Source organism: Larus michahellis, chromosome 3 (assembly GCF_964199755.1).
Source record: "Larus michahellis chromosome 3, bLarMic1.1, whole genome shotgun sequence".
NCBI lineage: Eukaryota > Metazoa > Chordata > Aves > Charadriiformes > Laridae > Larus > Larus michahellis.
This window is the reverse complement of record NC_133898.1, coordinates 119,783,616-119,855,704: the sequence shown is the minus strand read 5'-3', so window position 1 is coordinate 119,855,704 and position 72,089 is coordinate 119,783,616. Positions and strand designations below refer to the sequence as shown.

The following is a 72,089-nucleotide window of genomic DNA, read 5'->3' as shown; positions in this document are numbered from 1 at the left end:
GGCTCCTGAATTCCTCTGTGTGTGTGGGAGGGCTGCACTTGTCTTTGTATGCCAGCAAATATCTGAGATGAAGCATGGGACAGTGAGGTTTTCTGTGATGCCAAATTCCATATGAAAATAAGAGATTAGGGTAAGGTACTATGTGAAAAGCTGCAGGCTTTACTTTCTGGTTTGGATTTAAAGTACTTGTGAGTCAATTTTTTCTGGAAAACACAGAAGGAAATTTTTATTCTGCTTGTTGATTGACCACCTCTGGCCCAGGACAATAAATGAAATACAGTTACTCTTGGATTATACCCAGTTTCACCATCACTGATTGATCTTCCACTGAGAAATCAGCACAAAAGGCTTGTCGTCTGCTACTGCTTGGCAGAGAGGAGATAGCGGTGTCAGGATGGGACCGTTATGTCGGGAAGGCAAAAATAGACTTCTGAGAGCAACTCAGATTTAATGTTAGTTTTGTAATTCACCCGTGGTGTTACGTCCTTTATAGTTGGGAACGCTTCATTAAATACCATGCATTGTTTAAAAAGCAGTTTGCCAGCTTTTTTTTTCCCTTTTCTTTTAAGTCTAGAGCCAGAAAAGTAACTGCTTTCTAGACAACACAGATAGTTTAACTTCAGCAAATGTACTAATGCTGATAGTGTCAAAGAAGAAACACGTCTCTGACAAGGACTGAGCAGAGGCTGCACAGCAGATAAGGAAATTATTTTTTTAAATGAAGCCAGAGGAAAATGGATTAAAGATAAAAGCGTAATCAAACATTTTCTAGTCAGGTGTGGGGTTTTTTTCCCAGTGACAGAAATCCATTGGATTAATACAAAATCAGCAGGACTGCCCCTCTAAGGAACAAAGTTATCTTGAGACTTTGTTATCAAACGAAACATTCTAAGAATCTGTTTTAATTAAAAGCATTACTTCTATCTTTTACCAGATGCAATCTTCTATTTGGCACAGCTTTAATAACAAATGGCAGGTATTTAAACAAATGGGATTTTAGCTGTGGAAGAGGGACGATATCTATCCATTTGGTTTGTTTAGAGTCCGTTCACACCTTGACTGATGCCTATAGGTCTTGCACAGACGTAGCAAGGGAGCTGCCTGTTTTGTTTTGTGTTGTTCTCTCCTACATAGGGGAGAGAACTTGCCATCATGTCTCTCCAGGAGAAACCTGCTTACACAATGCCACTTTCTCCCCCTTCTGGTAGGTAGAACAAGGCTGGACGCAGCCCCAGCAGTGATGAACAGCTGCAGAATTGTCCCTTATATGACGCAAATCACACATGCTGCGTTAACGAGGAGTTAGGTCCTTTTAATTCTTCCTTCATTTTCTCCCCCACCTTCCTTCCCCTCACTGGCAGGTTTGCCCCAGCCAGGAACACCTGGGCAGTCCCAGGTCTCTTACCACCTTTGTACTGTGGGAGCAAAACTGTCGTGGGGTCCTCTGCTGAGAAAGGTAGAGGTTCGGCTCTGCCGTTCAAAACATACCTCCTCATTTAAAGTAGCTACCTAGTTTCTTCAGTAGTTAAACTTCAAGTACTATTTTGGACAAAAGCGTGGGAACTGAGATTTGCTAGATGTGCCCCAAAGGAGAATTTGTCTGGTTTTAGATTGTGAAATACTCCAGCTTCTGGTATTGTTGTTCCTTTTTATTTCACAGAGTAAACACATACTGCTACTCTGATGTGCCTGGTCCTTCAAATGTTAACACACAAGAGTAAACTTTTATGGTTGCATGGATCAAAGGGTTGCACAAAATTAAGAACATGCATTAAGTGTTTGCAAAATCAGGAATGTAATCTACTGTGCCCAAAATAAAAATTCAGACAACTTAGAGAAAACTTTGTAGAGATTTTCTTCATCCTGGATTCAAATGAATACTTTAGAATGGCCTGAAGCTGAACATGAAACCTTTGAGATTCATTCTGCTTCACAAAATTTCTGCCTTATAGAAAATGAAATTTTGGTTCTGGCTCTGCAAAGGGAATGTCTGTGCTTAACTTTATGAACAAAACCTTTGACATCTGTGGGTTTGCTCTATAATGGTTTGTCACACAGTGGATCTGTGTGACTTGCTTATGGCTTGGCATACTTAAATGTAGTTGTTTGCAGAACACTAAAAGCAGTCATTGGTCTTATACGTGTAAGTTAGCTTTCATTCTAAGGGATTTTTTAAATACCAGGACTTCGTTAAGCAATTCATAATATAGCAGTTCGCCCTTGCAGTTGAAAATCATAGCTTCTCCAACGCTAGCTGCTGTACTTCACATGCATGTAATATTGCTATCAGCTGCCTATTGACTTAAAAATGTTTGATTTCTCTCTCTCTCTCCTACTTAGCAAGATTAAAGGCTTAAATGTTCTGTAATACCATACCATACCATATGTTAAGAGGAAAGACTAGTTTTGGCTGCCTACAACATTCCAAGCCCTATTTAAATAATATTAGCTAAAAGCTCAACTTGTGTAAATGCTTAAATCTGCAGATGTAAAGCTTTGACTAACAAAGTCCTTTAAGGACCAAAATCTGCAATTTACTGCTTTTGAAAGCTCTGCCATGCTCCAGGGAGATGTACTGTTTCTTGGTGGGGTCCTGGCAGGGCTTAGCAATGTATTCACAGGATCCGTTCACACCCCCTGAATTTTACTTAGGAAGAGCTCTACACAACTCCCCTAACCACATCATTCTGATGGCTAAAAAGCTCTTGATTAAAGCCAATTTCTGCTTTTCACTTACTTAGCTTACAGACAGCTACAAGCAAATGCTCCCATTCTTTCTGTGTTTTGCTTCTCTCGGTATTGAACAGGGCCTTCATGAAGGTTTTCTGTCTGTTGGGTGTGCTATCACGGTATGCAAGTGCATGGGTGAGAGATGAGCAGAACTGCCGACATAAGCCTTCTGTCAAACACTCATGAGCAGGAAGGTCAAATTAGACAAATCAAGCCTGTAATAAGACGAGATATTCTCTTTGTGAGATGTTAAGGGGAGGTGATCACATCCTCATCAATTGGAAGATTTTGGTACCTTTTTACAGTGTGCTTTAAAGCAGCTGGTGAGATTAAGGTCATAGGCATTAAATTAAGGGCTTATGGTTCTCTTCTGGGCACAGGTTCAGTAAGTCTCCATCCTTACAGAGTTTGGGGTGTGTGGGCTGCTGCAGCAGACGGAGAGTATCAACTGCTCTGGGCTCAGACAGTGGCTGTGCTTCAATCTCATGCTTCAGCTTGTTGGCTGAAGAAATCAGAAAAATATTTTTTCCATCCCTATGAACAACTTCAAGAGCTCTTCTGTTTATTTGCTCATTTTCTGTTTAGCTAGTGGGTTGTTATTTTGGGTTGTTTGGTTTGGTGCCTTTCTCCTGCCTCTGCGACATTACACATTGGCTGCTGCTGGAGACGGGGCAACCTTAGGACGGAGCAGCACTCCGTGAGGATACAGAGGATTCCCTCGTCTGGCTGGCTCTTCTGCATGAAAATACCCAGAGAGTTAGACTGAATGATACAATCATCCTATCTAGCATTAAGCCTTGGGAGGTAAACGCATAAATTCACATATATATTGGTATAGTAAATTATAAATATAATGCCATTAAAACATGATGTTTTAATAATTATTATTTTAAAACAAGAAAAATATACAACCTATGAACTCTATAGCATATCCTTTTTTTTTTTATCCAGTGAAGTTGCTATGCATACTTAAGTACTCCTCTTTCCATACACACTCGCCATTCCTTCCATATCTTACCTCGATGCTGTACCTGCCATGCTGGATGACTGATCCACATCCATCTCATGTGCATGTAAGTTACCATCATTAGTTACGGGTGAGGTCACATCAGCAATCACAGGAAACGCATTAATTACTCTGAAATTGCTTCAGTCTTTCATTAGAAGTCAATCTAAAGCTCTGTTTTGGAGCATAAACACATGCTTATGGATTTTTCTCTTAAAACTTACGTTGTGCTTATAATGAAGTTCTGAGGGTAAGCAGCAGCCAATTGAGTTTTAATGTGGCACTGCAAATATATGCTTTCCACTATGCCTTGTAAGCACGAAGCACTCCAGCTGATGATCTACATCAGACTGTACATATGGCAAGCATCAAGACGCTATTAAACCTGCTGCCTTGAAGAAAACAACACCAGCAAACTCCAATTGTATTAGGTGTTGCATACAAATACCTATTTCCATTTTGATATAGGATTTATACAGTGTATTGACTTTCCTCTCAAATCTGGACTTCTTGGCCATTAAACACCTTCCAGCCCAGCACTAGCCACACGTGGTGGGTCACCATTTAGATCTCACCTGTCTGGCCAGTCCATTTGTATACTTCTTTGTATAGCCAGAAAGCTACTATCAGGCATTTCATCAGGCTACCTGAGGTGGTTTCCAGGAAGACAGGACATGTGTTGATCAAAGAAAACACATGATTCTGGCCACTCTTGAGAATCTTCTTTACAATTAAGACACAATCACAGATGCTGGTTTCCTAGGGAAATAATGACTGGGAGCTACTGCAGACAGAGATACAATCACTCTTTACATTACACATTAGCATCATACTACACATTGAACAGTTCTATGCAGTCAGATTGTGTTTGAAATTTCTCTGTGTAGTACTTTACAACTTTTTCTTTAAGTACTGGAAGAGATCTAGGCACCCACTGTATTATTATTATTATTTTTTAATTAATTGTATGTGCTGGATTTTGAGTGATCTGCAAGATTACTGAATCTGCTTCCCATTCAAATTGATGATTTTAAAGCACCATATTTGTGCTCAAATCTGTGCCTTAACTATACATTATTGGACATGTTGTCAATTACTTACTCGCTTTTCTGTTTTTTCTACAAATTCTTTATACCTGGTCCTCTAAATCATATAGTACTTGTTTTTTTTAGGTTTTTTTTTTGCCTTCTTTGCTTAGAAAAACCAAGAGACATCTACAGCCATGTGATAGTAACCATGCTTGAATAACACTGACAAGTGAAAAAATACTACTGGAATCTCAAAAGATCTCTCATGTTTCAAATATCTAGATGTATTATATTCCCAAAAGGATTATGAGTTGAAGGGGATAAAAAACCCCATCTACTGATTCAGCTAGGCATGATGTGCACAACAGGGGCTGACCAGAACATGCTCAGCGTTACTGTAGCAGCAGATGCTGTTGCCAGAGGAGAAAAGCTGGAGAGGGAAAGGAAGCTCATCAGTACCATTTCTCATGGAAAATTTTTATGTGCTTCCTCCCGTAGCCCAAAAATGCATGCTCTATGCAGCTTTAGAAGGACATTTCTACACCGATGCTCTATTTGAAGGGTCCAAACAGGGCTTGCTTCCTTTCTGTCTAGGGAGAAGCTTCACCCCAAGGGAAGAAGCACCGAAGGCATAGGTTTGGTTTATGGTGAGTTCTTTCTTTACATATGGCAAAGATATAAATTTATCTAACAATGGTTTATTATGATATGTCAGAGTCATGGGATTATCTTAGGCTGGGCTGTTAGGATATACTGTGCTGATCTACGTCAGTACCATGTTAACTTGCCGCCAATTTTAGAGGTGCTTTGGACTCTGCTAGACACAGGATGGGGGATAGAAAAACAAATTGAGAACAAAGACGGGGGGTTGTCTTTTTTTAAGGGGGTAAAAGGCAATCAATAGCAAAACAGATATTTCTGGTGACAAAAAAGTCTTTGGAAACCAGCCATTCTTGCTCTAATATGCGTATAAGAAGGAGAACCTCAGAGTGGTTCCACTTCATCTATATACCTCCCACTGTTTTCATCACTGTAGCTCGTGATAAGCCCTCTCCTCCATTCCCCTCAGTCTTCCTCACAAACCCTTATGATCTTTCCTCCTTTTATGGTTTTGTGCTTTTAAATTGCTCTAAGTCTGCCGGTAAAAGAGAATGCCTAAATATATAACAGATACACCCATTTACCTTGGGATGAATGTTTTATCGGTTTGGATGTCATCATATTCCTCACAATCACATGTTCCCCCCTCCAACACATATGGCCAGCAGCTGTATCAAACGGGCACTACTCTTACTTTCGGTTTAAACCCGGGAGACTTAGAAGTTCAAAATTAAAACAACAAAATAACAACTCTGAAATCTTATTCGAAAGGACTACTTTGAATCAATGCAGAAGCAAAGAAGATCAATGAGAAAACAGAAGTTAAGAAAAGAATAGTATTTCCCCTGTCTTCAGAAGATGCTGTTCCAAAGGAACACTAGTAGCCCCAGATCTGCGTACAAAGGTGCTCAAGAAATGGCCCACGTTTCTGATCCAATCTTTTCGGACTTTTATTGAAGGAAGAGGAATGGATATTCGCATCTGGCATAGTCAGGCACTAGAGCGCTCTAAAAATAACACCCAGTGTCTAAGTAGCACTTTTCATTCAGATATCTTAAAGCCTTTACAGGGATGGATAAGGTATATTGTCCCCATTTTACAAGAAAAATCAAGATTCTATTGAGTTAATTCACTTGCCCAAGGATAACCCTTAATTTCACCTAAGGGCCAGGATCAGATTTATGGCAATCCGAGAAGCTAAATCCAGTTCTTCCTTTCACTCTTTCTCTTGCTTGTCCCCATGGCGGTATATTTCGTGTTAGATGATGAGGGAGAGACCACAGGACTGTCCAGGGCACCCTCCTGCCATCCACACTGCAGCTGCGCCTGGTCCTGCAGACTAATAATGCAGAAAAACTAAATGAAAAATGAAAAATGAAAAAATGCAGAGCTGCTCAACACTTAGCCTGCAGGAAAGCTTTAAATCACAAAGAAGTCAGATGTTCACCTGAAACTTTCTCTTTTAAAGGCCATGAGCAGAGACTGCCAAGACTGCAGAGATTTCAGAGAGTGAAACAAAGCCTTTACCTATTGCAAGTTCTTGGCACAAATTACTCAATACAGCAGGAAATCCTACCACACTGCAATGCCTGACAGCGTAGCGCCTGGTTGCAACGGGCTTGCCTCCCACGCACATGGCCATCAGGACAGAAACCTTTCAGCATGACTGCACAGCGCACAGCAATCAGCCAACGCTATATTTAGACTGAGAAGCCTTCTTTCACTCCTGCTGCATCAAGAGACTGGAAATTGCATTGCATATAAACCCCAGAATTAGGTCCTTGACTTCATTTGCTCCGTTCACATATTGCTTACTTTCTCCTTCCCTTGTAACATCCTGACGTTTGTCAGACACAACACAAAACTTTTTCTCCAGTTGAGACGGGAGTGTGGTGGGTGGGTATTTTATTGGCACATCTATCCATTCATGCTGGAGCATTAATGACACATTCACGTTTACTGACAGGTTTTTTTCCTTTCTTCTTTTTAAACATTTGCCAGTTCCAAGATACTGTACCTTCTGTTTACAGTAAAGCCCTGTCTGTGGAAATGCAACCTTCATTTATTTTTTCTCTCTGAAAAAAAAAGAATATTTTATGTCCTTTCCTTATTTTGTTTCAGTTGATAGGAAAAAAACTCCAAGAGATATTTAAGACTAGTGAGCGTCAGGCAGAACCAGTCATGATTATCACTTTTCAGCATAAGCACAGGAACAGATTTAATCTGAACATTTTCTGTCTTCCCAAAGCTTCCCTGCTACCGTTTCCAATGGGACTGTTCGTGGAAGTCTACAGCAATCATTATTAAGAAAAATAACACATGCTATTCCAGCTCACAGTACCACGGGATATGTTGTAGCTGAGCCGCTTGCTTTGCTGCTCACATCGGTGCTGTTTATCATTTAATATTATTTGTCTTGCTGTAGCACCAGTAATTGCCTGGTGTCAAAAGCTCTTTGGAGATAGCTTAAATAGACCTTCAGTTATGAGTTTGGTTTGGAAGGTTTCATCCCTGAAAATGGAAATGCTGTGAAGCTGCGCTGATGATTTCACACATGTAGCCCCCATAATATAACAGATCATCTTCCTGGTAGGGCTGACATGAAGACATGTCAGGTGGCGGAGGCCAGAATCCCTTCTTCTCTGTATCAGTAACCAGGAGATCGTCCCAGAACATGGCAGGAGGCTTTTTGGTGAATGCCAGCATAGGAAAGGGAATCAAAATCTGAAACAGTTGTGAACCAGTAGGATATCCAGCAGAAGCACTCAAATTGGGAAGTGGCCAGGACATGGAGACTAACAAGATAAATGTGCAGAATATGCTCACTTTATTGGTAACTCATCTCTGTATTTCCCTTTCTCCTCTGCACATTTATTGCTGTTTGATGGTGTTTTCCAATAGCACTGTAACTTTTCTATGTACAGGCCAATGGGCCATAGTGTACAAATAAGAGACCGGTGAAGCCTGGTTTTTGAATACTTCCAGATTTCTGGGTGTATCCTTCCATTGTTCATCTTAATAAGGTTGTAATGCTGGGATGACAGAATGGAGCGAGGGCTCGGAGATGCCGAAGGGAAGTGTAGCCACCCAGTGGCCATTCAGCGCGAAGTTACACAGCGAGTGCTCCAGGGAGCCCAGGGCGTTTGCTGTGGCTGTTCTTTGGAAGTTGTGAAAGAATCCATTCGCAGAAATAGTACGGGATGCAAAATCACTTTACACTTTTCTGATTATATTTTGGCTTCCATGAGATGAAAGACTTAAAAATGTTAACATAAGTCATCCTATTGGTCAATTTATCTGCGAGCAGGAATATTACTGTGCAAGAGAAATATATAATGTTCCTACAATGTTATTTCAAATTTGCATTCTAGCGGTATCAACAAGCCCCAGCTGAGATCAAAGCCTGATGATCAGAGATGATATTGTGTTTTCTAATGAATGGCAGCTTTGTCCTCAAAGATTTTAAAATCAGACTGATAAGAAATGAAAAATCAGAAGTGCCACTCGTTCCCCAAACCAACAAAGATACCTACCCACAAAGAGTTTATGTGACTTCCAAGGTCACCCCAGGAAGCTGTGGTTAATTGATGAGGTGAATCTCTGTGTCCTGTGTTTTAATCTAGTACCATTGCCACATAGCTTTATTTCCTACACTGCGCGTTCTGTATTGAGAAGCTCATTGATTTAAATGTGCACTGCCTTTCATTTTCCAAGTGGCTATTAGGGAAATCACAGGAGCTTGAAAAACTGCCAAAAAATCATATTAGCAACTCAGCTGTTGTGAAATAACTTTTTTCTGGTCACAGAAATAGGATGGCTAGATTTCAGGATTTTTTTTCTTAGGTGCAATAGGCAAGTTTTATGTTTTGGGTTCCAGATGCCTTTGGGCACTGAACTGTCCATAGAGAGTATGATATCAACTATGTATTTCACAGATATGTCATAAGTGATTTTTGTAAAGTGCTTTCAGATGATTACAAAAGACACGCCATAAAAGACCAGAGAATTAGCATTATGTTAAGACATTTGGCCTCAAAGGACCATGACTGACAAAACTATGCATTGCGATAAAGAACATCTATTTTTTATTAGGAATGGGCTGATAGTGTCCAGAGCTAGGTTAGGGTTGTAACTTAGGTTTGAGGGCAAATTGGACAAATGCTCAGACATATTAATAGCAATATCCTGAGGCTGATTTCATGAAATTCAGGAATGTCTGAAATAGAGAATAGGCCCCTTCCGGTATTGGATCCATCTGCTGTTTTGATGTTAAACATAGGTATACAAAATAAAGTACAGAGAGGTAGGATTCACAATTCTATTCAGGTCATCTTTACTTTTCATCTTTAATTAAAAAAGCAATTCCAGTTAACTGGAGGTTGCATACTCTGCGGTGGTTCCAACAAATCCTGGAACCATAATGGAATCTCAGTAGTGAGCAATGAGTAGGCATGTTGAGTGTTGGCCTGTCTGGGGTGAAGTCTTCAGAAAAACCTCATCATTCTTATTGTGATTCTACTATTGCTGAATGATAAAATAAAACCCATTGACTCTGTCTGGATAATCATCAGGTCAGCATTAAGCCCTTTAAAATATCCCTGCATTCTCTCTTCCTTTGCACAGAATTAGTTCACATAACGGACATGTTAAACCTCATTATTTTGTGCACAAACCCATCTGTAATTATTATATTAAAACAGATCTATGTTGGGAGATCTTGAGGAAGGAGGAGATGAACCATAATTTCCCTTGAAGCGTCTCCTTCTGGTCATCAATCACTGTTGGCTACCGGCTGCTGGACGATATAGACAATGGATCTGATCCATTGCGGCAGTTACTTGTAGTCTTCTTCCTAAAGTATGTTAAGTAGAGTTTTCAAATGGAAAAAATCTCATCTGAGAAGAAAGAGGTAAGCTACATTTATAATTAATTGAAACGTACTGCCTTTATTTTTTTTTTCCTATGGTCTTCCTAGTAGGTAAGGTAGTACTATTTGCTTCAGAAAGCTCAAAGAGGTCCTTCCACAAGTGGAATCCCCTTTCCCATTCACATTAATGAATTCTCCTTCCCCAAACAGATGAATGAATTAAAGCAGTTGTTCTTGAGAAACCTTATATTTTATATATACACATATCTATAAACAAATCAAGCGGCAGCATCATATTCAGGAATGAGTTCAGAGTCTTAGGAACCTATTCACAAATGTTTGTGTTTCTTATTCAATCAGCTCCTGATCTGTTGTGAGTCCACCTAAGAAGTGGACTTTACTTTATAGCTTTAGGTTTTTTGGAGTGAAAATGTCATGTGAAGCTTGTGAGAGATGCAAAGAATAAAGTTCAAAACAGAACAAAATAGTTACATAAACGTCCAACAACAACAACAAAAAGTAATAATCCTCAAAGCAACAAACCTAATTCAATCTGATTTCCTACGTCTGGGCACTTGCCGGGTGGATTCTACAGTGTCTCAGAAAGGGTTAACAATGACTGACACTCTCTTCCATTCATCATGTTTTTACTTCTAAGGCAGGTTCTTTGGCCATCACATTGCAGCCTTCTCCTCAGACAGGACTCTCAAACAGCCCCTACCTGAAACCTGTATGAACATGGTATCTTTAGTACATCTACCACTGTCACATTTGGCTGAAATTAGGTAAGAATTTCAGAAGCTTTCAGAGACACAAACGAGTCATTCAATAATGTTTGCTACTATTGGTAATAAATAGAAAACTAATGTAAAAAAAAACCCCAAATCATAACTTTTCAAAGAACTTCCTGAGTTTTGATTTGTTTGTCACAATGCTTGGTGGAAAATGGACTAATAGCAGCCTGTTTTGTCATAGTCAAAGTTCAAATGGACAAGTGATGTCCTTTCGGCTGCTTGTAGAAAGCATGATCTGCTAGCCTTAAAGATTCAATTTTGCATTCTGCAGAGCTGTAAGCGGTTTTCACTCATGGCCAAACCAGGTCTGGCTGCAAGCACTACATTTGCTTCCAACTGAGTAAAGTAAAACTTTTGTGCAAGTATACTTGTACGGAGTTCCTGAATGATGTGCATCAGCCATCAGTGCTTCCTCAGTTGGGACAATAATTAGAAGCGGGGACCGAACCAAGGTTCTTGGAAGCAAATAACCCCATTTTTGCACTAATTTCCAATCCAAACCCAGATGCAGCTCTGAATTTCATAAATGAGATCCCCCTCAACAAGGAGCAGAACTAAAGCTTCAGACCAGATTCCCCAAATTCAAGGATTTTAAAATCCAGCTCTGTATTTTGTGGTTTGGACCCCAGTCTCTTTCTAGAGATATTTTCGAAGTTAAAACCTAGTAACGGGCAAGCAGTTTCTAGTGTTTTTCTCCTCAGAAAGTATTTCTATATATCTTTCAGCTGGTCAAATTATCCTATTTGAAACGCATTTGTAATTTGCTGCGACTGAGTGACCTGCTTGTGAGGCTGTATCTGATCATTTGCAGACCCTGTTAAATAACAGCTTGTGCATGACTTTAGCAGATGGTTTAGCTAACATATAATTTCTATAGGTATATAAAATAACATTTGGAATAAGAAAGCATAATGGCCTCAAGATTCTTTCTTCATTTTTGCAAAGTCATTTGCTTTTAGCTGTTACAGCACAGCAGCAAAGGACCATACAGTGAAAATTATGATAGAGGTAAACTAAGCTGAATAATAACACTATTTAAGTAATACTCCAGAAACTCTACTAATGTGTGCATAAAAACAAGCATTTCACAGATAGCTACAGAGGGGGAGGTCTCATATTTCCAGATCAAGCAAAACAGTTTGATCAGCACAGATTTGGTCAGGGGTTTAAATATCTGCAGCCTCCAGAGGTTTATTTTGACAGTCATCATTAAAACTGGTCTTTAAAAAGCATCAGCAAACAATTCCATAATTCACTTTCAGGAGATAACATATTTTAAAGGGTACGCGTTGTCAGAACTAAGAGGCAAGACTTTGCTCAATGGCACTTAGATTTCATTCCAGATGATAAAGAAACAATAACTGGTTCACACCTTATGTTTTTCAGAGTATGGAGGGAGAGATATTCCAGAGCATAACTTCAGAAGTAAGTACTTATTCACCCTACACTTCATCTGTAGCTGACTGAGGGAGCTGGAGGTCCTGGAGAGCAAGAGGCTACTCTTCCATACCATGAGGGGACTCCACGGTGCCCCTTTCAATCCTGATCCCAGGACACGCACCCCAGGTGCACCCAGACACCAGGGAAGACACGCTCTGCAGTTTGCCCCACAATTTTTCCCCTCAGGGAAGAAACTGGAATGATATGTGATATTCCCTCTACCTGCGGGCCTGCGTTTCCTTTGGAAGGAAATCCTGATGCACAATCCTGAAACACAACCCCCGTCTACTCCCCTCGCAGGGCTGGAAGGAGGCCACGGTGCCGCGTGAACCGAGCCTGCAAGGTTTCGCTGTAGGACCTGTCAGTCCTATCGTGTCGGCTCAGCCAAGAGCTCCCATGGGAGGCTTCTGCTTTGAATCATCCCCGAGAAGAATCTACCGCTCTCTGCCAGCCGTGGAGGAAAACTAAGAAGAGCGGTTTGCTGTGTCCAGAGCTAGCCTTTGTTATCGCAGATTTAGCCTGTGTTATCACATTTGTTAATCATTTACCCTCTATTAATTACGTGGCACTTTGTTCAGCTTATATTAATTCTGCTGTGAACATCAGCGAATGTCTTGCGTGCAGACTCGAGGGTGTTCTGCACATGTATTAATGACAGAATATGTCATCCTCCAGAGCAAAATGAATATATATCAGAAAGTTCTGCCAAAATGCCTCCTCAGATGTGTTTTTCTTAAATATTGCAAGCCACAAAAAGGGGATACAACTTTGCAAAAATGTTTACAGTTCCCATTCCAGTTTTTATTTCCCATCTACCCTACATCCTTCAATTCTTTCTCTTAGTATTTAGGATGCCGTAATTGTCCAGTTTAAACCTATTGTTATTAAGTAGTGGGAATAGCTCTGCCCATTGACGTCTGTTAGTGCGGTAGAAAGAATCTCCAATACTGTCAGAAAAGAAAAAGTAACAATCAAGTCCAGCAAATGAAGACAGAGCTTCTAAAACTACCAAAACATATAAAACTATCACTGCCAGTCCTGCAGCACCCACATACATGAGTCTAATTTATATGAATTGTTCCAAGCCTCATTTACCAAGGAAAATTGCTGTCATTACGGATACATCAGTGAGTTGGTCAGGAACATTTTTGTTCTACTTTTCAAATTAGAACATATTGATTACTTCATACAACATTTTTTTCAAGGGGAAATGTTGGTTTTGGGAAATGGATTGAAAAACATTTGCAAATGTTTTTTGATGTAACTGAGACTTTGTCTCCAGAAATGACCATTCCATGGCTCAAAATTACTTTTCATAGAGAAAGATAAGCAACTTAAATCACAAAGTATATATTGAAAACAACCAAAATGTTTCCAAATTGGCAAAACAAAATGCTACAGCTGATCTGAACCAAAACCATATCTTCTGGATTTACAGCCCATGATGTTTTTAGATTTTGACTTCTTTGTCCTGATTCAGGACATAAACATTTTTCCATACTGTTACATTTGGCCAGAATGTGAAACCTATTTCCTGCCTGTTTCTTTTTTACTACCATACTGATGGCAGTTCTCCTAGCACAGTCACAGCTGTAAGATATTGGCTCTACTGCAACTGTAAGACTGCTTTTGCTGAGATACTTTATGTCAGTTCCACAGACCCGAAAGATAACTGTTCTGCAAAACCAATGTTTTTACTTGCTAGGATAACCATAGATATATAGTTTTGCACACACACACAAAAATCCCTCAGATCTAGCTTGTGTTATGGTGTTATCCATAAATTTAAGAGTAGATTTTCCCCTATTTGCAACAGTGAATCTACTTCACTGAAAGCATTCCTGTAAGTCACCAAAGTGCAAAGGGTCTCTGGGGTCCCATGCGGGCAATTTTAATGTTAACTATAATCCATATTTTAATACTTGAATATAGTGATGGGAGATGCACTAATACCATGGAAATGGTCTTAAATATCCCCTGTTCCAAACAATGCCAGAATTATTAGATGTTAATAGATTTGCTGTATTCACTCTGCTAATTTTTTGTCCTATTCCTAGTCCCTTTGTGACCTCTTTGTTCCTGCCCCAGTTTCCGTCTCAGAGCACAGATAAGACTGCTTGAATTCCTTCTCTGCTCCAGCACTTGGATGTGGGAAGAGCTGAAAAAGACCCCGTACTTTATTCCTTTCCCCCAGCTGGGTGTGCTCCTCTCTTTCCCAAGCACGATGCTACAGCAGAAGAGAGTACCCTTCAGTGGGATTTTATGGCATATCTACAATAAAAAAAAAAAAAAATAATACAATTTAGGGGCTATTCTTTTATTCTGAGGACAGCTAGCATGGCACAACTCATGTCTGCAAGGGTAAGAAGAAAGAAAATTTTGCTGGAAAAGGCTTCCAGGACTCCCAGCCAGCAAAGAAAGGCTTACTGACAGGAGCATAGAAGATGCCAGCCTGGAGGTTAAGCCCCAGAGACAAGTCCCTGGCCAACTGGAGAGTAGGGGGTCAGTTAGTGAAGAAACACCTCTGCCCTTATCGCCAGCCCCCTTGAAAGCTCACTAAGCCCTCGTTTACAATAAATAGCAAAGCTTGATAATGTTGCAATATTTTGCTGGCATTGCTATCATGGTAGACCTGACTGGAATTACGTCACACGCTTCCTAAAATATTAGCACTGTAGTGAATTTCAGCCTGCTTGAATGAATACTGGGATTGTTTCTATTGGCTGAGACTTTTCCTTAAGTTTAAAAATACCTAAGAGCAAAAATTATTTATTTATTTATATATTTATTTATTTATTTATTTATTTATTACAGAGAACTTTGTAATAAAGAGGGGGCATGAAAGTCTCTCTTCTGTGAAAGATGGAAGAGAGAGTTTCATCATTTTTAATTTTGACCCTAGCATTGCCCCTGGACAAACCACTAAACAGACGAGTTTGCACATGATATAAATTTCTTAGCCCCTTGTGGCTAATGAGAGCTGCGGGATAATGAATCACATCATCACTTCAAAAGATAATATGTACAACCCTAATGTTTTCAAATTTCATAAAGATGACATGAGGGCAGTTGGAAACCTGCCAAACTTCAGAACAGTTGTTGAGTTATATGCACAGTATCAAGGCACGACACACATAGAGGAAAAAACAATGTTTTGCAGAAAGAGACAGAAACTGGAAAATAATATGTTAATGGCTAAACAGACATACAGAGGTCCGTTTTTTTGTTCTGTGATATTTCACAGGCTGGCCGTGTCTTGTGCATGATTAATTAGTCTCCTCCATGTTATGACCGCCACAATGTTTCTGAGGCGGTAGACAATTCAGTTCTATTTGCTTTTCCTGTGCGTGTTTCAAACTTCTTGCAACTGCAAAAAAAGATACCAGTGATCTTACATATAAGATCAGCAGTTTCGCACATTTGTTAACAGCTAGCAGCTCTCTGCGGAAAATAAGCGTATGACCTAATAAAGTTGTGTAAACACACTGTCATTAAATATATGTAATAGCTATTATAATTCGATATATTCTTAGCTGTCAGCAGGTTTTGGACTGGGCTCTGGGTGTTCCTACGTGGCGGTTCAAGGGGAGGTGGCGGCCAGCAGATGCCTGGAAGGTGCGCTGCCAGCTCTCAGTGCTGGCTGCTGATAGAAGAGGGAGCTTTTCAGAGGTGAAGGGAGCGATGCCCTCCGCGTGCCTTCTGGGGATGCCATCATAGCCACGCAAATGAGTGAACTGCTGTGTTTGGGCTTGCTGCATGCCTAGATACCTCTGCTTTCCTCTGTGGCCCTCACCAGCACTGAGGAGTCCAAAACGCCACCAGAGGCAAACATGGTAGCTACAAGGAATGCAAATTGTGATGAGAGTTCCCTTTTTTGACTAGTGCTGAAAGACATGGGGTTTGTGTTTGTCTGTTTTTGCGTTAATGCTACGCAATTCTCCTTGTGCAAGCCCAACAATAATATTTTAGGACTTCATTTCAAACGAACCATGGGGAATGAGGTTGGCCAACTCCACCAGCCAGGACAGGCCCCATTTCTATATATCCCAGCTTTGCCTTTTTACTCAAGAAAAAAAGATGATGAGAGCTGGAAAATAAATCATTAGGTTTTAAGCGCAGAAAGGGACAGGCTTCTTTTTCAGAGTTGGTGCCAGAATCACTTCCAGGTATGACCAGAAATTGGGAACTTGCAGCTAAATCCTGGGATTTCATTTTGTTCTTCCTAATTTGCCATCGAAATGATGAAGGACTCAGAGAATGCTTTACAGTAGAGGTGCCAATGAGGATTGCAAGCGCCCTTTTAAATATAAAACAACTACACTGAAAGCAGCAAAAATTGGCAATAAAATACAGGGCTTTTTTTAATCTGCCCTTACTTCATCGCCACTCCGAATGGGCGCTCACAATTAGTGTTTATGTGATATTATACTCCAAGTACTAAGGAAGGAAAATTTGGCCAAAACTCATAAGAAATCCTCTGTTTTGTCAGTGTGAAATACTTGATAATTTGTAATGCATTTAGCCATTAATCATTTTAAAGGGCTTTTAAATGGGCATGAAGTCCTTTGAGTCTTTTCCATATACAGACATTGGATCAGGGACCTTTGCTACAAATTACTTTTGTCTGGACTTCTAATACAAAATCAACCTGAGAACAAGGGAAATACATCACTGTTAAATTTTATTATAAGACAGAGCCATTATAACACATCATGGGAAACATTTTTGAGTTGTTCTATTAATAACAGCAGTGCCTGATTTCTTTGGTTTAAACTTACCTTTTTCACATTTTCTTGTGACATTTTCCAGATATAAATTGTTATGATGAAGAGTCATTCAAAGCAAGGGAAAAAGCTGTAATTATGTTTCTCTTTTGTAAAAGAGAGTGGGGCAGGAGGGGGATTATTTTACACAGATCAGTGAAGGACACCCTAATAAAGATTGGTCTGGAACATTTCTTTTTATGACAATTGACTTATCAGCAAGAGCCATTGTAGCAAATCTGGAAATTACATAATTGCCAGAAACTGTAGATATTTGACTTGGCAAGAACCTTAGGTGTCTCTGATTTATTATTGTAAGAATTTGGCTCTGCAAAGATGAAGAAATGTTTAATGAAAGAACAGTAGAATACAAATGGAACAGGCAGAGATCCTGTTTTCAGAGGCTATATTTAACTACATTGTCACTACTACTGTAACACAAATAAACTAAACTGAAAATGTCCGGGGTGGCAAACTGGCACAAAGATCAATCTACGTGGAAATACTAATTTCAACAGCTAAACATTCATCTTTTCCTCTCCGTTTTGTACTACCCTTTGGGCAAGTTATTTGTGGGTCATTCATTTTATTAGATGTTATCACTTTTAGCACAGGCACAATAACAAAACTGTAAAGCTGAAAGAAATTTGTTAATGAGGACTTGCATTTTTTTAATCTGTCCTTCACAAGGCAGCGAAGCCCTTTTAAGTAGCAAAGTCTAAAGGCATTAGGCATTACTAAATTCAAGAGAAATGTAGGTGACTTCAAGATCAGAGTGGTGAAGTGGGAACACTATAAGTACTTATTTTAGGTTTGGAGGATTTGCAGACCACAGCAATTCTGAAAACACCCATAATTATTCTCTGTATCAGAAGACCAGGTCACCGCACAGTAGATTAAGGTGAATGTCTTTGCTTAAACCATTTGCATCAAAGAGATTTACTTTGGCAAGTCCTCCAGGAGAAGTTTTCCCTTTGATAAAGTTCAGCCTCTTTTGCTGGAGAAATGCTGTTTCCTGAAAACGGATTATCATCTGCTCTTTAATATCTCCTCATGTTTCTCTTGTTTATCTTACTACCTCATGGAGGAGCTGCTAAGAACATCCCACAGTTTATCTGTCTTGGCGTTCAGCTGGGCAGCAGCAGCTGGATTCAATGCCACCACTGCTGCTCCTCACCGCAGTTGTAAAGGGAAAGAAATCCTGCCGCAGCGTGAGATCGACATTCCTATCTCCCGGAAGACACATGTGCTGGCACCACCATCATCCATTAGACCTGAAGTTTTGAGTCTGCTATCAGGCTGGAGCTTCTCTGCTGGCACTTGGAAAGACCACTGCCCTGCCAGGGCTCTGATCATCTCAGTGCTACGGAGGAGTAAAACATCCTGTTCGAAAAAATGTTTCTGTTGAAGTGTAAAACTCAGATGACATATTTCAGTGTCAGGAGATTAGGAAGAGATATAGCAAAAAGTCACATAAAACCACCTTGTTATCTCCATAATTTTTTTCCAGAAGTAAATACTGGACATGTTGAGAAAGGGGAGATATGTCAAAGAGTCTGAGGCTACCTTTGCTTAAATGATGGAGATATCACGAACGATAAATTAATATTGCTCCATATGGCTCCTGCTCCATATTCACCCTGATATTAACTACTGAAGATGCATAAGCAAGTGCCTCCAGAGACCTGAATGCAGAAATCTTCTGCCCAAAAGCCTTGATCCTAGCATGAGTACACTATTCAAAGTAAGTTTTTTTAACAAATAGCAGTAAATGAGTATTCCTGCGGACATTAGCAGTAAAATATATAAGCATCATGTGGTACTCGTGGATGAAAAGCTGGACATGAGCCAACAATGTGCACTTGCAGCCCAGAAGGCCAATCACATCCTGGGGTGCATCAAAAGAACTGTGGCCAGCAGATCCAGAGAGGTGATTCTGCCCCTCTACTCGGCTCTCGTGAGACCCCACCTGCAGTACTGTATCCAGCTATGGAGCCCTCAGCAAAAGAATGAGATGGAGCTGTTGGAGCAGGTCCAGAGGAGGGCCACGAAGATGATCAGAGGGCTGGAGCGCCTCTGCTATGAAGACAGGCTGAGAGAGTTGGGGTTGTTCAGCCTGGAGAAGAGAAGGCTCCAGGGATACCTTATAGTGGCCTTCCAGTACCTGAAGGGGGCCTACAGGAAAGCTGGGGAGGGGCTGTTTGCAAGGGCATGTAGCGATAGGACGAGGGACAATGGTTATCAAGTAGACCAGGGTAGGTTTAGATTAGACGTTAGGAAGAAGTTCTTTACAATGAGGGTGGTGAAACACTGGAACAGGTTGCCCAGAGAGGTGGTGGAGGCCCCATCCCTGGAGACATTCAAGGCCAGGCTTGATGAGGCTCTGAGCCACCTGATCTAGTTGAAGATGTCCCTGCTTACTGCAGGGGGGTTGGACTAGATGACCTTTAAAGGTTCCTTCCAACCTAACACATTCTATGATTCTATGATTAGAAAATGGAGCACCTCCAAACTTTTTGGTTTGGGCTTTTTTACCAGCCAGGCAATGTAAGCAGAAGTACCACAGCTTGTACAGTATGTTATGTGCTACAAGAGCATTTCTTAATGGACAGGTTGATGAGGGTTTCGCTTTCCTCTCTCTTCTCATTAGCACCAGCTGCAAGATCTTTCTCTCAATATGTTTAACATGACCATGGCCTTGCAGACTCGCGTCCAGCTCCGCACTTGGAATCCTTTCATCAGTTTACCTCCCTTTCACAGTTATATTCCAGCTATTTTAGATGTCTACATTTAAAAAACAATGGGAAAAAATACCACTCAAAGACAGAATTCTCCATTAGTAATGCAATGTATTATTTTCTTCTGAATGTGAGCAAGCCATTTATCATATGTGCCTTCCTTAATAATTTGTTTGTGTTTTCTAAGTCTACATATTTTCTAGGGAAAAAATAACCATTCATCTCATCTTCATGATTTATATCGTACATATCATATTTTACACATTTATAACTTTATAATATAAATATTTTTGCTTTTTTTTTCTTTTCCTTAAGTATGTTGCAACCTTTCAAAATAAATACAAAGTAAAAGGCCAAGCCAGCTCTAGAATAGTAGGAAAGTCACTGACAGGAAATTTGAAACTAAAAACATATAATTATTATTTTAGCAGTGGCAGGGTGTAGAAAAACACACTTTAAAAGATGTTAGATGCCTTTTTCATTCATTCTCCATAAAGTCATGCAATAAGACTCCAAAATCCAATGGCAAGAGCGAAGAGGAATGCCACTCTCACCCATACTGGAAAGGAACACTTTCCAGTGTTCTTACTCATTACATACACTTTACCTGGCACTCAACATACATCCGCAAAAACTGAGAGTGGCCACTGCATTGCAAACAGTTACAAAAGCTGAAATCAGGCGTCCTGCAGCTCCTGAAGCCAGGCTCCTCTCCGTGGCATCATGGGATGAGGAGCTGCTATCCCAGCACGAGATGGGGGCTTTGGAGTCAGCGCCCCTGGCAGCTGCAGGGGGAGAAATGGAGACTTGTAGCACCGCTGTGACTTTAGTGGCAGATGGAGAGGATCCTACGCAAGCAAATCATTACTGTTCTGTGCTAATTGCATAAATGACTTCATTTGTAGACCCTCAACCGAATTATGAACTGAATGGGGTAGCTTATTTGTTGGGAACGTGTCATTTGCTGCTGCCCTGAAACCCTGTGTCAAGAATCAAACCTGTAGTTGTGTCATTTCAGGGCGCATCTGGACTAGTCATGAGGGGGACTTGTTTGGTTTGTTTGTTTTTTTTAAAAAAGAAGGACTTTTAGGACAAACTGGAAAAAGTCTGTTTGGGACACAAGGTGATACTTACCTTTCTTTTTTTTTTTTTTAATATCTGAATGTATGAGGAATTTTGGTGATGCCAATGCAATTATATAGATTGAAATAGGAAGAAGTGGTTTGGAATGGTAACAGGATTTGAATTCTCTTTTGTTGCAACCGACCATGAGACCATCTCACAAAAAATGCCTCAGAGTGGTTAATAGGAAAACACGTGCCTATTAGGCTTATTATTTTTTTGTAAGATATCAGAGTGGTCAGTATGACAAACCTTATGGTTGCTGCTTTCAAATATTTTTGCAATACCATCTATCTTTATTGCGACATATTGTGAAACTGGTGTCCAAAACCTCTGAAAGATTCATTTTATCTATGTTTTTGTACTATAATTTAATTGACTACTTACCTTCTTTTGCATTTCATCAGAGTCATATGCAGTGCATGGTCTGCTCTTTAGAGTCTTTTTCTTGGCCCTCAATAAAACCCAAGAATGTGGCTACCAGTTATTTCACAGCTTTTTATTCAGCTGCAAAGAGTTCTCCCATTTTGGAATTAATAAATTGTTGGCAGAATATGTTTTAATAGCTATAGTTTAAGCTGACTAATATTTTCCGCTTTGCCAAACTTTAATTCCTTGCAATTTTTTTTAATTATTATTATTCTAAATTCAACCTGGACTGAGAAAAGTTATTTCAGCAAAGTTTGTTCATCTGCCTCCTAGAGTGCACTTTGGGAACAATATATTGTTTGGCTCACATTAACATTTTAAAGTAACTTTTGCTGCACTTCTGAAAATCAACTGAAATTTGCCAAGTTCTGAGACTTTGGAAAATCTGTTTACACATGCTCAGGAGAGATAGATTTGGGTTAGCAAGAATTTGCTGAGCATGTAATCTGCACTGAGAATATTCCCTTCTCACCCGGATGCCCAAAAACCTCCTGCAAACATGCTGTAACTCCCAGAAAAAAAAAAAAAAAAAAAGAAAAAAAAATGAAAATCTATTCTAGAGTATTAAGAGCTTTTTGGCCGATGCTTTTGTACTACTCGGAAGCTATTATGGGGAGGGAAAGGGCAACAAAATACAGGATTTGTTGGTTTTTTCCCTTCTCTCAGTGGTACTTTTTTGATGTTCGTGACTGGTGAAGATTAATAATTTGATGAAATGTAGCTGAACTGGAGATCTGAGGGATTTATACGCAGGGTTTCTAACTTAGACAATTCTAACACGACCAGAAGAAACCTATTGCCTAGATATAGTGCGAGTTTTCCCTTTCAAAAGAATTTGTAGCCAAAAGCACAAACCATGTACCATTTTCCTCCAGGGAAGACAGAATTGTTACTATAGACCTTAATTGAAAGATGTCATGTGGAAAAGGGTCATGCAATAGGAGAAAAATTATAAAACCGATTAGAGAAGACAGTGAGAAATACCATATCCAAATACCTGAGTTATTATTTGAGATGTAAGGATTACCGGTAACTGTTTCATTTTGGTAGGAATGAATGGGTACAAACTGGAGAACTAATGGTACCAGTAACGATAAGCGCTAATTACTTCTGGATTTGATAAACAACAGATTTCATCACACACCTCCTGGCTGGATAAGAAGTAATGTTATTTTTACTTGATTAGTATAAATGGTGAGAATATCAGAGAAGCAATATCTACAGAGATAGCTATAGATAGCTTTTTATCAAACAACTATTAATTGCGTCAGTTGAAAATAAATTTAAGATACTAAGCAGTATTCAAAGCTTTAAATCAAAGCTCGAAAGAAATAAAAATTGTGCTCATTTACATAAAAAAGGCAGGTCACGCACAAATAAACATGACCTTGAAATGAATGAGTGACCTTGAAAGCTAGCAGATTGAAAAATGAGATGAAATGTAATGGTACAAGGTGCAAGATCATGAGCATAAGAAAAAGAACAAGAAATCTAGCATCCCAGTGTTTAACAAAAGCTGTTAATAAAGAAACAAAAATAATTAGTAAATATGGCTGAAATACGAGTGGCACACAAGTCAAGGCTTAGAAGGAGCCTAAATTTCTTATTCCTGTTCAATTGCTTATTGACAGCTTTTTGAGGCACAGCATTTGGCCTATATCTGTTTGTCCTGAACCTTGAAGAATGGGTGGTTCATAACCACCAGCAGCAAGTCAAATAACGCGTTCCGTATTCTGGTAAATGTAATTCCAAAAAGTCCTGGTAAGATGTTGAAATTTTGGGTTTCTTGGTTTGTGGAAGTCTTATTGAAATTGGAACAGATGCAGAGAAGGACAACTTGAGTCTGTGGGGAAAACATGTCACCAAAATAAAGGCTGTAAAGATGGAGACAAGGACACCATGTACTGTGGAGACAACGGTAACATCACGTAAAGCTCTGGTAGGACAGATGTTCATGAGCTTCAGTCTGGAAAGCAGAGAAAATATATCTGAGAAAGCCTCTATAACAGTTTTCTGACTTCAACGGAGAACAAAACAATCTAATTGGTTTTAATACATACATTGGTGTATGTATTCACATTATTGTGAATTCAAGGAAACAGACTCAGGAAATCTCTTCTACTTTTCACTGCTTTTGCTCCTTTCAGCACGGTATATTACAAAATTTAATTACCCAAATGGAAATTTAGCCAGGCACCAGACTTTCAGCCTTAATTTTGTGACGAGTGCCAGCAGTGGGTATTGCAGTAATGTTGTTAGGGGGTGACTGTGTGTTAGGACCAGATCAGCCTTCTGACTCAACAGTTGCACCCCAGCATCACGTAAGTCCTGATTAACAATAATCTTTTCAGCCTCTGTGAGCAGACAGCAGTATAAAAGGACATGGCTGCAGGTCACAAAAACACTCAGTGCAATTTAATTAAAACCAAATGCAGGCAGTGGTAGGCACTGTCACCAGAGAACGTTCACAGTCTCTCAGTCCGAGTCTCTCCAAACACTCCACTCAGTCCCGTCTCACAGTAATTCACCGTGTTTAAACACACGAACAACCCTTCCTATCAACTTGTATAACCTTCCTCATGCCACAGACCACTGAATTTCACACAGTGATGGACATACAAGCCCAATAAAACTTCAGAATATGTATTTCAGAAGAATGGAAACTACTTGTTGAGGTATGCTCGTGCAGCAGGAAGCTGCAAGGTTGTGACCTCAACCTGTGAGGGCAAACCTGAATTATCCGATACTGACAGGAACATGCACAGCAGCACTGGGCCAGCCCAGGTTGTAAAAACACTTGACAGTTGTGCTGTGCTCTTTACTGCTGCCACATTAACACACGAGAACCCAGCATAGACACTTTGAAGGTCCTTGGGTGAAGATCCTTGTGTTACCTTCGACTGCCGTTCTCACAGACTTTCCATCACTTGGTAGGCCTGTAGCTTCTAGCTTTTGAGTCCTACACAGGGCTTGCCAGGCAGGTTAAAAAGCCTGCAGTACCTTTGCAGAGACTGAACATTAATCTTATTTAAGTGTCTTGGACTGAGAGGTCTGGATTCACTTCCCCAGACTGCGCCAGCATTACAGACACATTCAGCCAAGGCACTGACCCCAGCAATACAGTCGGCTTAAGCTCTCTGTACGAAAGAGAAGAGCATCCAGGCTGCAGGTTAAACCTTCAGTGGAATTGGAATGAACTGCCTTCTACGCATAACTTTTTCTCTACAGAGGAAGACCATAATGACCATATCCAACCTGGAATTTTCGGTACAGGAGGGAAAATAGGATGAAAGCAGGACAGTTTATGTGTTTTGTTCAAAGTCAGGAGCTGAAGCTGATAATATAACTCCAATCGCCCAGTTATATGATCCATGGCCTACTGAAATCCCATTGAGTTTATCTTTTTGTTCTGTGATTTTATAGCACCATGTAAAATGAGGGTTGGATTTTGTGATGTAGACATTTATGGAACTATGTGTCGTAAAAGCCTCCTACTGGAAACATTGCTTTTATGTTATTTCTGTTGTTGTTACTCTCGTCATTGCTGCTGGTATTGTTACCTTTCCATGCCCTCAAGAAAAATATTGAAAACAGAGAAATGTCAATACTGCTTTGTTGTAAATAATGCAACTTGAAAGTCCCTTTCAAGGGAACTAAAAGCAGACTGCTGGAGTATTTTCTACCCTGACGCATGCGTGGTGCTGTATGGTGTTGTGAACTGATGAACGTGTCTGAGGAACGTTTTAAGTCACAGGACAAAAGGAGAAGCCACAGCGCAAGGAGCTTTTGAGCGTGGGCCTCACCTTCAGCTGCAGCTCAGTCCCACAACCTCGTCTCATGACCCTCTGCACCAGAAAATTCCCATTAGCGGTCGCACTGACTAGATCAGCCCAGTTTTCCTGGCCGTGTTGGGGGCGAAGTGCAGGAGAGGGATTGAAGCAAATGCACGAGACGGCAGCCCGGCTGTGGGAAAGCGCTCGGAGAAGGGCAACCGTGTGAGCCTCACACTGCAGGCTTGAGCTCATAGAGGTCTGCAAAACTAATCTTCCTTCTACAGAGAGGTCTTGGGTGGGGAGGAGGGATGTAGTATGGGGAGTGCCTTCCTGTGTGTTCCTGCAGCATCAAACACAACAGCCCCCCGATGCTTGAGGCTCTTGGAAACTAGCACAACACAAACAATAATACGTTGTCATCACTTTTCGTCCTTACTCGCTTTCTCCCAAATGCTTAACTCACCAAAGTTAAGGGAGGGGACCCGAAGCAGAAATGGGATACCCATTCCCTGCAAAACACAATCACGTCGTAAGTTAAATAACAGAGATGTTGTGTGCAGGTTGCTGACAGGTCTGAAGCCATAGCTTAGAGAAGCCCTAAATCTCCTCTTGTATTTACACTTCTGGCTCCTCTTTCCCCCTCAGGAGCGCTGCACTAATCACTTACAATCCTCTTCTTGGAACTGGGTGGTAACTCTGCACAGTCAAAAGCACTCTGGCTGCAATTAAAGCTTGTCTCCTTTATTAATAGGTGTAATCACATCACACCATTCCACACCCCTTGCTTGGAGCAATTTGTACATTTTCTGCCTATGCCCCTATCCTTCAATGCCTAGGAGTGTTTAGAAGGTTTAGAGCTTAGAATTCATTGCCTAGGAGTTTAGAAAGTGTAATTTTTTTTTTTTTCCACATACTCATAAGAAACAAACAAAAAAGCTTTGTCCTCAAGGACAGTAGGAGGAGGGCTGGCTATGTAAACAAAAATAAACAATAACCTGCTATGTAGGTCCCATTATTTGTGAGTTACACCATGGAGTAAGGCTAGAATGAGAAAGGCAGGATAAAGAGGAAATGCAGATGGGTTTTTTTAGGAAAACAGTGGATCCATTTTTCCCGATATATGTGTGAAAGGCAGTTCCATAACGCAAACAGTGGACCTTTTCTTTCCCTAATGGCTCTGCTTTGCCATTGCTCCTGCTGCCCAAAGCCCGTGGGACCGCGCAGCCCTTGCATCGGGGCCATCCAGTAGCCCCCATCAGTGTCACTCGAGCGCCCACATTGTTTGATGCCATCTTCCATTCAGGAAACGGGTGGGAAACCACACTTTGCTTGAATGGGTTTTCCACGTATACCTCGGGGCGAGGGGGGAAGAAACACATCTAACAGTCTTGCTTGTTCTCTCATTTTTTTTAAGCCATAACTAGCACAGTGCAACAGGGATTAAGTGATATATCTGTGGTATTTTTGTACAAGCACACAAAAATACGACCTAAGAATCTTTTTCAATGTGATTTTCTCATTAAAGATTTTTACCTAATTTAATACTTAACTTGAACCCTCGTGGAAGTTAGCACAGCCTAATAGCTAAATCATGGGTATTTAATGCAGAATAGAACATGTAAATGCCAGAGTGAATCTTAGAATACTTCAACTTCTTCTGTTATTGTTAAATGAATCAACATTTAGGTCTTGGTCTTGCACAGACGTGTCCCTGTGTGGAGCTGTTTGCGTGACTGGAGCCTCCATTTATTTCTGTTATTAAAGGGATAATTGGTGCATAATGAAAAATACTTAAACAACTGTCTCTATTATACAGACCTGAATTTAAAATTTTTTATTATATTGTCCCTTTTATTCAGTAGGAGCTAGGAACCTCATAGGGTTTTCGTGTATAATTTATCCACTTTCTATCTTATGTGTGATTATCTTGGAATGCAAATATTCTTCTGTTTAAGCTTAGAACAGGGACAAACCTTCCTGCAGCGCATCTTTTTTTTCTCTTTTTCTTCCCCCGGTGCTGTCTTTATGTCTTTTCTGTAAGTAATTCCAGCACTGCAAAGTCAAATCCTGACCCGCTAAACCTATTATTATTGCTATTGTTATTGTCGATTTCGCTTTTTTTATTTACTACAGAAGTTATGACTTTATTACTGATTCTTTTTCTGGCTCAAAAAACACCGATGTAATTATTTTGTACTAGCGTATGTGCCTTTTGTTGAGCTTTTTCTGATCTCAGACTTTCAACAAGACTGTATTCTTGTCTTCTTTGTGATATTCCACATTCTTCTTGGTGAGAGGGTCTGGATTGCTTGAAGCTGGACCCCTGCTCTGTTGTAAGAGAAGTGACCGAATGCTTCTTAGTTCTTCCCGTGGTAAACTAGATATTCAGTGTTGGAGCTAAAGCACCGTTTTCCTACCTCTTTAGTCAACGTCATGACTACCTGAGATCCACATTGAGGATTTGTAGGAAACGTATAGAAAATCAGTTTTTAACTGTTTTAATGAACCAAGTCTTGAATCCTAGGACTGCATTACGAGTATTTATATTATCCACAAACAGGAGGGTTTTCCAAATTTTTTGTCTGGCCGGTCAGCTGTAATGTGTCAGTGTTGACACACATTTTGCCGTAGGAGGCTGACCTAGGTCACAGCCCTTTTTAGGCTCCTCCCTTCCGGGAACACCATACTTATTCTATGGGTCTTGGGGTCTCAGCATGAAAAATCACAATGCATATATGACATAAAGATCAATGCAATCACACTCTGAAGTGACCCTGATCTGGCTCTGGGAGAGCTAAGCCCTAGAGTCTACATGTTTGTGACATAATCATGCACAATACGTATCAGGATCCATACATCTAAAGGGAGAAAATCCCTTCCACCAAAAGTCTTTTCCTTGATTCTGATCTCACTATTTTAAAAGCTTGGAAATATTTCACATCTTTCCAGATAGAAGTAGGTATCAAAAGAAGAAAAAAAAAACAACTTTTTTTTTTTTTTCATTAGTAAAGCACTTTGAGCTCCTTCTCGAACAAGAAGTCTTACTTAATGGTTGTTCTTAACATAGGAAAAATATTGGCAGCTCAGGCAGAGGAAGTTTCTTTTCATTCTGCTACTTAAAACAGAATTCAGAGTATGTGCATGACTTTTGCTACATGTGTACTTTTGCTGCATACTTACTATCTTACTATTAAAAAAAATACATACAAAGATAGCAACGCACATTCTTTTTTATGTGTTTAAATGCAAATGCCCTACAAATTAATGGATGATGTCAGAAAATTCCTTTCCTTTCTAGCTTAGCTCAGAAACCACAAAGTCATTCAATTTTGGATCCATTCCTATTTCCCAGACTCCCCAGGAGATTTAGTAGAAGCAAGACAAGCTTTTTCCTGGAACCCCACGGGCATTACTACATTTTTTAGATGTAGATAAGGCTGCTACAGCTCTGCATTTGGAAAGTCAAGATTTCATTTATAAGGTGCTGAAGCTGGCAGGCTTTCATGTTGGGCCCTCGGTTCACAATCTCCAGCAGAAGAGGAAACGGAGTGTATGTCAGCAGCAAGCAACCGAGCGCAGAACAGAGACATCTCAGTTCAGTGCCTATGTTCGCACAGCTGAGTGCTATGTAGAGATACCATGTGGGTCTGGAGAGCAAAATATTTAGGTTAGCAGAGCACTGCTTTCAGCAGCAGCACTTCAACAGCGCTGCTCGGGCCCAGTACCAAGTCACCATCTTTTAAGTTTTCAGGTGTCTTACAAAGGTTAAAAAGGAGTCTTCATCTCTTGAGTGATGACTCTTTTCCAGGGTGGATGGGAAATAAAATAATAAACATAAAAATAAATATAAAATAAAGCCAAAGAACATGACTGAGGAGCTCTGATTTTGCTCCTGAGTACGTGCAGGGTAGTGACGAACACAGCAGGACAAGCATTCAACCTGGGCACAGCTCTGGGCAATGCATTGCCACAGGCTAACACAGAGACATGACAGTTCAGCTTGGTAACCACCAGAGAACTGGTTCCTGACTCCTGTTCTTTTCCCCTCTTCTCCAAGGGCAATGGAACTACCTGCAGTATTTAACCAGGAATAGCCTCTTGGAGATGACCTTCTTAGACTGATGCTGAAGGCTTTGAGGAGGACAGTGGTGGTGATTGGGACCAGGAGCAGCTGTTCTGTGGCCTGACGGCTTTTTCCAGCTTCTCCCAATCCTGACTGCACAGCCTGGTGACAGGCTTGCCACCGCTCAGGGAGAAGATGGTTGGAAAGCAGGGATGTACCTGACCTGACCATTGGAAGGGGAGTAGGTGTTTTCATGCTCCAGCTCTGAGTACAAACACTAGAATGAAATATTCAGGATCAAAATTAAAGGAAAACAAGAATATCCATAAGTAGCAGAGCCACTAAAATCAGTGTTTTTCAGATTTATGTTACGACTTTTACATCTTCCCATGACAGCAGCCACCTACAATGATCCTAACTCCTCTTTTCATATCTGTCTTCCTGGTAAACTACTCTCAGTACCTCTCCTTTTACATCGTATTTCCCCGGCTATCTGAGCAATAGGCAATGTGGCAGATTTGGAGATGTCAGATCAGCCAGGGAGTTTGCTATTATGTAGCAGAAGAACAAGCAGACAAATACTCTGCATTTGCACTACGGTCCTTCCCCCAGCAGGGCAACAAATTGCATGTTGCTGTTGATTCTCATTAAATGTTTTAAGAATTTAAATCTCTTTAAGAACTTTATCCTTCTGTCAAATTCATTTGGAACTGGACATCACTGGGGAACGATGGACAGATGGTATAATCACATAAGCCTCCTTTCAGTGGGAATCCACATTAAAAACAAAACAAAACAAAACAAAACAGGCAAAAGAAGCAAAAATAATTATGGTTCTTTTTCAAGACTGGATGGAGGCAGAAAGACTTGACACTTTGGTAATGATTATGCAGTGATCAGGGTCAGAGGCAATGTTTAGAGCCTCCCTTCAAAATGTTAAGAGCCCTTACATGGGCTACGATGTACAGATACCACTGAGCCACTGGCTACCACCAACTGCAAAGGCTGTGAGTCCGCTGCACCAGACCCCATCCCAGCTCAGGACGAAAGCCGCATCCTGCCTCACTTTCCATTCTCTTCTCCAGCTCCCCAAAGTTCCTTGGGGAACTTTGTCTGCAGAGGCAGCTGGGAGCATTTCAGAGAGGTGCATAAGTAGCCCACAGCCCTGTGTGGGCTTCTGGGGTTTAGGATCATCCAAACCAGATGCCAGAATAGCAGTTTTTTGCACGTGCTGCATACGACCTCAACACTGCTGTCCACATTACTGTTTCTAAAAGGTACTTTCAGCCTCGCTGAGTAGCACAAAAGACCCCAGGTCACTGACACCCACCCCATTTTGACTGCTAGAAACATTACTCCTATATTATGTAAGAAATCTCCTGGAGATTTGTGGCAGTCAACAGGAAATCAGTTAAGCCACTGCATCTAAATAATAAATCTCTAATGCTGTAGATAAAATCAGTGCTGGAGGCTGTTGCGTCACGTTAAGTAGCTGTGTGCACCACTACTCGAAGCATTCCTGGAAGTGTTCAAGGCCAGGCTGGATGGGGCTTTGAGCAGCCTGGTCCAGTGGGAGGTGTCCCTGCCCATGGCAGGGGGTTGGAACTGGATGATCGTTCAGGTCCCTTCCAACCCAAACCATTCTGTGATTCTATGAGAGCAGCAGTGGGGTGTCACAGCGGGTGCTGGAAAGAGGACGCTGCCGCTCTGCGCCCCGCTGTCCCTTACAGGGTGCGGGGAAGGGCTGCAGCTCCGGCTCCTGCTCCCCCACCAACCCAGGGGAGATGCTGCGGCCCTGCTGACCCTCGGGGTGCGAGATGCGGGGAGGCGGCGGCCCCGCTGCACCCCCGGGGCCGGTCCTGCGGTGCCCCTCGGTACCGCCGCCTCGGGCGAAGCCGTGCCGGGGGAGGTCAGGACCGCTCCGTGCCGTGCCGGGGGAGGGCAGCCGTGCCGGGGGAGGTCAGGACCGCTCCGTGCCGTACCGGGGAACGGCTGAGCCAGCGCGGGCGGCCCCGGGCACAACAGTGCGAAAGGGAAAGCCAGCGCCCGGGTGACTTCCCCCTGCCCGAGCGGGGCGGGGCAGGACGGGGAGGGTGGTGGTGGGGGTGGCCGCCATCACCCGCTTCCCGGTTGCCCGCCCCGTCTCCGGCCGCGCCCGCAGCCCCGTTCCCCGCCGCGCCAGGCAGCATGAGCGGCTCCGGGCCGGAGGCGGCCCAGCCCGGCGAGGCGGCGGAGGCCGGGCTGCAGGAGGCCGAGCAGGACTGGGCGGCGGCCAAGGCTTTCTACGACAACCTGGTTTCCAAGAGACCCCGGCCGGTGAGTGCGGGCGGGGAGAGCGGGCCGGGGATGGGGGTGGTGGTGGTGGGGGGTGTCCGGAGGCTGGGGGGCGAGGGCTGGGGGCTGCCGGCCGGCGCTACCCTCCTCTCGCCCCGCAGCCCAAGCCCCAGCACGCCATCACGGTGGCCGTCTCCTCCCGAGCCCTCTTCGACCTGGTGGAGGAGCGGCGGATCTACGAAGAGCAAGGGGTGGAGAAGTACGTGGAGTACCAGCAGGAGAACGAGAACGTCACCCTCAAACCCGGACCGGCTTTCCACTTCGTCAAGGTACCCGGGGCGGGCTGGCCCGGCGTGGCAGGGGGTCGCGGCGGGGCGCGGAGGATGCTGCCCGGCCAAATTTCGGGAAGAGGAGGAGCCCGAAACCTCCTTGGGCGGAGATAATCCTGCCCCGGGGAAACGTTTTGGGGACTCGTTCCCCCAGCGGTCAGTTCGCCCCGGCCAGGGAGGGCACGGCATCGTCTCCGCATCGCGCTGCGACGCCCCGTCCTTGCGGCCACCCTTCCTCTCCCCTCCCCTTTTCTCCCCTCCTTTCCTCTCTTCTCCTCTCCTCTTCTTTCCTCTCCTCTCCTCTCCTCTCCTCTCCCCTCCCGCCGGCACTAATGCTAAACGCCTGCGGGAGATCACGTACCGCTCGCGTCACCGGGAGCGGAGTTTTACCCTCAGCATCCCGGTTTGCATCCCCCGGCTCTCTGCTTCCCATCGGAGCAACCTGCATTTTCCGCTGGACACGAAGCTGCACGAAGCGCCTTCCCTCTTGAAGACTGATTTCACTTAGGATAGGCCCCCAAATCAAGTTTGTTGCAAGCTCTTCCCCCTAAAAAACGTCTTAGTTCCTCATTCCATTTTTATGTCTCACTTAACTACTATGATTAAAGGCAGCGTTGATCCAATATTATTAAAATTATTTTATTCAGAAATGAACAATTTTTTTTTTTTATTTTGGTCAGCTTTGATTTTTCCTCACCGTCATTGTCACCCTGGAAATTGTTCTTGAGGACCCAGCAAAAGCAACAGAGCCCCTAGTTGGGAATCAGGGTTTAAGTGGAGGTGAAATGGAATATTTTACTTTCATTGCACAAGATAAGAGAAATGGCCAAGGTAAACAGCCTCCAGCATTGAAAGCAAGTGAAATTACCAAAAAAAAAAAAAAAAGGAAAAAAAAAAGAAAAAGAAAAAACCCTAAGAGAAGGCTCCAGGGAGACCTTATTGGGGCCTTCGAGTACCTAAAGGGACCCTACAAAAAAGATGGGGAGGGACTCTTTATCAGGGAGTGTAGTGATAGGACGAGGGGTAACAATTTTAAACAAAGAGAAGAGATTTAAATTAAATATTAGGAAGAAATTCTTTACTGTGAGGGTGGTGAGACACTGGAACAGGTTGCCCAGAGAAGTTGTGGATGCTCCATCCCTGGAAGTGTTCAAGGCCAGGCTGGATGGGGCTTTGAGCAGCCTGGTCTAGTGGGAGGTGTCCTTGCCCACGGCAGGGGGTTTGAAACCCCCTGGTGGATGATCTTTAAGGTCCCTTCCAACTCTAACTATTCTATGAATCTATGATTCTATGATAAAAGCATTGCTGTAAAATAATTCGCCTTGTACACCAGGGAGGCTGCACTGACTGGTGAATTTGCTGCATCTTTTCATATCTGTAGCAGCTAGAGATAGCAGCCCTGTTAGCACAGTCAGTTTTCAAGAGATTTGTTAGAGTTCAGTGTCTAATTCACTTTGAATATAAGCAAGATTTGACTGTTTAACTCCTCACATTTTGAAAATGAGCTATGCCCAGCTAAATGTATCTTGACCTCTGTTCTCTTCCAGTATGGTATTTGGGTTTGAATTCTTTATATTTTTAAGAGATTCATAAATTGCTTAGTCACAGGAATCATTAGACTAGAGAACTGAGGGTTTGTTGGGTGACACTTTCTATTTGGAGGCAAAGGAGGAAAAAAGAAATAATATATTTTTGTTTGGATTTCTTATTGGAATCTTTAAGACATTAACTTAAAGTATTGTATCTCATGCTTGTAGCACTTAAGAATCTTAATCCCAGGCCAGGACCTCCTTGGGCTGCAAAATGTACAGGCATTGGACAAAAAAATGCCACCCCCTCCTTCACTCCCCCTTATTCTCTAATACTTTAAGAGATTGCTAGTGCACTAAGGTATTAGCAGAGAGTATGAAAAGAAAAAAGGCATACAAAGGGGTTATGAACACATACTAAGGTTTTTTCCTAGGTCTTATACCAGGCTCTCACTTAGAGTTTTCCCACATGACATAGCCCTGCTTTTTAAAGTGAGATTCTCAGAATTTAATTATAAAATCTGTGTTTTAATTCTTAACAACTGGCCTGACTTTTTAAAGCACCTTAATGAAAATCAATCCATCTTGCATTCATTTAATGATTCATTGTTGACTTTATTGCCGTAATCCCACGGAATTCCATTCAAGGGCCAAGATCCCAAAGCAGAGGTCTGTGTATAAACCTAGAGCAAAAAGCAAGTCTTACTCCAAAGGGATAAGATTCTAAATAACACGAGAGAACAGCTGGATACAGAGAGAGACGAGCAGATGAAAGGTCAGGAAAATACTAGTGACAAACAGTTGATATAACATTCTGGCCCATTACCTTTAAAGAGATCTCAAATGAATCAAAATCTGTCTTGTTCACTACCGCAATTAGAAATCGCGAAGGTGATCACGTTTGGCAGGGCATGATTTTGTACTCATTACTTACGGACAGTCTTTGGCACCTGACCACCTGTACTGTGTCAGTGGATCTTTGCATAAGGATGTGGCCCATATTCACATTTGTGCATGCAAAACAAGTAGTTGCACGTATACATTCCTTAACACCTTCTCCTTGATTTTACAACAACAATTTCCACGTGGACAGGAAAGTCCAAATTTCAAGTGGAGGAGGAAAAAGAAAAGAAAAAGATTAACAGGGATTGTGATAATGTTCAGCGATGCATTGATTTATACTGGATGAATGGTGTCCCAAGGAAAAGGATTTCTGTGATAAAGCTAAATTCCGTAACTCAGCAAAAGAAACCTACTTGCTTCCCTTCAAATGAACCCAGTCAAATGGTTCCTGGGAGCAGCAGAGCAGAAAGGAATAAAACAAGTTCAGCAAGTTAAACTATCAGGTATTTCACATTCTCCCTAAAGACAGTCCTATCACTAAACCCACAGGGATTAAGAACTGGGGCACATTCCACTTGTCTGTTGACATCCACTTTTTTCACCTGCAGGCGCTGGAGCATGTGAATGCCCGGCTTCTTGAGCTGTACCCTGATGATGAAGAACGATTTGATATTGTTCTGATGACTAATAACCACGCCCAAGTGGGAGTGAGACTCATAAACAGCATCAATCACTATGGTAAGTAAAATAAATACTACCTTGTAGAACTGCCTGCTGTTATACAATAAAATGAATTACTTCTAGCTTTCCTGTTCGAACCTTGGTAAAAGCTTTTTTGATACTGGCACCCATCCCTCGGAGGATGATGTTTATTTTTGGGTGTCAGCATAAGTGAGATAGCGTTAAACAGAATTTGGCCCAAAACTCTGGATTTAACTTGTCGGGTGTGAATCTTAATTTCTGAAAAAAAAAAAAAAATCTTTAAACTTTTTGTTCTTTGGTATTTGTGCCCCCTATACATATACGTTCACGGCAGTTATTCTGCTGCCTTGGAGGGATTTTGTGTGAAATTCTCAAGGAGGAAGGACTGATCAAACATTGTAGTCACTTTAAGTTGTCTGACTTGCTGGAATTACAGTGAACAGCTATTTCTTTTTTAAGTTCACAGCCGGTTGTAGGCTAGTGTACCTTTTTAGGGGTTCCTTTTACAGGTTTGTAGTGTCAAGGCAGAGTCACACCTTGTTGTGCTGTTCTTACTTTAGGTTTAACAATTGAACGTTTCTGTATGACGGGAGGAAAAAGCCCTATTGGTTACCTGACTGCGTATCTTACGAACTTGTACCTCTCAGCAGACTCGGAAAAAGTGCAAGAAGCTATAGAAGCAGGTTTGAACTGACTTTCTTTTGTTATTTCTCTCTTGAGCTTGTTAAAAAAATAATATGTTGTATGTCTTTGACAGAAAGTGGTGCTGCTTCATCAAATGCAGGAAGTCACAACTGTGTATGGTGCAGACATCACTTATTTTTACTTAAATCAAATAAAATCAGATTATTTCTCTGTATTTTTTCTCTCTGACCCTTCACCCTGCTGATAATGACAATTTAATCAGCCTCTACCTTTGCTGCACCTTTCTGTCTTCTCCCATGCTATAAGAAATGAATTCCCATACAAAACTACTCATCTCTATTCAACTTCTATTCGAATAGAGACATATCTTTCATACAACTTACAAAAACCAACTTCTGTGTTTTGTAAAGAGTTAAAAAATAACAAATGGTTTGACTCAATGGTCTCCTTGGAATTTCCTGCTTTGTCTCATGTGCAGCACACCTTGGGGACCGGTGTTGCATATTCTTATATGGAAGCAGAAGGAAGCATCTCTAAGAAGTTATGTCAACGGGACAGCTTCCATCCATTTGTGTTAAAGAACCACCATTACTAATTAGCTTTAGTGATTGTTTCTGCTCACGGTATAAAAAGGTCACCACAAATGAGTTGTTGGAACCGCACTGCTGGCAGTTTAATGAACGACTTTGCAGGACATGGTAACTGAGGTTCTCTGATCCGTTTTCAGGCATCGCATCAGCTACGATGTTCACTGCCAACAAAGACGTTGCTTACTCAGATACACAGTTGAGGGTGGCGTTCGATGGGGACGCGGTTCTCTTTTCTGATGAATCAGAACAGATTGTCAAAGAGCAAGGATTAGACAGATTTTTTGAACATGAACAGCTGAATGAAAATAAGCCTCTTGCCCAGGTTTGTACTTCTTGAATCGGTGAGTTTTCAAAACGTCTGTTGACATTAATTGCTGCTGCATTTCTCCAGTTTCCCCGGTGTATGTATTCTTCTTTGCGGAAGCTGGCTGCCCTATTTATTTCCTTTTTCAAGGATAATCTTTAAAATGGATATTTGATACAAAAGAGCCCACCGTTGGAGTCCTTTCACCAGATCTCCTACTTCACTGAGAGAATTGCATACATAAGACAGTGGCTTACAGTTGTATTTTAATTGTATCATTAGAGAAAGATGCAACTAATTTCCTTCATTGTTTTTTTTACCAGATTGCGTAGGTAATCCTTATTTCAAGCACTGGGATATTCTGCTTATTGAAACAGGGTAACTGTAGAATCATAGAATTGGGTTGGAAGGGACCTTTAAAGGTCGTCTAATCCAACCTCCCCTGCAACAAGCAGGAACATCTTCAACTAGATCAGGTTGCTAATAATCTGTAATATCGATGCTTATTCCCAAGCAGAACTGTGCCCTTTGTCTAAAAATCACAAATATTTTAACGTTAGCTTGAACTGAAAGACCAATTCTGCTATTGTTAAAAATGGTATAAATTCAGAATAAAAGCTTGATGTGGGAAAGTACTGGACAGTGCAATATATTGCAATTTGATCCAAACTATCATCTACTTCTTTTAATCGAAGTGTAATTCTAATATTGTCTTTAGTCTAGGAAGAATTCAGTGATATCTATGTAATTAGATCTCTTACTGGTTTTTGCACAGAAAAAAAATGCACCTCGTGGTTCATAGTAGAAAGAGCTAAGTGTTTTTAAAGAACATTTTATTAAAGTTAAGGACTATAGTTATAACTTTGTAAGTTTATAAGAGATCTTGTAAGCTTTAGTGAGAATCAGTTTCCTATGGCTCATACCATGTAGGATTATAGTTTTAACTTTTTTTCCAATTTGTGAATTCCTGGTGAGGGGGCAGACCCGTTTGGACACATTACATAGAGAATTTGCTGAGTAGCATAGCATTAGGGAAGGAATCCTGTCTGTAACTGGCAATAAACCAGAATATAGCAAAAGAATGATGTTGTGAGCTGTGGGCAAGTACTAAATATGCTTCTGGTATTTCATACTCAGGGTCCTTTGAAAGGTTTTCTGGAAGACCTAGGGAAACTCCAGAAGAAGTTCTATGCAAAAAATGAACGATTAAATTGTCCTATAAGGACCTTCCTGGTCACAGCCAGAAGCGCGGCGAGCTCAGGAGCCAGAGTGCTGAAGACACTTCGTAGCTGGGGTCTAGAGATTGATGAGGCACTCTTCCTAGCAGGAGCTCCTAAAGGACCGATCCTGGTGAAAATCCGCCCTCACATTTTCTTCGATGACCAGATGTTTCACATCGAAGGAGCACAGAAATTGGGCACCATAGCTGCGCATGTTCCCTACGGCATTGCTCAGAAATACCACAAACCTGCATGACTGAATGGCACCATTAACGATAAGGTTCTTAACTCAGCCAGCCTGTACCATACCAATAGTTGTGTCTGAAAACCTCTACATTTGTATGTTGTAAGCGCCATGTTTAAAGATTTAACTTCTGGCTAGAACAGCCTTTAAAGGAAGTATTTTTAATATAGGTAAGTTTTTAATAGAGTTATTTTAATAGCGTTCTTAAGCAGTCTAGGTTTTTTACCCATCTGGGTCTAACACTGTGTTTGATATTAGGAAAAGATTTGTACTGTTTTTATAGCTTAAGGCATATTTTGAGAGACAGAGAGAACAGTTATATTTTCTTTAAAAACTGTTGACGGGTTATTTATAACAAAAATCATGCTGCAATGCTAGTCCTTGACGGTTATTTCTGCAATTACCAAAAGCACAGTTTACGTATAAGTGTTTACCTCTTGGTGGTTTGCTTAAGTGTGTGTTCAGTAGGTTTGTTATCACGAGGTTTCAGCTTCCAGTGAAATGTTAGCTTATTTGATCTTGTGTTTACAGGAACCCTTTATTTTTCTATATTGTTTTCCTATTCTAATAAAGCTGGCTTTACAGAACATTGTCATTTTCTATGTAGAGGTTTTAGCAAAATTTCCTGTGTGGTTTGTGTAATCAGTGTCTCTGTGGCTCTTGCCTCCTTTGGATATTTAGAACCAGAAGTGACCACTTTCAGCCAAATTTGAGAGAGAGAGAGAAATCTCAAATACACTTAAGTCCTAACAGATTTCATAGAGTTGGGCAGAAGTCAGAGGTGCCGTGAGTATCTTGACTGGGACAAAGACTGAAGCTTTAGAACATACCTTTGTAACAGAAGAGATTCTGCCCTAAATAATGCTGATGATGGAACTCCTTGTTTCTTGACTAGGTTCACTTAGGATTTACAGCTGTTCTGTGACCTGTGTGAACTCAGTTTGGCAACCTCACATGAGTTTCCAGGGGAGAGGTGCCTGTTGCAACGTGAATTCATGTAAATTTACACCGTAGTTCTATTCTACCTCTTTTATGCTAAGTTCCTGTATCTCAGTGTCATCCGTGTATCCGAGTGCCTTCCAAAAGACACAACTAACATCTGTCAGGTGGTGTTTGTTCTCTTTCTTTCCCTAGTGGAACAAGTGTCCTGTTTTATTTTTAATGTTGCTATGTATTTATACCAGAAGAGACAAAACCAAAAGAATGTGCTTTGCAGTGGGAGTAGAAGTTAGTGAAGGCTTGTGATGATCTGTGGTTCCTGGGGGAATTCACTCCAGAATCTCACATTAGCCTCTGAGGAAGTTTGGTCTCTTCTGTCCGGATGAACTGTCCTGTTATTGCAGAAAGCTTCATTGCATTAATTGTGGTTTCCCTCTCGGAAACATCGTCAGTCTTTTAAATATTCTGGGTCTAAGCCACAAGGTCCTTTGAAAACAAAGACAAAAGCCTTGATCCTTCATGAAACTCAAATACAGGCCATTAGAAAGGGTTTTTTTGTGTTCACACCAGCACGCGTTGTTGATGAGGTGCGCTGCAGAGTTCTGGTGTACTTGGACTTCCATAAGTGCTAAAGGCTTTGTGTCCAAAACGTATCGCATTTCCCAGCCCAGCCAGGAGGTGAGGAAGACGTGAATAACTGAGGTCTGGTCATTGTCTGCCAGGATGGGATAGAGTTACCTCGCCAAGTGGAGATTATAAGAAATGTTATTAGCAGATGTTTTTATGTGAGAGCTCAGAATCGGCAAGGAATCCAAAAATATTCCTTAGCTGTGGAATATAAATTGCGTGTACACCTTCATCACAAAAGCATGGCTGCACGTTTCAGGAACACCGGTCGGTGCTGCCTTGCTGAAGCAGAACATGGATCAGCCGTTTTTCATCCATGCGCTGTTAGAGCTATAGATGTTGGGTGGAGGAAAACATGAAGGATATGTGCTGTGCGAAGATTGCTGGCACTTGACTCTCATTGAACAGAGCAATTCAGGTCTGATACTGGAAAGGGCTAATGGGATCCTTGATCCCTGTGGGACTCCAAAGGTGACTGTCTCATGCCTGACAGGGTTAGCATGTAAATCAGTGAATAAATTTGAAATGGAATCATCTGGTCTACTATGTTTACCTTTATTTCCAATCAACCATCCATCTACAGCAAAAATGAAACCTACTGGCCAGGATATAGTTAGGAGCTTCCAGTTCTTAACATCTTTTTTTTTAATCTGTACACACAGTGACGGTGTCCTGTCAGTATACCTCTTGCAGTGTCATTCCTGACAGCAGCACTAAGGCATGCGTGAAGAGAAACGGAGTTCAGATATTACATTTACACAGTAGGGTTTCTTAGTCATAGAATTCAAATTTACATTGAAGTCCAGAAGTTGACGTTAAGGTCCACAATCACTTCTCCTAAGTCAGTTGACCAAAACGCCCTTAGATGTTTGTTCCTAATTGTGAGGCAACTGCCCCAGGTTTGATGGCTGCTTCTCCTCATATCCATCTGGCAGCACGTTGGGTGAGTGGAGCCTCATTTGTTCGTGCAAGTGCCCTTCCAGACTGATCTGGATGTACAGGGAGACTCGGGCTTGCCAAGTAGTCTCTGCACATTATTATTTTCTGCTCCAAGGCACAGATTGGCTAGCAGACCCAAATAATAATTGTCAAGAAAATTCTCTGAAATGGGACAGGGGCTGAGGGAAAGGGTTTTCTATTTTTGTAGACATAGACCAGAATGGTCTCTAAATAGCATTCTAGTCCACAAAGCAAAACAAACAAACATAAAACCAAAAACCAAAAACAAAACCCCTTGCTTCTCATACTTATGAGGATACCATGAATTTATGCCCTAGCACCTCATAATCCTAAACAAGTCAGAGTTACAACTGGGGGGAACAGAGGAGAGTCCTGTGGTTCTGGACTGGCCTGTCTATCAGCTTGTTTCTAACACTGGAAGACAGACTCATGAAAAAGAAATTGTCATCCCAGCCAAAACCTGGAAGAGGATTGGTGATAACACAGATCAAATTCTGCGCTGAAACAAGAGCCTTGTCAGGCAAAGCCAGTCCTTGTTCCCATAGCTTCCAGGTTCATGCACCACATCACAGGGAAGAGTCCTGGTAAGACAAATGTGAATGTCTCCTGCTGCTACCAATCCTCATGGAGAAAAATATTGGAAATAAGATCCTGAAGGTGACTTGACTATTGTTTATTTTATTTTTTTTATAAGAGAACTTATCTTCAGAGTGTGTTGGATACCTCTTGCCAGCTACCAAGACATGATAAACCCATGTTCCTCAGTTCCTTCACACCTCCAAGACATCCTTTCAGTTTCCAGGCTAGCATGTCACGCATGGGGAAACAGACATCTGGAGGAAACAAAATAGTTCAGATGAAGATTTGGAGGTGGTCATCATCGCAGGTTTTCCAACATGTATCCTCCTGTGTTCCTGGACTGTGATCTGTTCTAAGGAGTCAGGAATCAGGAGGCTCCTACATCCTGAGGAGAATCCTCAGCTATGCTCCTTTGGGCTCCTCTGCTACATCCTGTAACCCTGGCTGGCATGCGGTATTGCTAAACAGAGCACACCCGTCTCCTCAAGTGCAACAGCTGGGTACAGAAAGCAGTGAAGCGGGTCAATGTCTTAGGAGAAAAAATAACTTCGAGTTACCTTGCTCAGTAGTATCTGGGACCAACAACATCTGAATTCATATGGCATCCCTGCCTAGATGAGCAGCTTCTGGTCACTATCACCCGTGAGCTCCTTGCACTGAAGGCTGTATTGACCATCGATAAGCCCAGGCAAGACCCTTGAGGCAGTGGCCTCTCCAACACATTCACAGTCTTCTGAAGTAGTAGGTGTATCAGAGATGACTGCCAGAATCCCCACTGCCAGATACTGAATATCAGATTCTTTACCCACCACCAGGAGAATTTCTCACAGGATGAATCTGTTTCTCTAACAGGGCTTTTCCCGGTTCTCTTATTTTGGCATCTCGTTGGCAACCATTGTCCCTTTCTCATGGTCCTTGGCTGCAGGGTCATTAGGCAGCAGAGGTGGGCACAGTTCCAACACCTAAAGATCTGATTTACTATGAGCAGGGTATATGGAAGAACACCTCAAACTGTTTATGGGTCTTACATCAGGTTAAGGATGCCAAAAGTCATCTCTGTCACAAGCAGATGTAATGGTGTGGCCTGATTAAAATACCCTTTGGTGTAGTCATGAGTCTCAAAATCAAGTGAAGAGCCAAGAATGAAGAGATAAAGACTTTTCTGTGGTGCAGACGAAGACAGAAGAGGTCTCTCAGAGAATCCAATGTGTTTAGATGTGGTACCTATACAGCCCTTAACTTGCCTGAGAAGTACAACAGACGGTCAGAGGAGAGATGCTAAGGGTACTTCCAGAAAAATCGGATACATTTCTTCAGCTATAACATGAGCTGAAGTCAGCCTCAGAACAGACTGCAGCAACGCGAACAGACTGTGGGTAGTGTCAACACGTGACAGTTAAGGGGAGGCTACTATTGCAAATGGTTATCACGTCCAGACCAACCACAAGAGACCTGACGAAAGGTTCATGGGTTTCCTCTTAGGTTTCTTACTCATTTCCCCAGAAGTGCTAGGTCTTGACTCAAGACAGACATGCTCATTATCAGCCAAGCTTGTTTCTGATCTCCCCCACAGACTGTTGTCTCCCTGGACTCTACTCATCTGCATGCTGGCCCCTAGTCCTGATCCTGAACTTCTTGTAATCCATGTTGTTCTATCCTTATTGTCCCTGTCTTATTCCTAAATCTGCACTGAACCCTATTACTGCCTTCTTTTTTTTTTCTTTTTTTTTTTTTTTTTGGTGAAACACCTACACCTTGTTTTAACTTACATTACTCTTGATAAAAATTCAGTTACCTTTTAATTGTCTCTCTGTACATTTCTACCAGCAGCTCTCCCAGGGTTAGGAGGAAAAGGATTTTGAGTGAGTGAACCTCAGTGGCCACTCCTGACTCCCTGGTTGTGTGTTCATGTTGCCTTGGGTGGGTTTGTCAAAGTCTGGGATTAGTAAAGGTGTCATCCGGAGACATGACATGAAGAGGGTGGCTGAAAACAGGTTTTGGGTTAAGGATTCAAAATTATGTTGGCAGGTCTGAGGAGCCCAAGGGTTTTAGTCCCAACAACTGGAGAGGTCCAGTCGGGGTGCGAGCTATTCAAGGGACCCACATTATGTGCATGTGTAAGCCACTAGCGCAATTCAAACTGGACAACAGGAAGAGACCAGCATCTGGGAAAACCCAGCGTCAGAGCTGGTGCCTGGGTCTCTGAGTATAGATACTGGAGGGACCTCGGGTGCATGCAGATATTTTAGAGACCAGTGAATGTAAGTGTGCTTGTGAGGTGAGTGAGCAGTCGTACGCATAAATTCTGCAAGCAGCCTCTCTTCTACCAGGCTGGGATGGGACAGACCCCCTTGGTCCTGAAGTCCACTAAATTCGGTAGCCTCAAACAGGCTACCTCTAAGCTAATATTACTCAGCTGAAGTTGGTCCTAGAAGCAAGCATTCAGCAGGTCTGACTGTCAGCTCACCAGTATGTTTAGACTCTGGAGCAGACACCAGCATAATGACTTTTGTAACTTCCCCCCAAACCATCACTTCTGCTAACAACATGCAGCTAGGTTATCAAGACATGCTTGGCCATGTGCTAACATCTCTGCTACACTCAAACACGCAATCCAACTTGATCCAGAGCCACAGGACCTGCTGAAATACCTAAGAAAGAAATCTGGTCTTGAAGGCAGCATGGGGTAGGTTTCAGCATGCTGCTTTGACGTATTCTCTCACTCCACTTATACTTGTACCTGAACTTTCCTGGAACATTTCATCAGCACAGAGGCCATCTGGCATGGAAAAGTCCACGTGCATGCTAATTCTCCAGAACAGGATAACCACTTCCAAACTGCCCAGTTGGAGCTCATGAGCCGTGGGAGAGCCCTAACCAGTTCCCAGCCTTGGGCCAAAACTGTGCCACCGGCTGCTGTGTCAGTATAACAGCAGAGATGGTTCATTCCTGTGCTGGAATCTGCCCTGGCACCTCCCTATCTACTGCTCCAGCCTCTGCATCTCAAGCTGAAGACTCAAGGCAGAGAGAATTGAACGTGCCTTTTGCAGAAGCATTTTATCTGCCATGAGACTCAAAGACTGGCAATGAAATATTATAGGAGCCCTTAATGTCTATTTTCCCTGTGATGGAGTCACCCCTGTGAGATAGATAAATGTTAATACAAAATTTTGGTAGAATCTCTGCTAGCAAACTAAATGCTATTGGGAAATGCTCTTGGGCCCTAGAACTCCACCATCTCTATGTCATTAAATTGTTGTTATTATTGTCATCAACAATTTTAAAATTGTCAGAACAGCCCCTGGTTTTGGCCCAGGCCAGGTAGCTCTCTCCCAGACAATACCTATCCATGTTTCAGGAGTCAGCATGGGATGACGTGTTGGGCGTTAAAAGGGCTGTTGTGCATCAGTTCGTTTCAGCACCAGACTGCAGCCCATGGTGCATTTAATTTACCAGCGTGGACATTGCTATTAGTAAAAGGGCCTTTGGACAGATGGAGGGACATCCTATTGCTGGGGCATCCTACCGCTGGGACATCCTACTGCAGGGACATCTTACTGCAGGGACACCCTATTACAGGGGCATCCAATTGCTGGGACATCCTGTTGCTGGGACATCCTACTGCAGCGACATCCTACTGTGGGGACACCCTATTGTAGGGGCATCCTATTGCAGGGACATCCTATTGCAGGGACACCCTATTGCAGGGACACCCTATTGCTGGGATATCCTGTTAATGGGACATCCTACTGCTGGGGCATCCTATCGCTGGGGTATCCTATTAACGGGACATCCTATTGCAGGCACATCCTACCACTGGGACATCCTACTGCAGGGACATCCTAACACTGGGACATCCTATTGCTGGGAGACCCTATTGCTGGGATATCCTATTAATGGGACATCCTACTGCTGGGACATCCTACCGCTGAGACATCCTACTGCGGGGGCATTCTATTGGGGGGACATCCTACTATTCGGACATCCTGTTGTGGGGACGTCCTATTAATGGGACATCCTACCGCTGGGACATCCTATTGCGGCGACATCCTACTGCATATTTATTTTTGAGCCAGGGAAGGAAGCAGCAGCTTTGCAGAAGTTGGGCAGCCCCCGGGGCTGGGGGCCGGGAAGGCCGCCGGGGCTGCCGGTGGACGTCTCAATTAGACCTTAGGCTCATTAAGCTGCTCCAGGGCCGGCCTCCCCCGCGCGGCGCCGGACTACACTCCCCACAATGCCCATCGCCGCGCCCGGCCAATCCTAACGCACCCCGGGGGCCGGCCGGCCGGCGGGCGGCTAGGCGGGGGCGGCCACTTCGGGCGGAGCGCTGCTCGGCCCGGCGGCATGGCGGCGGCGGCCACGGCGCTGGCGCTGGGCGGTGGGCTCCTCCTGGCCGCCTGGCGCTGGTTGCGGGGCGCGGCCCAGGCCGCCGGGGCCGGGGCCGGGGCCGGGGCCTCCATGCGGGGCAAGACGGTGATCATCACGGGGGCCAACAGCGGGCTGGGACGGGCGGCGGCGGCCGAGTTGCTGCGGATGCGGGCCCGAGTTATCATGGGCTGCCGCGACCGGGCGCGGGCCGAGCGGGCGGCCCGTGAGATCCGGGCCGAGCTGGGCGAGCAGGGCGAGGCGGAGGGGGAGGGCGGCGAGCTGGTGGTCCGTGAGCTGGACCTGGCCTCGCTCCGCTCCGTCCGCGCCTTCTGCCACCGCGTCCTGCAGGTACGGCCGGGGGCGGCTGCGGGGCGCCGGGGCCCGTCGGGCCTTGCCGGGCCTACCGAGGGGTGCGGGGCGGCTTTGGCCTAGCGCGGAGGCCCCGGGAGCCCTCCCTGTGAGAGGACGGGGGGTGGACGCAGACAGACCGGCGACCTTGAGGATCGGTCTTTACAGGGTTTGTTCCTCCCGCTGGCAGCCCGGTTTGGGGACACGGGGTGTTGCTGAGTTCACCGCAGGGTTTGGAAGAAAGGTGTGGGTAAATCGGCCGTGAATTAGCGCTTGGAAGCATAAAGTTCATACTAGTTTGGTTTGTTCTAGTCCAAATTATTCTAGTCCTTTTCTGTTATGAAAAGGAAGCGCTTGTTTCTGTATAAGACAAATGATTTGTCTTCCTTTCACTCTTAACTCTTACTTTAACCTGCCTCTGCTGCTTCAAATTGGAGTTACTGCTCAGCTTTGTCTCCAAAGAAATCATTCGCATGAGTGCGCTGCTCACAGGCCCAGCCATCCTTCTGACACCTTCTCAGACTGTCTCCCTCCCCGCCATCTCTGAGGCAGTGCTAGCCGAGTTTAGTAGGTAGACGTTTTTGAATATATAAACCCACTGCAGATTTTGTGAAAACCTGAGTTGAAAGGGAACAGGGGCATCCAGTTGATTCGCCTGACAGAAATGCATCAAGAGGACTGTGTGGCCAGCAGGTCGAGGGGGGTCATCCTCCCCCTCTGCTCTGCCCTGGTGAGGCCACATCTGCAGTACTGTGTCCAGTTCTGGGCTCCCCAGTTCAAGAAGGACAGGGAACTGCTGGAGAGGGTACAGCAAGGGGGTATGAAGATGATTATGGCACTGGGACACCTCTCTTGTGAAGAAAGACTGAGAGACTTGGGTCTTTTTAGTCTGGAAAAAAGACAACTGAGGTGGGATCTTATCAATGCTTATAAGTATTTAAAGGGTGAATGTCAGGAGGATGGGGACAGGCTCTTTTCAGTGGTACCCGGGGACAGGACAAGAGGTAATGGGCACAAACTTGAGCATAGGAAGTTCCACCCAAACATGAGGAGGAACTTCTTTCCTTTGAGGGTGGCAGAGCCCTGGCACAGGCTGCCCAGAGAGGTGGTGGAGTCTCCGTCTCTGGAGACATTCCAAACCCGCCTGGACGTGTTCCTGTGCGACCTGCTCTGGGTGACCCTGCTCTGGCAGGGGGGTTGGACTAGATGTTCTCCAGAGGTCCCTTCCAACCCCTGCCATTCTGTGATTCTGTGAAATGCCCCTAGGTGCGTTCAGCAGTGTTATTAGACACCAGAGAGCAGAGGGAGGCACCATTAGAGGCATTATTCCATTCCTATGAAAGGTGTCGGTTAGGACTCTCATTTCACCACATCTAGCTACTCAAGCCATGAGACACAAAGTCATGGGAAGCCAGGCTTAATAATTTCTGCTACTGCTTGGAGAAATGCTTGTATAGTACTTGAAAGATGCTCAGATGATGTTGTGAGAGGGGAAAGAAACAGAGAGGGACTTTATTGCATTAATTTTCAAATAGCTTTTCTAAAACTTAAATATCTGGAAAAAGTCAAGTTTTAAGTTGTCTAGTGGAGCTTTTTGTAGTCATATACATTCATATATATGAATCCAGTTATAATGTCTAACCTCACTTCAGTGTTCTGCGAACATATGCATATATGAAACAGATTATGAACAGATGTATGAACATATATTGCATATATGCAAACATGCATAGTAAACACACAGTAAGAAACATACTGTCTGACTTCTAAGAATTATATTGTTTATAGTACAAAATACCCAAAATTGTGAATTTGTTAGCATCTCTTTGTTGGTAAAGCCACTACAAGTGACTTTAGGTGAGAAATGGGTGATGAAAAAGAGAGTGCATGTAGCTGCAGAGTGCTCCTGACACCTGCGTTTTAACTTTCATTTTCAAAATAATTCCAAAAGCAGGTGAATGACAAGGGATATGAGCTCAAGAAATACTTTCAAGAGCTGTGCCACCCACATTCATGTTATTTATCTTCTCTGACCTGGGACTCCTTCTTGGAGCTGTTTATTTGTGGTTTTGTTGGGTTTGGTTGGTTGGGTTTTTCTGTGGTTTTTTTTGTTTGAGATGAAAAACTGAAATATTGGCAGGATGGGGAAACATGTACTCCCACTGCCTAAATTAATTTGTGGGAGCTTTCCTCTGCACAACTGCAAGTGACTGCATCTTCCATTCTTTAGTCTTACTGTGAAAAATAAAAGACTTTGAGATGTTGGAGGTTTCCGTGGGAAAATGGAAGTGAGCTCAGAAGTTGCAAGGAATAGCATTGCCCATCAAAGCAATGTTTTGTGCACTATGTTGCACTTGGTCATAGTGTCTGCCTGCTTGGCATTGATCACATTACTCTAGATTATTAAACGCAGGAGTCTCAGAAAATAGCACACGTGGAGGTCTTGCTTCTTGAAGTGTTCAGTCCTGCAAAATAAATCTTCCAGTCAGATGCTACAGAAAGCTTCTAAAGCAATGTTTTTCTCTAAAGAAGAAAGTATCACTTCAGTGAGCAGATCTATAGTTGGTACTTCTTCAGTCCTGTCCTGGTTTAGTGACAATAACCATTATGTCCCTTTGGGTGGAGAGAAGTGAGTTTGATGCTCTTCGGATCATGCCTCAGGGACCCAATTACACGAAACACTGAGCAACCTCAAGTCCCAGGGAAATCAGTCTGGGGTTGAAGTACTTCATGTTTTGTTTGATCGGATGGCAGCGTCATTAACTGAATGCCAAGTGCAGATTTGAGTTTTGCTCTTTTTGTACCATTGCTGCTAATGGCAGTCAAATAAAAGGCAAATGATACAAAATTCATTTGGAGATTCTCTATTTTTATCATCAAAATGACCCAAAATGATCTCAGCTTGCCCTCCAGTCCCTGCATTGGGTCTAAAGAATTAGCAGCAAAGACTCATACTGTTCTTTCTATAAAGTGAATACATTTGCTTCTGATTCATGCAAGCTTGAAGTTCCTCTGATGCTTTCACAATCTTTTGTAAGAGGTGGGTGAAAGTGTTGAATTCGGAACCTCTTTAGGTGGCTTACTTTAATCTGTATGTTTTGAAGAAGTTATTGTTTGGGTAAATTGGAGAGCTCTTAATTTCTGAGTGGATGCTGAAGCATGAAGTACGTGATATATTATACATATATTTAAATTATCCATACGACTCTCTCTGTTAATTACTTATGTTTCCTGATTCTATAGAGTATAACATACCTCCTTGGGTCTTTGTTTTCTGCTGACCTGAACCAGAATACTGATCCATCAAATAGCGCGTGCTGAGCCTGTCACAAATATTTCGAGGCTCAGTCCTGTAGATGCACCTTAGTTCTTGAGTAGACCTATTAGACTCAAATTGCATGAAGCATGAATGTTACTTTTTATGGTGAGTTCCGCTCCATATTTCTCATCAAGCAGCACAATGAGATGTAGTGTTTTTAAAATAAGATAGTATTTACAGTAAGGAGAACAGCATTTTCAAAGTTTTTCATGACATCACCCCAGTAAGATGGTGGTTCTACAACACAACAGTTTCTCTTCAACCCTGAGGTTGATCCTTTGAGCTAAAATTTTAGTTCCACGTTTGCAGCGCTTTTGCTTGTGGAGTCCTTGGCTGAGGTTTGCCGTAAGTTAATGCGTGTGTTTTTGCAGTGCAATAAACAGGTTACTTTCTACAGGAAAACAAAATGCATCAGAAAGGTAAATTATCACTGAATTGATAGAACAAGCTGCTTCTGGAGCAGCAGATGATTGTCTTCTCTGCCTGCATTAAAAGTAGATACAGACCTGCTGTTGTGTACCTGCATCCTACTGGGGTCAAGTTTAGTGGTTCATCTTAAGGTTTCTTTTCAGCAATGCTTTAAGAGAATATCAGGAGGTTACAATTCAGAAAACTAGCAATGAAATTATTTCTAACAATGAGAAATATTAAGAATAGTAGCGTGTTTTGCATGACAGTTCTAAAACTGAATTGATATTTTTTCTTTCCTACTTGAAGGAAGAGCCAAGGCTGGATGTTCTGATAAATAATGCAGGGGTATTCCAGTGCCCGTACATGAAGACAGAGGATGGTTTTGAGATGCAATTTGGTGTAAACCACTTGGGTCACTTCTTGCTCACCAACCTTCTTCTGGGCCTCCTCAAAAATTCTGCTCCGAGCAGGATTGTTGTAGTGTCCTCAAAGCTTTACAAATATGGAGAGATCAACTTTGAAGACTTGAACAGTGAAATAAGTTACAATAAAAGCTTTTGTTACAGTCGGAGTAAACTGGCTAACATACTATTCGCAAGGGAGCTAGCCCGTCGGTTAGAAGGGACAGGAGTCACCGTCAATTCGCTTCATCCTGGGATTGTCAGAACAAATCTAGGCAGATATGTGAATATTCCTTTGCTGGCAAAACCCTTGTTCAACTTGGTGTCATGGGCTTTCTTCAAAACACCTCTGGAAGGGGCCCAGACTTCTATTTATTTGGCCTCTTCTCCTGATGTCGAAGGCGTGTCGGGAAAATATTTTGGGGACTGCAAAGAGGAAGAACTTCTGCCCAAAGCTATGGATGACTTGGTTGCAAGAAAGTTGTGGGATATCAGCGAGGTGATGGTTGGCTTATTGAAATAAGTGCCAGGGGGTATCTGCTAAAAGAATGCAGATAACTATGCAATACATGTTTGCAACAGTGTAATTCTCACTTTAAATGCTGTGGGAATACAGATTACTTTGCTTGATAAGTATTAAATAAAGGAGTGATTTATGCTGGAACTCTGTTTTGAAATAAAGGACAATTTTAATTTAATGGAGACATTAAAAAAAGTCTGAAGTAGAGTTTGAGGGTGTGAATATAATTTCTGGTTAAATCTGCTTAGAAACTCATGTTTTAAAAATAAACAAAACTGTGTTTTGCAATATATATGCATATTTGTCATGTTCCACTACTTGTAGTTGGGCTGGATGATGCAGGGTACTGATGGTGAAACGCTTCTCCTGTAAAAAGGTTTTGAAAATAGATCCTAATAATAGGATTGTTGTATTTTTTTTGAGCCACCACAGTGAAAACTGGAAGGAACAGTTTTACCGATGTTTTACACTGTAACCGTTTAGGCCTCTGAGTGCCATTCAAAGACTTGTCAGCCCCATGGTTCAGTGAACAAGACTATTGAGCCGCTGCAGTTGAGCTGTGAAGCACAAAGTCAACTTTTTTGAGTGATGTCGCTGCTATTCAGTGAGTAAATACACTTGGTTGTGCAAGCTGAATTTTTATTTTCGTGTGTGGTGAATTTGCTATTTCTTGATATGCAGACACCTTGGGTTTCAATAAAAACGTAGTTGACAGATGTATTACGGTCTTGATAGGGCTTTGCATGTCAGGAATTGTGTGCATACAAAGTTCACAAGACCTCACCCAGATTAGACCGAAGAGAATACGCTGTTCAGTATGTGTTTGGCTTGACTGATGGCACTTTAACTCAGCAATGAGATTAGCTAAATCTGTCTAATACAGCCTACTGAATATTCTTTAATAAACATCTTTTAAAAAAAGACTTGGCGTTCTTTCTTTTACTGTGGAAGATATATCAGAAACCAGCAGTCTTGATACAGTAGCCTTGTGTCAAAGCAGAAGATTCACCTGTATTGGTTTAGGGAGCCTGTCAGGTGGGGTTGGTAGAAGTAAAATGTGGTCCAAATAAATACAGGGGCATTATGTGAAGCTGTACTGATTTATTCTTTTTTTAATTCGTATAACTTATGGGTTCATACTGACTTCTTGTTTTGCTCTGCATGAGTAAAATGTTGTAGCAGTTATACAGACTAAATATGGAAGAATAATTTGAACTGATCTATCTTAAATATTACTCAAGGGAAGGAGTATCAATAATAAATTACGTATTCAGTAGGTCCTTGTTGCCTACTTGTAAATAGATGTCAGTTCTGCACTTCGGGTAGCAACCAACCACCTTTTTGAGATTCTTTCTCTGGTTGTTTACTCGGACTCAGCGTATTTTAACTTTTGCACAGTGGAGTGAACCTGATCTGTCCTTGCCCTTCACCTGCAAGATTGTGCTCTGGGTGGGGGCGGGAGGTGGCATTCCAGAAAATCAGATGGTAAGCTGCAAAACGGAGCAGGTTTTTAAGATCTTGTAACATGTTGAGCTTTGCGCTGCTCACTGTAAGGCAAGGTGTAGTGATGGGTGTGTTGTCAAAGCATATTCAGCGTTGAACAGAGTTCTCTAATGCCACGGGGAGGTGTGTAACATGCTTAGTGAAGATTCTGCTTTGATCTTCACTGTTGCCTGTCAAATTTTCAATCTAAATACTTGTAAATAGCTGCATGCAGCACCTTTAAACAGCTGGCTAAAGAACTAGAACTTCATTAACATGAAGTTCTCTGTAAAGAAGTACAGAGAAGCTGAGCCAAACTCAGGTTTGTGTTTTTCATCCTGCTGTAGCAACACGAAAGGAACACTACTGTATTATTTCATTGCTGAAAGATGTGTATACCTCTTGCAAAGAGAGCCTTGGATGCAAAGGTGGAGATTGGAGCAGATGGCTAGTCTGAAAATACTGTAGTAAAGAACTGCACTGAAATTCTGCACTGCTCTGAAGAGCAGAAGAATATATAATTTTTCAGACTGAATGACCACCATGGGATGTGCACTAGCCTCCAAAATAGCAAAGGTGGATTTGTACTGGAAATAGGTGCAGAATAAGAAGTACCAGCCGTGTAGTATGGCTGTGTAACCTGCTTCATACATCTACGAGATGCTTGTTTTTATTTTCTTTTAAAACATTGCAGAAGTAAGAGCCATTGTCAGAAAGGGATTACATTCCTGCAGTCATAACTAGATTACAGCCCTTGTTTCAGAGTAGGAGAGTGATCACATGACATGCTTAATGCAATATTAATGAATGAATATTGCCTGAAAACAATTTGAAAGGATGGATTGTTAGGAACTTGGCAAAAGGTAAGCTTTTTTCAACATCTGAAATCAGTAAAATGTATCACTTTTGAGGCTGAATGTAATTTAACCTTTGTGGACCAGAAACTTTTACTGTTGAGAGTACTTTCTTGAGAGTGCTGTTGTTTGGTTACGTGATGCCTTACTAAGGCATAGATGCCACTAGCATCTAGGAACTGGAGACCTCATAGGTCAACAGATCTTGCAAAATGTAAGTGCAAAACCAAAGAAGAGCCCTTATTTCAACAAGCAGTAATGCCAGCTCAGTCTCAGATAGAACCAAGCATTTTGGCTAAGGAAGTATCTCTACTCTACTCTACTCCACTCCACTCCACTCCACTCCACTCTGCAGGATCTAAGCTCAAATACGTGTGTGTGATTGGAGGATTGTTTGCTGAAAGTCTCTTGGAGCTGGTAGAGGATGTTCCAAGAGGAGGTCAGCACCTTCACACTTCACCCCACTCTTACAGTGCCTCCAGAAAGATGTGGCAAGCTCTGTATGTTACTGTTGTATAGACAATTTATATCAAGAGTGTGCAGCCAAAATCAGGCCTCATTCCAGAGGCCTCCCTCCACCATCACCACCATATGAACACCACCACCCTCAAATTAAACTTATTTATTTCCCATGAAGAATTAAACTAGTTAAAAGTAAGGGGTGAAAGAGTCAGACAGTGACCAGGGATAGCATGTAAAGCCCATGGAAGTGCAGCTTTCATTGGCAGGTACAGACACTGGTCGCATTGCTAGCAAGTGGGTCATAGATATCCAAGGAAGCCACAGCTGAGGTTAAGATCTTGTTGAGGTCTGTGATAAATGTTATGAGGCAACTCTTTCCAGAGCCAAAACATACCTTCAGCTATCTTACATAAATTGTTAGAATTTGAGCATTTGATGTTGGGTCTACCAACAGCGTTGGACCAACGCTCCGTACCTGTGCCCTGGGGATTTAAAAACTGGCTGGGATGTGTCCAGGGCACAGCGACTCCCACGATGCTTTGGCATGAGGTGAGACATTGGGCTTGGGGGCAGAGCCGTTGGGCTTGAGCTCGCTTGCTTAGAGTTGCATCGAGGTAGACGTACCCTGCTTTTGCAGCGGGAGAACACACGGGCATGGCCGAGGGGAGGAAACGTCCCTGTGTAAAGGTCGAGAGAAACAGGCTTCAACTGTCTTCAGGGGAACCTTTTTTAACTGCTTCAGCATAATTTATTTGTCTTTGGCTCTGCTGCTTTCAAAAGTGCCCCTGTAACCAACTTCCAGTCTTCACGGATAGACAAGAGTTTAAGAAAGAAATAATTTCCTTTTTTTTTAAAATTAATTTCTTTTGATTCTCAGTCCCAGGCCCTAGCTATGAGCCAGTCATGTAGCTATTACGGCTGAGGTTTCCGCAAGTGAACTAAATTGCAGTTGCATGTATTTATTTTATATGCCACATCTGTTTAAGTCAAGGGAGACTTACGTACGTTTAAAAACCCCCAAAACTCTGAATCTGTCACCAATTTACCTTCCTTACATTGCCACACCGTCCAGCATCTATCCCCAGGTAAAGGGACAACACTGCTCTTTCAGTTACTATAGGCAAAGCAGCAGGCGAGCTTATAAACCCAGTGGGGGCCCTCCTGTAAAAATTCTCCATCTTAATGAGATAAATGATCAGTTTTTCCATGATGCAATAAAACCAGAAGTATTTAAACTCTCCTCTCTTTCTTCAGCGGTTGCCTGGTTTGCCTAAGCTTCCTACTAAGTGAACGCTTCACAGGCTTCAAAGCCTGAGCCCTGTGAATGTGCGGTGTGATTATGCTTTTGCTGAAAAATGTGGATAATTCCCACTTCAAGCGCACTTAATTTCTTTCCACCTCAGGCTATGAAGAAAATAAACAACTTGCAGGAGTCATACAAATAAGTTTAAAATGGGAGGCCTGTTCCCTTTTTCACATAACTTTTTCCAAACTAATCACTTAGAGAGTAATTGACTTGCAAAACGATCCAGGAGGCCTCCACAGTTGGATTATTATTTTTGATCCGTCCCAGAATGGTGCTGCTATTTCTCATAACAGAAAATGACGACCTCCCTCTAGACTTTTTACTTGCCGCTTTAGCTACCACTAGCAGCCTCACACCTGTCGCAACTGGATTCAGATCAGAGAAATTAGTTTGAATATTTAATTGATTCCAAATGTCCTATGTAACATGGAGAAAGGAGTGCTCTCCTAATTGCTTTTTTGGCTGAAGTCTGGCACACTGACCACCTAACAAGGTTGATGGCCCTTGTTTTTCACATTTAAGAATGATCACTTTTCAGGTAATGTGAAAAAAAAACCTTAATTAATCTGGATAGGGAAGGAATCGATAGTTTATTTGCCATGAATGATTCAGGAGGGTATCACATGCTTGAAATCTATAACAGTCATTTTGGCAAGATACTGAGCATTTCTTGCCGTCTACTTCATGGCCAAAGCAAGCAGTCTGAAATCCTGGTCCCACTAAAAGTGTTGGGAGTCAGACACCTAAATATTTTTGCTGATCTTGATCTCCTGGCTTTAGGTTTGGGCAGCAGGACTCTTACGGCCAGCTGGGTGATGACTCTTTCAAGCTTGATGAATGAGGCTTTATGCATTTCTGTGTACGTGTGGCATTTTTAAAAAAATACTTCACAAATTAAGGGGGGGTGGGGTGGTGGTGGTGGTGCTGTGTGTATTATATATCCTGCAGCGCTCTCCAGAAATGAACATGTTTTTTCCCCAAACAATTGTCAGCCCATATCTGTGGTTGTTGGGATGTTTGTCAGTTTGCCACCTGGACTACAGTTTGGAGATGAGTGCTGTTATTTCAGTTTACCTAGATAAAATCCTGTTGCATTCTTCCCCAACAGTAGGTCACTGTCCTGGGCCCCTCCTAGGTCAATGCATGAGCATCCACTTTCCAAATCCCATCTGCCCTCAAGACAATCAATGTCAGCGTCTTTCTAGATGCTTCAAGAAAGGGGTCATGAATGGCATCTGCAGAAAGGCAAGTGACACACCTGGAGGCCCAGAACCTACATGCATTGCAACAGTAGGTTTAGTATCGTTTTCTATACTCATTCACAGGCCTTTGTTCACCTTCTCTGGTGTATATGGGTAGGTATTTTAGACTTCGTCTTGCCCCGACATCTTTCTATGTAGCTCTGTAGATGTAGCCCATGGGTAAACCAGCAGGTTGAAAAGTGCTTCATTTGCTCTTCTGGTCCTACAAGTCCAGTTGAAGTCACTGGTAGTTCTAGTTGCTTGAGACTTCACCTGGCCTTGAAGATACTTGCCGGGGGGGAGAGGAGAAAGAGGCCGGAGCATCGTTTTCCTTCTATTCAGTCTGCCCTCCTGGAAATGCACAGAAGCCTAAATGTGCTTCAGACGCATCTCCACAGATATTGAAAACCAACATAAGCCTGCTTTATGGAAGTATTTGTCCATAAAATTTTGCTGTAAGCAGAGACTTTAAAAAATCATAATGTCGCATTTTATAGAGTGTCCAGATTATATGAATTAATTATATCAGAAGCACAGATAAGGCTGAGGTCATGAGTTGTTGTCTGTAGATGCAAGAGATGTGAGAGGTAACCTGAAAACTGGAAAGGAATAATGAAAACTTTGATGACAGTTATTTTCTTTCTATTCCTGAGGGTCTTCTGTTTGTTCATTTGATTAATTCTAGATATTTGCTATCTTTTTTAAAAAAGGTTAAAACTGCAGAAAATGTGGAAATAGCCATGTTTCACCAAAGCGGCACAGTTCTTCACTGTGGAAAACCCATAAAATGACAGGAAATGGCTTAATGTGGTAGGTGTTCATTTTTAAGGGTTCTGTTGACAGAAGTTGATGAGTGAAAATATTGTATTTCATTTTTGCCTTTTGTTCAGTAAATAGCACGGAATTTTGATGCTGCCTAGAGGGACAGCTTTGTACCGTGGTGGTCTGAACTGAGATTTTTCATTAATGTAACCAATCAGAGTAGGTGGGGTGTTTTTTGGTTTTGTGTGGGTTGGTTGTTTTTTTTTTAAGGAAAAAAGCTGAAGTCAAAGAGAAGACGAAGAAAAAGCACCACAAAGTTTATCTTTTACTCATCTGGAAGAGTTTATTTTAAACACGGAACATTGTTTGCTGCTGTGGAAATGAAAGTGAGAGAGTTGCAGCTTTCTTCCAATGCCATCTGGCAGATGATTTACTTGCGTATGGTATTCACTAATCCAAATAACCCTGTGTGTGGTAGCATTGTCTCTTTACTGATCATGCAGATGAGTTGGCTGAACCTTAGATGGCTCACACAAGGCTATCAACAGCACAGTACAATAGACTGTTTAAAATTAGAACAGCATGAAGGAAAGAGATATGCCAAATTCATCATGACTTTACCTTTATTAATCATTTTCTTTACCCAGACTGAGATTGATGTTTCCTTTTCTTTCTCTTCATGGTTTTATTCACTCCAGTTCTACCTGGGCTTTAGCCACTGAATTCAACGCCTACGTGTAGCCTCAAAGCTCAGGTGGGACCAGAGCATTGGGCATCCATCCCTAGATTGGTATCCTTGCCCTGATGATAGCTGTGTTTGCTCCTGTAAGATCCCTTCCTGACCTCATGAAACTTGTATTCATGCTGGGAAATAAGGCTGCGTTAGCAGGACAGCTGTATGCTGTAACCAGTAGCTTTGTGGTTAAGGAACTCTCGTAGTTCATAACCTGAGCCAGAATTGTCTCCAGATCAGGATATTCCCATTTATCAGGCAAAAAAATCTATCTTCTTCATTATTATATTAATATTAGGCTGCCTTTTCTTGATGTAATATGAAAGAAAGAGTCTTGAGTGGTTATTTCAGGAAGAAAAATGATTAGAGGACTATGCTTTGAGGAGCAGATCCCAAGCTATGACTAGATGGAGGCATTCACTTATACCCTTGTATTTAAATTCTAGGGAGGGGTTGGTATTCAGATGCTCTTCTATGCTCAAGGAAATATAATGGCTCCCTTCTCAATGTGTGGGATTTTTGAGTGAATTTTCCACAGTGCCTAACTCTGTGTGCCTAATAGGCCTTTAATTTTGGTTTCAGTTTCAACTCTGAGGTCGAAAGACCTAAAATTTGAGTGTTAGCTGTGCCTTATTTTCGTCACTTCTGGTTTTTAATCGGATCTGACCTTGATAGGTCACTTCAGAAAGCTAATCTTATGGTTCAATTTGCAATTGTCCATTTTGGAAGCTGACTTTTTGATTTTAGGGTCAATTGAACAGTTTTGAAAGTGCTGATTTTCTTTAAAGATAACCCAATTCATAATTCATATGTGAAATTAAAATATATAGAGCGTAGATAATTTTGTAGCAGAGATAAGGAAGGAACTGAGAGCTCAGATCTTTTCCGGCAGAGCAGCTGACACTTCGAACTCTCTTGGCTGCATCTGTCTTGCTCACCATTTGGGGAGGGGCTGTTTGCAAGGGCATGTAGCGATAGGACGAGGGGCAATGGTTTTAAACTAGAGTAGGGTAGGTTTAGATTAGACATTAGGATGAAGTTCTTTACAATGAGGGAGGTGAGACACTGGAACAGGTTGCCCAGAGAGGTGGTGGAGGCCCCGTCCCTGGAGGCATTCAAGGTCAGGCTTGATGAGGCTCTGATCAACCTGATCTAGTTGAAGATGTCCCTGCTTACTGCAGGGGGGTTGGACTAGATGACCTTTAAAGGTCCCTTCCAATCCAACAGATTCTATGATTCTACGATTCTATGATGCCAGGACCTGTTTGCAGAACCACAGGCTGAATGGAATAGTGGGCCAATGTTCACGTTACCATGTTCTGTTTTCCCCCCAGAAGAGGCATGGGTACATCCAAACTGCTTGCTAAGAGTGTCCTTGGTCCATGCTGACTCCTGAATGATGCAAAGAGTTGTTTCAAAAAGCCTGCATTGGCCAAGAACTGCCCTGACTATTAAACGGCGCAGATGATCAAATTTCAGTGCCTGGGCTGGCGCCCTGTCACTCCTTAATTGAGTGGAATAAGCCCAGCCAAAAAAATGCCCCCTTCCTCCCTCAAGTGTTAACAGAATAGACGTGATTTTTCAATTTACTTCCACAACATTCAGAGACCGTTCTGGAAAACCGAAGCCTATTTTCTCTTACTAATTTTATAGCACTAAAATTCCACTGACTTTGCTGCAATTTCTATTGACTGACCCTGTAAACAGATGGAGAATCGGTATTGTTATTAATACCACCATGTCGTCATGCTTTATTCATTTTCAATTTTATAACCATAGTCTGATCTCTTGGAATTGTGTCCACTAACATAGCACTGGACTATGGAAATCTTATTTTTTCAAAATGTGTTATTCTTGGACCAGAATTCACAGTTACACAGTTGCACTTTATAGATCCATAGATTTTTTAAAGCCAGAAAAGGCCCTTAGATTATTTAGTCTGACTTCCTGAATGACACAAGCCATTTAATTTAACCCAGTTAGCCTTGCTCCAAGTCCAGCAATTTGTGTTTGGCTAAGGCTTATCTTCTAGAAGGACGTCCAGTCTAGATCTGAAGCCATCGGTAGTTGGAGAATCCATCACTTCCTTTGGCAGCGCAGTCCAATGGTTATCACCCTCGCTCTTCAAAATGTGTGTTTTGATTCTTGCCTGGATTTGTCTGGCTTTCACTTCCAGCTATCACCTCTCATTATGCCTTTTTTTGTGAGATGCGAGTGCTGCTGTTACTGCTCAGTATTTTCTCCCTGCAGTGATACTCGCACATTGTAATCACTGAAATCATCGCTAGATGTTTTTATTAAACTCAACAGACTGAACCCCTTTAATCTCTTACTGCAAGGCCTTTTTCCAAGGTTTCCGATAATTTCTGTGGCTCTCCTCCACATCCTATCCAATTTTTTACCTCTTTTGTGAAATAAGGAAACAAGAAATGGATGTAATACTCCAGCATGTGTCCATTTATAGGCAATCCTAGTACTTCTCAATGCTTTCCCTCTGTTTGTCTAAGGGGAATCACTAATTTAAACATGCCTGAGGCTGCTCCCTGGCACTGAGGCCAGCTGGAATATCATAGTCTACATCTGTAGACTCTTTATCTTCCATGACAGGGTGTCTGCATCCAAACTACTTTTTGGGAATGATTCCTGGCAATTTCTGAAACATCACCTGTGTTTGGGAATTATCTGGGAAAATGCTGGCAGAGGCCAAAATCATGCCAGGGACAAAAATAACCACCCCATGGTACAGATTTTCAAGGACTAATGCCCAGAAACATTTCCTGGTCATTTTAATTCAGTGGTGTAGTCTAAGAGTTCCCAGTTATGCTCGAAGTATCGCTGATATTTTTAGCTTCAGTGAAAATATTAAAAAAATACGTGTTTCTCTTATTTGCTTTACGAACCTACAAGTCAGATATGTGGACTCAACTGGTCACCTCAGTCAGGTGAAGATATAGTCCAGTTAGAGACAAGCATCTCCTGGTTTCCATTCACCCCATTTCTCTTAAACGCCTGTTTTTTTAACAGATTCCCCATGTGGTAGGATTTCTCTCTCTGCGCCTCACTGCTGATGATAAGGGGTACTTGGGTGATTAAGAGCCCAAGTCTAACTTTTCACAACAAGATTTAGGTGAAATGACTCCTACTCAGCTTCACTTTTGTGCTACGACTCCCACTCCTATGGGAATGACTCCTGTCCATGGCGCTTATGCATCAGAACCACAGAAGTATTTTCTGAAAGAATAGTACTCATATAATATATTTGCATGGATATGATAAATAGACTTTTAATTAATTTTCTCTGACTTTTACTGTAGCAACTGAATATGAAATAAAACGTCCTATCCTGAGTTTTCAGAATTCAAACAGTGGTTTTGACTCTCCCTTTAATATACTTCCCATGATACAGCAACGCAAGAAACAATCAACAGATCCCACATTTGCCGTTCCCAAGACTAACCTGTGTCTTCATGACATAGATGTCTTGCTGATTGAGACTCTCTGCTCCTACCTTCCTCCTCCCAGAAAAGGTTACAAGGAGCACTGAGCAAAGAGGATAGTCTGGGCCCACGTCCTTAAACCTCAGACAGGATGGGTGGGAATAGCGTGTTAAATATTTTCTCTCCCAATCTAAAAAAATAAAACCACATGAAATTAGCTGAAGGATTTCACCACTTTAAGTGGTGCCAGTTCCTAAACCTCCAAGTTCCCAGAATAGCCTGAAAAGATCCAGTTTGTTCTGGTGTATGGAATGGAAAAACCTGCTGCATCTCTTTTCTTACTTATGGGAGGTTAAGAGCAGAAGCAGCAAAATATTTTCAGTATATACCTAAGTCCATTTTCATTAGTAACCTCCTTGCCTATATGCTTACAGCATAGCTGGTTTGCTTTGTAAGGGTATTTGCACCTTGACCATTTAATTTGTTACTGTTTTGTTTGTATTCAGTCATACTAATTTAGAGGCATCATACTAAAGGGTTTTTTTTTAAATGGTGCAAACCCCATGGCAACAGTACTAGGTGATGCGCAAAATCATAATTTTGTCTCACTGATTGTCCACCCTGGCCTATTTTTAGCATGTACCTTGACTGTTTTGGATCTAACTTCTGCTTCCACGCCATCAGGTGGAGTTAACTGTCTCTAGACAGGATGAGTGGACAAGACTTGGTGGCTGACCGATGTTGTCTTCCAACATTATTCCAGCAAGTTGTGCATCCTTAAGTGTTTCTGAATGTTTCCATCCTGCATCTTAGAGTTTATAGCTACATTTAATGCTGTAAAATCACACTGTCTTCATCCAGTTTAGAAAGAACTAAGCATAAGTAGTATAGAGGCACGTTAGTCTGCACTATTTACTCTTGGGACCAAGGTTGACCTTCTTATTCAACACTGGAAACATGCCTTTTGAGATAAAATCATAGAATCATAGAATAGTTTAGGTCGGAAGGGACCTTAAAGATCATCTAGTTCCAATCCCTCTGCCATGGGCAGGGACACTTCCCACTAGACCAGGCTGCTCAAAGTCCTGTCCAGCCTGGCCTTGAACACTTCCAGGGATGGGGCATCCAACTTCTTTGGGCAACCTGTTCCAGTGTCTTGCCACCCTCACAGTACAGAATTTCTTCCTAATATCTAATCTAAATCTACCCTCTTTCAGTTTAAAACTGTTACCCTCCTCTTATCGCTACAGTCCGTGATAAAGAGTCCCTCCCCATCTTTCCTGTAGGGCCCCTTTAGGTACTGGAAGGCCGCTATAAGGTCTTCCCGGAGCCTTCTCTTCTCCAGGCTGAACAACCCCAACTCTCTCAGCCTGTCTTCATAGCAGAGGTGCTCCAGCCCTCTGATCATCTTCGTGGCCCTCCACTGGACCTGCTCCAACAGCTCCATGTCCTTCTTAAGTTGGGGGCTACAGCTTGCGTTAAAGTCTTGTCAAATAAAGGCTGTAGTCAACATAAAGGAGTTCCATTTGTGCATATGTCTAGTTAGGTAAGAGCTACGGGTGGTACTTGCAACTGATCTTCACCCTCTCCAAGACACAGGTGTTTGTGAAGGAGTGTTGAGCATGGCATATTCAAGTTGTGAATATGAGACTCATATTCAGAGAGTGTCACCAGTTTTGGCTGTAGACTGTGCTGTGAATTGCTGTAGTTTTGGACTGAATTCCTGCTCTGTTCAGCCATCATTGCTGCAGGACAGTAACTCTTCAGGAAGAGTGGAACCAATGGCTGGTCTAATAACTTTCAATCGCTCGAGGTAGATCTACGAGCAAACACGAACGGAAGCCTTCAGTTTCTTTTTACTTATAAACCAGCTTTAATATTAACTTGTGTGAACACAGAAAAAGCACAAATTGCCATTCTTACCTCACAAAGCACCTATGTTCCAGAATAATTTGAAATGGTAGCTGATTTGGCATAAACCAGAGCAAAGCCTGTTGCAGACATACAGTGGGGATTCATTATTACTTTCATTAGGTTTTATTATCATCGCCTTCAGTGACACATACAGCGTTTCTTTCATCACCATCTAAGGGGGTTAAACATTACAACAGCAATCTAATATTTCTCAGCACCTGCCCATCTGGCAAGCCTTTGTTCTCTAAAGTTTGGTCTGCCACCGTTGATTTCAGATTGGCAGTTTTGCAGCTGATCAAAGTGGTGAGATTACTTAAAACAAGGACTTCCTGGGCAAATACAACAGCCTCAGTCTAGTTTGGCTCTACAGAGCCCTGGCAACAGAAGGCCTCTGGGCCAGCTGGGCTAGAAAAAATGAATGTGCATTTATGACATTTATGATGCCGCTCTGTTATTTTTAATGCATTGTACATTCAGCATTTTCTTCCCTTTATAGTGGAAGATCATTTGGATGTTTCTTTGAAGACTAATTTAGGAATGTTGGCAAAGGCCAGTTAGTGTAACATGTGCAATTTATTATGTTAACAATGTCTGATGAAACAACAAATATGAATAATCCTGCCGACTACAGAGAAAACAAATGCACTCTTTTTATGCTGTAGTTTGATCTGATCTTGGTAGACTACAGTTAATATATTTTGAAACAAAATATGCATGGCAAACTGTTTTCATAAGACTCTCATAAAAGTCTTTCTCTTTCTCATTTTTAGCTTTTCCTCTCTCTCAATCTTCCCTTTGTTTTGTTCAAATAAAAAAAAATAGAAAACATGTATTTTACCATCTGTGAAAAAACTAAATTCTCCTCAGCTGCTGCTGTTAAAATGCTGGAACTCCGTTCCAGTAGGTTCCTGTTCACCCTATGCACAATAAATAATATAGCATGGAAAACAGTCCAAAATCCAATGTAATTCACAGAGATATTAATAAACTCTATGCTTTCTTTTTTTGGTAGGGAAACTGAGCAGCTAAGCAAGTTGGAGCTTCATTGCCTGGAGATGATTGAAATAGCATAAAGTAGGGCACCGTCAATAGTCAGGCAGTTAATATAGTGAGAAATCCATTTACATTGTTGACTCAGTAATTTATTTGCTGTGCTATTGATTTGATCTCTGCCAAGAGCGAGCTAAAGGCTTGGTCACAGCTTTGTTGAGTGCGTTGTAAGGGCTTGTACAGAATGACTGGAAGAAGATGGTAATGAGGAGGTCATGGTTGGGCTGGCTTGGAAGAAGCCTGGGAATTTGTGACTGTAAAAGTCAGACTCCTCCTCTTTGTTCCTCAACTCCTCCAAATTGTGCCAGGCTTACTCCAATGAGTTGAATATTCTTCACCGACAGACCCCATATGCCCGTGCGGCACCCCACTAGACAGGCCACTGTGTAGCCTTAGAGCATGCCACGTTCACTTCCATCTGCCTCAGAGAAATACTTACTCAAGTTTCAGTCTTTCTGCTCAAAACTTTCCACTGCGCACTGGCGGGGGGGGGAGGGGGGGCGGAATTCAGAAGTGTCAGCCCCATTGATTTTCCTTTTGTTGTTTGTTTGTTCCGAATTCTGTTAGATGAGGGTTTTTTTTTTTTTTTTTTAAAATCTCCTTCCTGATTGCTAACTACCAACAGGGTAGCTAGTGCCGTTGCACCGGAGGAAGTCAGCAAATGAACCCATGTGTAAATGAATGGCATTAACCATCAAATTAACTTCCTCAGCAATGGGGAATACCGTACTTCATTAAAGTTCCACTCCTATTGTCAATTTGCATCTAATTTACAATTTTGGTCTAGGAAAGTTTATCCCTGTTTTTTGTTAGCTAGATTAACTTTAAACACAGTACTTAAATTATGTTTTTTGGATCTTTCAGCAAGTCAAAGTGGCTGCCAGTTCTCTAGAAATGAGCAAACTGACTGTTTCTTATGAAACATAACTGTTTGTTTGAAATTTGCACTGGGGCACAGCCATGTGTTTGTACATATGCTTCAAGGATGGATCTGCTCTCTGTTCATAAATTACAAAATTGCTTTTCATTACTCCCTATGAATTCATCCTGAGTTTGATGTTAGTTCAGGATCCAGTGAGATTTCAAGGAAGAAATGAAATAATTTCATGTCTGTTTGCCATGACTGCTGAGCTCTTTGATAACGATAACCAGCCTCTGAAGGTAACCAGCAAAAAACCCCACCCTGTAAAGTTATCTGTGGAGTTTTTTTATTGCCAAATATGTTGCACAAAATATGTTTTTATTTTTCTACACCCTTTTCACAAGAAACACGGGTCTTCTGTTGCCTAGAAAAGTTGATAAATGAATGGAAAGGCAATGAAATGAGGGCCTGAGGAATAACTGAATGCTGGGAGGTTTTCAAAGTAAAGGATGCTAATCAGACTGCTTAAACTGTGTTGTTAACAAAGACTGAACAAATGAACATTTTGAACAAAGGAAGTTTTTTGTTTAACTTCTTGCTAAACAGATACACTTAACTTATTTTCCAGTAAAATGTCCTGTTTCTGATATTTCTAATGTTCAGAAAAAAGCAGAAAAAAAAGAGTGCGTTCCAACCCTTTTTTCACATTTTAAAAAGGCAGGGAGAAATTGAAAGTACAATGTCCTGTATGCCTTGAATGGTTAATTATACATTTTGTGTAAAATATGTTGGCAAACAGAAACACTCGTGACAGAGGTCAGATTCCACTGGTGCCTTCACATCTTTGAAGACATTGCTCTATTTGCAAGCTGTGTCGGGACTATTACAGCGAAACACCCCCTTTGACTAAATTTACTGTGTGGACATTCTACCCATTCTAGTCTCTAGATCTGAAATCCACAGCTTTGTCAATGCTCTAAACAAGACAAAAAAAACCCCACAAATGTAGCCAGCAGGGTATTGACAGACATGTCTAAATTCCTCTGAAGTTGACCAACCACATGAGTGTTTCTTGAATTAAGGCTCAGACTACTTGTGACAGTTAAGCTTATTTCAGATGAAAAGTATCCTTTCTTGAATACTTTTTTATCGTATAAGGATTTTGACTCTTATCAAAAAGATAAGAGTCTTTTTGACTCTTATCAAAAGAGTCAAAAAACCAAAACATTTTTATTTTGAAAAGGTTTGTATCTTCTCTTCCTCAGAAAATATATTTGCTTCCTGTGGAAAATGGAGGCATCCAAATGGCAGCTCAGGAATGGCACTTCATTTTTAGCCCAGTTGTGCTAATAATTCTATTCAATATAGTATTGTGGCAGTGATGAGGAATCTCACATCTATAGAAATGTGTCATATGTTACATATAGTGTAGATGGGAGCCAAAGTAAAACCAAAATGAACCGGCCAGTCCCTTTGAAATGTACCTGGTATCTTCTTTCTGCTCACACTTGCTATTTGGGTTGAATATTTTCTTCAGTCAAATGTCATTTCTGGAACAGGTACTATAAAATGTAGGGTTTTATTCTTTTATGTGTGATATTTGAAAAATTGCTCTCGCTTTCTCAGGCAAACCGCTGAAGCAGGTCAGAGTTTGTGGTTTTTCTGTCAGCACAAATTAATTTAAGGACCTCTTGTGTAATAATAATAATAATAGCTTGACATTGTTTATAAGGTTGATTTTAATAAACACTGCGTAACATAGAGCAGTGCCCAGCACAACCAGTTGATTCAGTGCCAACACAATATCATCTTTCATTGGTTCGCGGAAGAAATAGCACAAACAATGAAGATGTCTGAGGTATGTCACAATACCGTGATCAAAAGGAATGTATTATTTAAATATTATAATAAGCCTGGTGATGTCTTTTGAAATAGAATGATTTTAATTCAAAAACATCTGCTTGAAAGTCCAAAGAGATTAGAAATGTCCGTTTATGAAAACATACTAATTAAAGGCTCTAAATACTTAGAATAGTTCTATGCCTATGTAAGTTAGTCCAACTGATAGCAAAACTCGACATGTTTCATATTATTTCAACTTCTTTTATTTGAACAAGGGAACAGATAAACAAAAGGAAACGATCCTGTTGTTTTTAAAATTTTAGGAAAACATAACCCGAGCAGAGGTCAGTCTCCAAATGCATGGTCCATATGGCTTGGCTGACACAAGTAGCTGTAAGGATAACAACACTTTGTAGGAACAGTGGGACTCAGCTCTCTCCAGCTCTGTGCAGTAGCAGAGTGGAAAGAAAATGTAAACCCAACTGCTCCTTTATCCACCATTTTTGATGCCTCAGATATATCTGAGTCAGTGGAAGCATAAACTACTGCAGCTTCTAGGTCTGTTAATAAAGATTCCAAAAATAATTATCCTCCACTTCATGTAAAACAATGAACTAACTATTTTGTGTTTGGCCTGCAAGTCATCAGATGTCATTATTATAAGTGGACTTCACAAGCAGCTATATTGTAGTGGAATGGAGAAACACTTGTGTTAATTCTGGTGTCATTATTTAGAAGAAACTGCTGCTTAGTTTGCTGCTTTACACTTTTACTGGTCGAGTATAATTCAGCTACACTGGCTGAGCATAGACCTTCCCACTAAGTAGGCCACATTGTGGAATATTGTTTTCCTTATTCATTAGAATAAAGAAAATTTAGCAGTGCCTATGCAGTAATGTAAAGTTTTCCTGAAACACTAGGAATATAATACATGTATGTAGGTGAATGTCTGTCTGTTTCATATTTATTTAATGCCAAAAAAAAGGTGATCAAGGCAAGGTCACTGGGTGAGTGATTTGTCCCGATGGCCACACACATCCTGTGGTCTGCATGCTGGGCACCGTGAAAAAATTAATACAATTCAACAGAGAAGTCATCAGGGCTACATCTCAAGAACTATTTGGGCATAAAACCTGTAGGTTAACGAGTTACGGTGTGTACATGTCCCAGCACTAGCTCAGTCATGCTTCCATTTCTGTCTTGGCACGTTCAGTGTGATGGTGTGTGCTAACGCCAAGGACTCTGATACAGCCAGAGACCTGCCTAACTTGGAGCTGGTGGTTCCTTAAATTGCCTTCGATCCATAACCAGCTGTCTGGGAACTCCACATCCAGGGAAAAGGCAAACAAGCGACTGTAAACGAGTACCCAGAAGTGGATTAGAAATGCTTACAGGGCAGGCTTCTGTTCTCATTTGAGAGCCACTAACTGATTGTTGAGAGGTGGTAAGAAACTTGCTAAAGTTACCGGTATGTCTAGTCTTCTTCAAGTAGTTTCAGCTGTGATTTAACCTTATTTTTCCAGCTGTTGTACTGAAAGCACCCCAGGTAAGAGAACATTTGCGATACTGCCCTGCTCACCTGCTAGACACTGCGCTGATGGGAACTATGCTCTCCATGGTGGCCATGTATGATTAGGGTTGCATGGCTGGTCACAGGAGAAGAGCCCGTGACAATCCTCTGGCACAGAAGGGTGTATTTCTGGTTGACTTCACACTAGATTTCCCCTAGACTTATTTCCTGTGGCTGGAGTGCATATTAGGGTGATACTCTCAGCTGCATGGACAAAGTCTCAGTGTAAACTTTCAGATACGTTCCAGACTACAAAAATCGGAAGGCAAAAATAGTCTGTTCAGTCTCCCTGCACAGTTAATAGAAGAACTTGAGCATGAAAGAGTGAGATCACAGAGCTCAACAATCGAGTGGAAAACCACCACAACAGTCAGAAGGAAATGCTGAAGAGGCTGAGCTGACTCTCAGCTGCCCCACACAGAACTGAGTCCATCCCCCATGCTATTTTAACAACTATTAACAATTTCTTGTAGTTAGATGTCTAAATCAGGACTACCTTGGGTATAAAAACCTGAAAAAGATAATCCCTTATGATACCCAAATGCTTAGACAGTTCAGACTGAGGTTCTGTCTGTTTTGGACATGAGATTTGCAGGCAGATCTCCAGCTATTTGAGTGTTTAAACTAAACAATTACCATTCGTTGTGTTATATGGTATTCTGAGATGGAGCTTCCATAGGCTTTGTTATTAAATCTTTGTATTGTATCCTATGTACTACAGTTAAAGATGAGCAGTAACTGAATCTTTCACGAAGGACATCCCTGTGACGTTCATTTTGCCCTGGACTGGGTGAATCCTATTGGATTTACCTCACTGCCAAAGTATGACAGCTGGGAGAAGCTATTGTCCTGACATGGCAGAAGTGACAATAGGCCGCAAAATAACTCTAAGCAAGAATCAGCACTTCAGCCTTCACTCATGTAGTGTGACTTGCACATCTGACAGAGCTGCCTGCAATTCTGAAGCAGGCGCTTTGATTTAAATAAATAAATCTATAAAATCGGGATCTTCCTTTTCTGCTCTCCTGCTTGCAGCTGCAGACTCCTGCTCCCTGCTGTAGCTGCACATCAAAAGAACCTTTCATCGACAAAACCAACCACATATATTTCATCTTCCAAAATAATTGTTTATGGAGACTCAGTTCTTGGTGTTTGACACTTAAGACATCAGCAGTAATAAGAGAAAAAAAGCAGCCACATTTGTGTAGAAGAAGAAACAAAGAAGTGGGTGCTCTGGCATCATTCTCTCTTTCAGCTGAAGTTCTTGTGTTTCCACAGGCTTTTTGGGATAGTCCCAGTGTCTGCTTTAGGGAGCTATCTTTGTCCTGTCTCTATGGACTCTTCTGAAGGTCAGATCATAACTTAGCTCAGCTCATGAGTACATATCTTTTTTCATCTGGATATGTCTGTACTCTCAAATGATTATAGAATCATAGAATCATTAAATGGTTTGGGTTGGAAGGGGCCTGAAAGATCATCCAGTTCCAACCCCCTGCCATGGGCAGGGACACCTCCCACTAGACCAGGCTGCTCAAAGCCCCATCCAGCCTGGCCTTGGACACTTTCCGGGATGGGGCATCCACAGCTACCCTGGGCAACCTCACCTCCAGTGCATCACCACCCTCACAGTGAAGAATTTCTTCATGATATCCAATCTAAATCTACCCTCCGTCAGTTTGAAACTGTTACCCTTCATCCTATCATTACACTCCCTGATAAAGAGTCCCTCCCCATCTTTCCTGTAGGCCCCTTCAGGTACTGGAAGGGGCTATAAGGTCTCCCTGGAGCCTTCTCTTCTCCAGGCTGAACAACCCCAACTCTCTCAGCCTGTCCTCATAGCAGAGGTGTTCCAGCCCTCTGATCATCTTTGTGGCCCTCTGCTGGACCAGTTCCAACAGGTTCTTCTTGTGCTGAGGACTCCAGAGCTGGATGCAGCTCCAGGTGGGGTCTCACCAGAGCAGAGTAGAGGTGTGGGATCACCTCCCTTCACCTCTGGCAATACTTCTTTTGATGCAGCCCAGCATGCGGTTGGCTTTCTGGGCTGCAAGCGTACATTGCTGGGTCATGTTGAGCTTCTTGTCCACCAGCACCCCCAAGTCCTTCTCCTCAGAGCTGCTCTCAAGCCATTCTCCGCCCAACCTGTATTTGTGCCTGGGATTGCCATGACCCAGGTGCAGAACCTTGCACTTGGCCTGGTTGAAATGTCCTCACTTCCTTCATCCATCACGGTCCCCTGGCAGTCTACCTTGTGTAAATGTAATGCAGTTCACTCCTGGGCTTCCTTCTGGAATGGGTTAGTTAACTCCCTTAGAAACCATCAGATGCATTTCTTGGGAAAATTTTGCTCACAGACTGCTCCCAGTAGGCAGAACAGACAAGTGCGCCAGGCTTGGATCTCTGCTCTACACTGCTTTCTAACAGGCTGCTTGGAGACTTCAAGCACTCCCATATACTCTGGTGCCATGTGCAAAGGTATACAACACATTACATCTGTCTCATGCTGTAAAAGTGTTATTCTAGTGTCTGCAGGCCAGCCCAGAAATTATTTTTAACACTATAAATTGAAAAAAGTTATGAAATAATCAAGTCTCAGGGCCACAGAGACACAGGACAGAGGAGACCCATGACCAAGTACTGTCTTGTGTGGGTATGGTCTGGATGTGACCACACTGCACTGCTTGGGCTTGAATCACTCCCCAGGGCAAATGCTTTTAGCATGCAGAATAGCAATAGAAGCAGCCTCTGTGGCTTAGTTCCTCATCCTTCCTTCAAAGGGTTTTTGCAGAGCTACATGAATTTTCATCGGATAAGGTGGAGAATAAGGGACCTGTGAAAGTACAACTAGAGAAATCGGATACATCACTAGGGACATCATGTACTTCATGGCTTGTTTTTTTTTAAGCCTGATGGATCTAGAAGTGGAGGTGACTCTTCACGTAGTATTTCCAGGAATCTTTAAAACTGATGCTGAGGCAATATAGTACAAAAGAATAAACATATAAATGTAGCTTCCTCTGAAGTGGTGTTAAAAACCTGCGAAAGCACTGGTCTGAGGCCTCAGGTAAATCTTTCTAACTGTTTTTCAAAACACAGGAGAAAAAGAGTTTGCAGCTGTCCTCAGTCAAATGTCAAACCTTCCTACCAACTACTTTTCGTTCTTGAAGTCTAGTGTCCTCCCCACAATATTAAGCATTTATTAATGATGCAAGAATAATGATGTTATTCTTTTTGCATACGGAGATTAAAGCACCTGATGGACACTGGCCCCCATCAAGATATTAACCATTGTTAAGAGCTCCTTTCTCTGGAAAACTTTCATTCAGTGAAACTCCTTTACATAAACTAAGATTTATAAATCAAAATCATAAAATTAATTCCACTGGGAACTATACAATTCTCACTATCACTTTTCAGTCCAAATCCAATCCTTTTCCCTGCACTTTCCTTTCTGCATGTCCTTCCAATCTGGATCTTGCTAGTATTTGTTAATACTGAACTAAAAATAAGTACACATCTTCCTTTATGGGAGAAATAACATTTAAATAACCACATTGTTTATTTTTACCTTTGGAAGTCATTCAGATATACCATTGCCATGGATATAGTGTATAAAACATCAACTGAACAGACTAATAATAACACCCAGCTGTTAGACTAGTACTCTGCAGACCTCAAGGTGCTTTATAAATGAAGTCCATGTAATTATTCACTCTGGACAGACACAGGATTTGAAAGAATGAAAAACTCAGAGTATTTTTTCCCATGAACACTCATATGCCAGTAGTAGAAACCAGTTTGCTGGATTCCCAAACTGTATCTAATGGGTCATGCTAGGCTGTCTTTGAGCAGTGGATACAAACCCTATTGCAGCCATAATCCAATTTGTTTAGATAGAAAACTTTTTAGTGGAAACGAGAATTGCTTCTCACAAGCATGGCACTGAAACTGTTCCTCAGCTGTAAGGGCCAGATCACCATCTTTTAAGGACTATTTTTTCTACTTTGGGAATGGCTCTGAGTTCCTGGCCAGTTCCTCTGCCAGTTCTGTGGTCTGGGACAACTGGCCAAAA

The 72,089-nt window shown here is 42.1% G+C and overlaps 2 protein-coding genes across 2 annotated transcripts; both read left to right on the top strand.

Annotated features, from left to right (window-relative positions):
• The first annotated feature begins 31,218 nt into the window (after nucleotides 1–31,218).
• On the top strand, nucleotides 31,219–40,125 carry NT5C1B (5'-nucleotidase, cytosolic IB). The gene is made up of 6 exons (XM_074581910.1): nucleotides 31,219–31,669; nucleotides 31,789–31,956; nucleotides 34,937–35,066; nucleotides 35,591–35,713; nucleotides 36,403–36,587; nucleotides 37,707–40,125. The coding sequence occupies exons 1-6, from the start codon at nucleotides 31,541–31,543 to the stop codon at nucleotides 38,043–38,045; spliced, it is 1,074 nt and encodes a 357-aa protein (XP_074438011.1). The 5' UTR covers nucleotides 31,219–31,540; the 3' UTR covers nucleotides 38,046–40,125.
• Nucleotides 40,126–45,442: 5,317 nt separating this feature from the next.
• On the top strand, nucleotides 45,443–50,649 carry RDH14 (retinol dehydrogenase 14). Its single transcript, XM_074581911.1, has 2 exons — nucleotides 45,443–45,854; nucleotides 49,891–50,649. Exons 1-2 carry the CDS (start codon nucleotides 45,483–45,485, stop codon nucleotides 50,506–50,508), a joined length of 990 nt encoding a protein of 329 aa, XP_074438012.1. The 5' UTR covers nucleotides 45,443–45,482; the 3' UTR covers nucleotides 50,509–50,649.
• Nucleotides 50,650–72,089: the final 21,440 nt, after the last annotated feature.

Coding starts and splice junctions, on each gene's coding strand:
- NT5C1B (XM_074581910.1), top strand. CDS start 31,541: ATGAGCGGCTCCGGGCCGGAGGCGGCCCAGCCCGGCGAGGCGGCGGAG. Junction 35,067..35,590: donor AAACAGCATCAATCACTATG/GTAAGTAAAATA, acceptor TTCTTACTTTAG/GTTTAACAATTGAACGTTTC. Junction 35,714..36,402: donor GCAAGAAGCTATAGAAGCAG/GTTTGAACTGAC, acceptor ATCCGTTTTCAG/GCATCGCATCAGCTACGATG.
- RDH14 (XM_074581911.1), top strand. CDS start 45,483: ATGGCGGCGGCGGCCACGGCGCTGGCGCTGGGCGGTGGGCTCCTCCTG. Junction 45,855..49,890: donor TCTGCCACCGCGTCCTGCAG/GTACGGCCGGGG, acceptor TCCTACTTGAAG/GAAGAGCCAAGGCTGGATGT.